Below are 72,089 nucleotides of genomic sequence, written 5' to 3'. Positions count from 1 at the left end.
GACCAGTGGTGGTCTTGGAGGTGTGTTTGGGGTGGTTATCATGTTGGAATACTGCCCTGCGGTCCAGTCTCTGAAGGGAGGGGATCATGCTCTGCTTCAGTATATCACAGTACATGTTGGCATTCATGGTTCCCTCAATGATCTGTAGCTCCCCAGTGCCGTTTCTTCAGTGTTGTCACATGAAAAGATAGAAGAAAAGATTTACACAAATGTGAGGGGTGTACTCACTTTTGTGAGATATTGTACATGTATAACCATATATTTATACTTTCTATGATGTTACTTTTTCTAATTCTGAACTAATAAAGGTTCCTTCTTATTTTAAGTCACAAGTCTGTGTAAACACACAAATCCCGGTTCTTTCAGGGTAGAGGAGACAGATCGTATGTTCATATCCTTGATCGCCCCCTAGTGTTAACCCCTTCCCTGCCAGTAAAATTTACACAGAAATCAGTGCCTTTTTATAGCTCTGATCGCTGTATAATTGTCAATGGTTTCAAAAATGTGTTAAAAGTGTCCGATGTGTCCGCCATAATGTCGCAGTCCCGATAAAAATTGCAGATCACCGCCATTACTAGTAAAAAAAAAAATAATAATAATAAAAATGCCATAAATCTATCCCCTTATTTTGTAGACGCTATAACTTTTGCACAAACCAATTAATATACGCTTATTGCAATTTTTTTATCAAAAATATGTAGCAGAATACGTATCGACCTAAACTGAGGAAAAAATTAGTTTTTTTTTAATAAAAAATGTGGGGTATTTATTATAGCAAAAAGTAAAATATATTGGGGGTTATTTACGAAAGGCAAATCCACTTAGCACTACAAGTGCATATTACAAGTGCAAAGTGCACTTGGAAGTTCAGTCGCTGCGGACCTGAGGGGGATATGCAAGGAATATAAAAAACAGCATTTTAGCTTGCACGTGATTGGATGGTAAAATCAGCAGAGCTTCCCCTCATTTCAGATCTACCCCTCAGATTTACAGCGACTGCACTTCCAAGTGCACTTGCAGTGCAAAGTTGATTTGCCTTTTGTAAATAACCCCCATTGTGTTTTTTTCAAAATTGGCGCTCTTCTTTTGTTTATAGCGCAAAAGATAAAAGCCGCAGAGGCGATCAAATACCACCAAAAGAAAGCTCTATTTGTGGGAAAAAAAGGACATCAATTTTGTTTGGGTACAACGTCGCACGGCCGCGCAATTGTCAGTTAAAGCGACGCAGTGCCGAATCGCAAAGAATGGCCTGGTCATTGAGCAGCCAAATCTTCCGGGGCCTGAATCGGTTAAGCCCCGACCTACGGTGTGAAACGCGTCAGCTGATTGCCTCTACCTCTGCATAGCATGGACTGACTGTTTTGGATTTTATATAATAAAGGTGTTGTATCGGTGTGCGGCCGTCCAGGATTTTTCCTCCTCCACACTGTATCTCCATCTTCCACCTGACTGTCCCTGCTGGCATGCCCCATGACTATTTATGAGGTGTGCCCTGCCCCTTGCCAGCCCACTATTGGGAATTGGCCGGGGCCTCATGCAGTGGGGAAAAATAGCGATCGTCTCCCCTGCAGATTGTGTAAGTTTTGCCCACTTACAAAGAAATGAAGGGTCTATAATTTTTATCATAGGTGTATTTTATATGATAGAGACGGAATATCAACCAAAAATCCAGAAAAAAACACGATACAAATCCCCTTCCATAGCTCCACCCAGCCAGGTACGCTCCCTGCAGTCACTTTCCTGATCCCAGAGTCATCAGTTGTCACTCGGGGGGGCTCTGGCTTGCCCATTAGGCTTTAGGTATCCAGGCTCACAAATTTTCTTTAGTCTTTCCAGGGAGAGAATTGCGGCAGTTGCTCCTACCGGACTCTGTACACCTCTCCCGGGATCTCTGCTCTGATCAGACTACATCTTTTTGTAGGTGTGGGGTATTTGGCTCCTATGCCCCATCTGCCCTAAGACTCCACCCAACCTGGCTTATACAAGGACCTCTGACTCACCCATAATATCAATACAGAGCCACCTAGTGGCAGACTAGCTAACTGCACCTGCATACATGCGCCCTTCCCATCGCCCCTAACAGTCCCGGTCTCAACCTTCAGGGGTGCTCAGATGGGAATTGTGCAAGAGGCCACCCTCATTATATTGAGCCCCCACATACAGGTACTTGACACTCAGCCTGTGCATCTGTCTTTACATACATCTTTGCATAAAAGGGAACTTTGGGGTTCAGTTTTACAGTCTCATAGGATTTATATGTACCAACACAGGACTTTTTTTTTTAGTGGGGACGTGGGGGAATGCAGTTCCACAACCTCCACCACTGAATGCCTGTAATGATAAGGGGTGCTTGGGTGTGCAGGAGGGTCTATTGTTGCTGGCTGCTGGGGATCTATTAACACTGGGGTGATCTATTGTTAGGGGGCTATTGTTACTGGTGAAGAATCTATTGCTGCTGGAAGGGTCTACTATTGCTGGGGGGGGGGGGGGGGGGGGGGGCAGTTGCTGCTTGGAGGGGACCTACTGTTGAGGGAGGGATCTATTGTTTCTAGCTGCTGGAGGGTCTATTGATGCTGGTTGCTGGGCAGATTTATTGTTGCTGGCAGGGGGTCTATTGTTGCTGAGGTGGATCTAATGTTGCTAGGTGGATTTTTTTGATGGGGAGGCAGTTGTTGTGTGGACGGGACCTACTGTTGAGGGAGGGATCTATTGTTTCTAGCTGCTGGAGGGTCTGTTGATGCTGGTTGCTGGGAAGAATTATTGTTGCTGGCAGGGGTCTATTGTTGCTGGGGTGGAGCTAATGTTGCTGGGAGGATTTTTTTGATGGGGGGGCAGTTGTGTGGACAGGACCTACTTTTGAGGGAGGGGCCTATTGTTTCTAGCTGCTGTTATTGATGCTGGGTGCTGGGAGATTTTTTGTTGCTGGCTGGTAGAGATGGGCCGAACACCCCCCCCCAGTTCGGTTCGCAGCAGAACTCACAAACAGGGGAAATGTTCTAACTTAGGCAGCGAACCCCATTGAAGGGTCTCTTAGGGTTCTGGTATGGATTTGGAGGGGAACCCTGCGCCAAGATGTAAAAAAAAAAAAAGGCATGGGGTCCCCTCCAAAATCCATATCAGACCCTTATCCGGGCATGCAGCTCGGCAGGTCAGGAAAGGGGAGGGACGAGTGAGCGCCCCCCTTGTCCTGAACCATACCAGGCCACATGCCCTCAACATAGGAGGGTGGGTGCTTTGGGGAGGAGGGGGCTCTGCCACAGTCCAGGGTTGTCGGGAAGAGGCCCTTGTCCCCATCAACATAAGAGACAGGGTGCTTTGGGGCGGGGAGGCAGAGCACCCACCACCCCCCCATGTTGAGGGTATGTGGCCTGGTATGGTTCAGGGGGGACACAGATAAGGGTCTGCCAGGTGGCATGGTTCAGGGGGGACCTTCCAGGTGGCATGCCCAGATAAGGGTCTGGTATGGATTTTTGGGGGGGAAGCCCACGCTGTTTTCTTTTTTAATTCTGGCGTGGGGTTCCCCTCCAAATCCATACCAGATCTGAAGGGCCTTTATTTTTTTTTTTTTATTGTTTTATTGTTCCGCTGTTCGGTTGTTAAGGATGGCACGGCCGGCTTCCCGGCCCCACACCTTAACAACCAGCTTACACTGCACCAAAGCTTTGCCCAATCAGGGCGCAGAATGGATTGTGCGGCGAACACCCTGCAAATTCGGCTGTTCGGCGAAAAGCCGTACAGATAAATGTTCGGCCCAAACTCATGCTTGGACCGAACCATTCCCCCATCCCTACTGGCTGGGGTCAATTGTTGCTGGGGTAGGTCTACTGTTACGGAGGGTCTGTTTTTACAGGGGGGTCTATTGTTACAGGGGGCATTATTGTTGCTGGGGTAGGTCTACTGTTACAGGGGGGGTCTATTGTTACAGGGGGGGGGTCTATTGTTGCTGGGTGCAGATGATCTATTTTACAGAATTTCTTACTATCAGTAACAAATTCTATAAAACTTACTTAGCACCACAAAATGAAACTTGGTCCTGTATTCTCTAAATGGGGTGGTACAGGGATACAGGGAGGTGAATAGGAGGTGAAACCAAGGGACGGTACTCAGAGGTGGGTAGGGGGCGGAGAGAAGGGGTGACTCAGAAGAGGGGTGTACCTGCACCTATTCTCTGAGAAAAAAAGCCTTTACCAATATATACAGTATATATGGCATTGATGACATTTTGATTAATTTTGGGAAGTTCTTGGTCACCCAATTCGTTGACTCTGTTGCCTGCAGTCTGTTCAGCTGTGCAGCTCAGATTTTTAAATGCTTTATCATTTCATCAATACAAAACAATAGTATTAACTCCTTGCGGGGGGTAAGGGTTTGACTTTCCTTACCGTGTTCCAGGCCGATCGTATCCCCGCCACTCTTCTCCATGGGCTTTTAATCTTGTAGACACCACAATGCCGGGAGAAGCCGTACCCTGATCTGTTTTTGCATAAGACAATCTGTCATCAGTAATATAAGCACTTCTCTTTCCTAGTGTTTGTCCTGGATTTACAACAACGCATAAAATTTTTACAAACAACATATATTATCATAAGGACTGGAGGGAGATGAAGAATTATTCAGGAGCTCTCAAAAAGCCAGACAGTTTATAGCAGAGAAAGTCTTTTTTAGACCTAAGGCTATTCATATAGGTCATCAGAATAGGTGCTATTAAAGCACAAGACCTGTTAATAAAACAAATCAATCAGAAAATTACAATTTGTGACAATGGATTTCAGCAAAGGGCTTTTTTTGCATAGATACATTGGTATAGCTTGGGCCAATGTAAGAATGCCTGCACCATACCTGGTCCATTGCTGTGGAAACTGGAAATCATTATAGTAGTAACTGCTATTGATCGCCGCTAGCTCCCAGGTCCATTGGTAGCTCAGCATGTTCACCCTTAACAGTACATGATGCCCAACCTCTCCTCGACCAATCAGAGAACACTTTGCAACTATTAATTGTGACAGTACCGTTTGGCACCCTGACTAGGTGCTTCCACCAAACAGCCCTCCAAACCGTTCCAGCACACTGAGAGCTAACATCAGCCTTTACCCCAACTATTGTACACAGAAAAGGTGTTGGGATAGAACCAGAGGAATGACTGTTTATTGAACAGAAATACAGGTTTTTATACACTTCAAAAGTAGGTCAGTCACCACATGAACAATAAAACCAAACATTACCCAAAACATGACACAATAGCATAGTTGCCAACAGTCCCGATTTTGGGACCCTCGTCCCAATCGGAGGCCGTCCCGATTCGGGATTTTGCCTTTTGTCCATGGAAAAACGGGAATGTTTGGCTCTGCAGCAGTTCTGGCTCCTGGCTCCAACAAAATGGCTGCCGGAGCAACCGTGAGAGCTTTCCCCTTGTGGTCAGCTACATCTCCTCTCGTTCCTCGTGTTCGGTGTAGAGGGGAGGGGCCGATCCGTGCAGCCAATGAATATGCTTCACTTTTCACCATAGGCGTGCGCACAGGGTGTGCCGGGTGTGCCCAGGCACACCCTAATCCCCCCATGTGCATTAGTGTTATCCTTCTGTGTAGCAACAGGAACATGGGAAAGATCTCCCTCTTACCGACTCTGCCATAAGAGAAGTGTTTATCCTTTTCTCTTCCACTGTGCCAGCAGGAAGATCAATGTGCCAGAGTCATATATATGTAGATACATACACACGCATGTGTGTTTCAGCTTAAGGGTGCACACCCTAATGCATTAGGCTGCGCACACCTATGCTTTTCACAATTCTCCATCTGGGGTTAGCTGCGCGGATTGTCCCCTCCCCTCTCCACTGAACACGAGGAATGAGAGGCGATGTAGCTAGACTGCAGCCAACACTCCGTCTGCAGCCAACACTCCGCTGGGGGCACTGATTTAAGAGGCACTCAACTCGGGACACCTGATGTAAGAGGCACTTCGCTGGGGACACTGACCGCTGGGGACACCTGATGTAAGAGGCACTCTGCTGGGGACACCTAATGTAAGAGGTACTGTACTGGGGACACCAGATGTAAAGGAGGGCTCTGCTGCCGGGGACACCAGATGTAAATGAGGGCTCCACTGCCAGGGACACAGATGTAAAGGAGGGCTCTGCTGCCGGGGACACCAGATGTAAATGAGGGCTCCACTGCCGGGGACACATATGTAAAGGAGGGCTCTGCTGCTGGGGACACCAGATATAGAGGGGGGCTCCGCAGCTGGTGACACTAGATATAAAGGAAGGCTCCACTGCCGGGGACACCAGATGTAAAGGAGGGCTCCACTGCTGAGGACACCAAATTTAAAGGATGGCTCCACTGCCGGGGACACCAGATGTAAAGGAGGGCTCCGCTACCGGGGACACCAGATGTAAAGGAGGGCTCTGCTGCTAGGGACACTAGATGTAAAGGAGGGTTCCGCTGCTGGGAAAATCAGATGTAAAGGAGGGCTCCGCTACCGGGGACACCAGATGTAAAGGAGGGCTCTGCTGCTAGGGACACTAGATGTAAAGGAGGGTTCCGCTGCTGGGAAAATCAGATGTAAAGGAGGGCGTTCCGCTGCTGGGGACACCAGATGTAAAGGAGGGCTCTGCTGCTGGGGACACTAGATGTAAGGAGGGGCTCCACTGCCAGGGACACAGATCTGTAAGGAGGGCCTCTGCTTCTGGGGGCACCTGATGTAAGGGCGGACTCTGTTGGGGGCACCTGATGTAAATGAGGGCTCCACTGCCGGGGATGCAGATGTAAAGGAGGGCTCCACTGCCGGGGACACCAGATGTAAAGGAGTGCTCCACTGCCGGGGATACCAATTTAAAGGATGGCTCCACTGCCGGGGACACCAGATGTAAAGGAGGGCTCCTCTGCCGGGGACACGAGATGTAAAGGAGGGCTCCGCTGCTGGGGACACCAGATGTAAAGGAGGGTTCCGCTGCTGGGGACACTAGATATAAGGAGAGGCTCTGCTGCCAGGGACAAAGATCTGTAAGGAGGACCTCTGCTTCTGGGGGCACCTGATGTAAGAGCGGACTCTGTTAGGGGCACCTGATGTAAAGGACGGACTCTGCTGGGGGCACCTGGTGTAAGGACAGACTCTGCTGGGGGCACCTGATGGCATCTGGTGACAGGTGACGTGGTAGGTGACACGCTCAGGGGTCCCACTGATTCTGGATTATGGTGAGTTGAATGATTTCATTCTATATTACAATGTAATAATAGTAATAATGCGCTTCAATCATCCTGACACCACAACAACCATGGTGCTGGCATTTTTTGGTGCGCTGCATTTTTCTTTTTTTGCTATGTGACGCCTACAAACACATGCCCCGCCCCCTAATTATAATAAGACTCCGCCTACAGCCAAAAAAGTGTCCCTATAATTTTTTTTACAATGTTGGCAACTATGCAGTAGCTATATACTGTAATGAAGTAGAGTTGACACAAGACTAATCCCATCATGTAGGATCTTTGAAGAGTTACTGTAGCTCAATTAGCAGACAGACAGGAACAATAGGTGACTCAAATAACTGATTTAACAGTGCGAATGCACACCTAGCAGGCCCACAATGGAAGAAAGACACTTAACACATAACACCTTAAAGATTGATATTCCATGCTGCTAAAATGTGCTTGTTGTATATAATTCATGTGTCACTGTGTATGACCATTTTATGCTTATGTCTTATATAGTATATACTTATATATATTTTTAGAACTCTTTCTTTATCCAAGTCAAAACAAAAACAAGACTGGCCTATTCGTACATGAGATAAATTTGCCAACATTCCACATGCGGCCAGAATACCCACATCACACACCACGTTTTATAATTACAGTAAATTCCAACTAATGTAAAACAAGGCCATCATAAAATAAGTAGGCCCAAAAAAACACATCAAGAAGTAAGCAAACAAAACTTAAAACACAACAAAAAAAAAAAAATAATTACATTACTAAAAATGTAAATATATTGAGACAGAGGCAATGTCCCCATTAAAGTCCCTTACTTGCTTCCCAACTATGTTTTATATACCTAACTATACAGAAAAGCCATATATTTTGCTTTTAATGTCTACATCTAATAAATATTGTTTTTACTTTACAGTCTTTGTTGCGAATGTGGTCCCCTGAGGTCCATCCAAATTCCATACTTTACCCATCATGCTTATCACAAGGGTCTTCTTACTTCATTACAAGTTGTTAAACTCTTTCGGAGAAATGTGATATTAAAACAGAAAGTTACGGTATTTTTTTTTTTTTTTTGCCATTAAGGAGAAAGTTGATGCCATAATCAGAGTGGAAAACCCTTGGAGGCACATAATATTTACAATCTATGCAGTATATAGTTACAATGTGGCAGTGCTTTGATGGACTTCCTAGATGTTGTCTCCTGAGACATAATAGAGGTCAATGTCGGATTCTTCATCCATTTTGGCACTTAGCAAAGGATTCTGGTCCTCGGCCTAAAGACCCGGCTCCTGCTTAGCTCTGCAAATTCATTCAGGAAGGCCATTTTCACGTTTAAAAGAACGATCCCCCTGCTTTGAAACGGATCCTCCAGCCATAATGGATTTATATTTTCCGCTCTGTCTCCGTCTCTTTGGCTTATTTGGGGAAGGGCGTAATTGAATCTCACCCTAATACAAAGTTACATGAAGGACGTAGTCCAGCTCACACGGCTGTTTCTAGCCTCCACTGGCGGGGGTATTTCTAACCTTCACTCAGTGTAAGCCTGGGAAGAGCGTTTCATTTCCACCGACCCTGACATATGGCCCCTGCAGCGCTATGGACGCCGGTCTTGCTTTTATCACTCCACCATGTACTGCGCCATTAAAGTTCATTTTTAATGTTCATATAACGTTTTTTTTTTCCTTTCTCTTCTGCTGAAGGAATTCCACAAGGCTTAGAGACTAGATGCCCATTTTTCTTTGCTTGTAACATAAGCCCGATGACTCGATCATTGGCCGGCTGCCCTCGCGATATTGATTAGCCACACAACCTTACCGGGCGTTCTGCAAAGACCAAAGTGGCAATCCGTTTACGTTCGAGGAAAGAAGTCTGACAGCGCGATAACAACTTTAACACCCTCTGGGTCTTTTTATTACCAACTTGGTGGAAGCTTCATTTCACGGGCTTGGTAAATAATTGTCTCAGCTTAATGGTCGTGTAGTTAAAGAGGTCTCTAACAAGTTTTATTTGCTGAAGAAATATGCCCTTCAGTTCTTATTTACACACACTCTCTGCTCTAATGCCAAATGGATATTTTTCTGGGTGAATTTATTTTGGAAGGAAAAAAAAAAAGGGCAAAGAGACGGCACGGCAAAGTTAAGTGCTTAATTCGTCTGAATAACAAGTGAGGTTATAGGTCTGCCGAGTGATCTGCCAAAAAACCTTGATGTATGTGGAGGAGCCGACACTTACTCTTCTTCCAGATTGGGCAGTTTTTTTTTACAGTAATTCAGTCTTGTACAAACGCTCCTCATTACATATCAAAACCAACTGGAGTCTGCAGAAATAAAGGCATGCCTTATATCAGGTGAGGGGCCCGAGCCAACAGAGGATGATGTCTAGGCTCTACCTCTGTTTTTAAAGTAGAAAGAAACTCATATCAGTTTATTTGCCCTCTCTGTCCCATTGGGAAATTTTCCTTCCACTTCCTGTCTCATAGCCAAATGAGGAAGTGTGAGGGAATACCTGGTTGTCACCAGGGTCAGTTGAGTTAGTGTCCCTGTTTTACCCCACTTTCATGTATTTTTTATATCGTATATTGAACTAGATGAAGTTATCATTTTGCTGTGGTATGCTGACATCTACTGACAGTTTCTGGCCACTACAACTTGTTTACTATGTGATGTTGGTATCTTCTTCTGCATCTGAGCTCCACAAACTGAAAACGGTGTTTAATTAATTTTTAATATTCACAGAAAACCTCTGTGTTCCTATGACTATTTTAGTGTCTTTTTTATAGCATATATATATATATATATATATATATATATATATATATATATATATATATATATATATATATATATATATATATATATATATAGTTAGACGTTAAGATTCATCTATTCATATGCTAATGAACTTGTTGGACTGGTTCATGAGCTCAGGACAAGAAATAAGATGTTGGCAGGTAGGGGAGGGAGCAAAGGACTGGGGCACAGCCATATGTTGCATAAAAGAAGCACTGGTAGTTTCTGCAGTACTCCAAGAAGCAAGGAGCAGTCTGGATAGATCCTGACTAAAAGGAAGAAGACGCCATCACAAGGAAGAATCACATTACGTTAAGTTCTTAATTAGTCTGAATAACAAGTGAGGTTATAGGTCTGCCGAGTGATCTGCCAAAAAACCTTGATGTATATGGAGGAGCCGAGACGGCACAAGTAAATCCCACAGTTATGCCCCGTACACACAGTCAGATTTTCCGACGGAAAATGTGTGATAGGACCTTGTTGTCGGAAATTCCGACTGTGTGTGGGCTCCATCACACATTTTCCATCGGATTTTCCGAAACACAAAGTTTGAGAGCAGGCTATAAAATTTTCCGACAACAAAATCCGTTGTCGGAATTTCCGATCGTGTGTACACAAATCCGACGCACAAAGTGCCACGCATGCTCAGAATAAATAAAGAGATGAAAGCTATTGGCTACTGCCCCTATAGTCCCGACGTACGTGTTTTACGTCACCGCGTTCAGAATGATCGGATTTTCCGACAACTTTGTGTGACCGTGTGTATGCAAGACAAGTTTGAGCCAACATCCGTCAGAAAAAATCCTAGGATTTTGTTGTCGGAATGTCCGATCAATGTCCGACCGTGTGTACGGGGCATTACTCTTCTTCCAGATTGGGCAGTTTTTGTTTTTTTACAGCAATTCAGTCTTCTGCAAACGCTCCTCATTACATATCAATACCAACTGGAGTCTGCAGAAAGAAAAGAATGCCGCAGGTGAGGGGCCCGAGCCAACAGAGGGTTATGTCTAGGCTCTACCTCCGTTTTTAAAGTAGAAAAAAACTATTGTTTTTCATTTTGGATAAAGTAAGGGAGGTTTATAACGCCTATCAGTTTATTTTCCCTCTCTGTCCCATTGGGGAAATTTTCTTTTCACTTCCTGTCTCATAGCGAAATGAGGAAGTGTGAGGGAATACCTGGTTGTCACCGGGGTCAGTAGAGTTAGTGTCCCTGTTCTGACCCACTTTCATGTATTTTTTACTGTATGCCCTGTATTGAACTAAATGAGGTTATCATTTTTCTGTGGTTTGCTGACATCTACTGGCAGTTTGTGGCCACTACAACTTATTTACTATGTGATTTTGATATCTTCTTCTGACAACCCCCCCCCCCCCCCTCCATTTAGTGCTAGTTGCTTTAGTCCTAGCTAGACACTCTGTCTGGAAAATCATGCCAGCCAGGCATAGAAGCCTAACTGAATGTGCATCATTAAGCACCTCTACCAGCATGCTTGTGCGCAAACCTGCGTGCGCGTCCACTGCCACCAAGCGGGTTATTTAAACCTAAACTCTGCACAAGCTCCTTGCTGAATGGCCCCTCCTCCCTCCTTCCATGTTCGCTCAATGGCATCATGAATGACGGCCATGAGGTGCATCCCCCAAGAATGATGCTTGTCCTGCCTGGCTACACATGTGCAGTGGCCGGTCGGGAAGCGGCGAACCCTTCCCACAATGCTTGTTTTCCTGAAACAGTCGTTCAGTGATCTTGTCCTCCTCCCAAAGTTAGTGCAATGATAAGTGATTTCTGTTTTCCCTGGAAATTCCCTTCAACCACTTCAACCGACCGCCGCACACACATATATGTCGGCAGAATGGCTCGTACTGGCAAATGGGCGTACCTGTACGTCCCTTTGAATTTGCCGCCTTGCGGGCATGCGCATGCCCGCTGCGGGAGCGTGCCCGCGGGCCCCGCAAACTCGATGTTCGCCGGCGGTCCGCGATCGTGAGACGGAGCGGCAGAACGAGGAGATGTAAACAAGGTACTTCCCTTTTGTGCCTTGTGACATGAGAGAGATCACCGCTCCTTGTCATCGGGAGAGGTGATCGCTGTCATGTCAGTGGAAGCCCATCCCCCCCCCCCCCACAGTAAGAACTCCTCCCTAGGACACACTTAACCCCTTGATCGCCCCTCAGTGCTTAACCCCTTCCCTGCCAGTGACATTTATACAGTAATCAGTGCATTTTTATAGCACTGATCGCTGTATAAATGACAGTGGTCCCAAAATAGTGTCAAAAGTGTCCGATGTGTCCGCCGCAATGTCACAGTCCCGATGAAAATCGCAGATCGCCGCCATTACTAGTAAAAAAAAATAATAATAATAAAAATGCCATAAATCTATCCCCTATTTTGTAGACGCTATAAATTTTGTGCAAATCAATCAATATATGCTCATTGCGCTTTTTTTTAACCAAAAATATGTAGAAGAATACACGTCGGCCTAAACTGAGAAAGAAATTAGTTTTCTTTTATATTTTTTTAGGTATATTTATTATAGCAAAAAATTTAAAATATTGCTTTTTTTCAAAATTATCGCTTATTTTTTTTTTTATAGCGCAAAAAATAAAAACCGCAGAGGCGATTAAATACCACCAAAAGAAAGCTCTGTTTGTGGGAAAAAAAAGGACGTCAATTTTGTTTGGGTACAATGTCGCACGACCGCGCAATTGTCAGCTAAAGCGACGCAGTGCCGAATCGCAAAAAATGCTCTGGTCAGGAAGGGGGGTAAATCCTTCTGGGGCTGAAGTGGTTAAAGCGGAACTAAACTGTATCTGAGCACCACAAACTGAAAACGCTATTTAATTCATTTTTAATATTCACAGCAAATATCTGTGTTGCTATGGCTATTTCTTTCTCGAACATCACGGGACACAGAGCCACAGTAATTACTGATGGGTTATATAGGTATCACTGGTGATTGGACACTGGCACACCCTATCAGGAAGTTCAACCCCCTATATAATCCCTCCCCCTTGCAGGGATACCTCAGTTTTTACGCCAGTGTCTTAGGTGATGGACGTGTAAAGATGTCCTGTGCTGAGCTCCAAAGGGAATATCCTAAGATCCTATACTGGGGCAAGCCAGGCGAACCGGATCCATTCAAAGTGTCTTTTCATGGCCGAATTGAATGGTACCCGGGCCTCGTGTCCGAAGAAACGAGGTTTTACCCGTAATGCTTCTCTTTTTAGAGAGCTGGACCCCGCAGATCAGAAAATGGCTTTAAACTTCCTAATTTCTGGCGAGGTGCTTTACGGTCCCAGAACTGTTGGATCCCCCTACTGATGGGGGCCCCAGTCTCTGACGGTTTTTTCAAACGGAGCCCACCGTGAGAGGTGAAGATTGGGTCTGTGTAAACGGCACCCTGCGGCTGGATAAGGTAAGAGGAGATTCCACAGAATTTTTGAGTTCTAGTGGCTTTTCTCCTTTAAGGTAAATGCATGCTATGCCTATTGTGACCACCGGGGGCTGCCAAGAGCACAAACCTACACATGCTGAATGTCTGTCTCAGGTGTTGTAATCGCTGTGTATGTCCCAGCGTATCAAGCAGGCTGCAAGCAGGTAAGGTGGATGGGGGATTTCTCATGTTTGAATGTTCCCCCCCAGGCTAGAGAGGGGCCACAGGGGTCTAGAAAGTGGTTATACCACCCGGGCTCTGTGGCCTAATGGCCACCATCTCTGAAGATAGCCGTTCAGGCAAATCTTGTTACCAGTCTCCCTCCTTCCCCTCCCCCCATCCCCAGCCTTTTCTCCAGAGCATGACAGGAGAGTCGGCAGTGCGGGAAGCGCTCGTTTTTTTCAAAACTCGAGGGGGGGGGGCGGTAGAGGAGGGGGCGGGATGTCAGCACAGAGTGTTTAGACTCCCACTCAGGCCAGCTGCAGGCTATTAAAGGCACTCTGTACAGGTGCACTCAGCCTTCTGAGAGACACAGAGCTGACGGTCGCATGTAAGGTGGGACACAGGCATTCTCCTAGGCAGCATTTACTGAAGTAACACCAGACTGAGCATTGGGTAGCAAGGCTTTTAGCCAGACTACATCGCTCAGCGGACAGTGTTCATTTGTATACCTCACACCTTGTTGCTTTGCACTATGGGTAGAAGAGGTTCAAGCACCCCAGGAACCAGAGACACTAGGGGATCTCGTTCAGGTTCTGAGGGCCCCCTGTCGGCAGCATCCTTCCGCCCTAAAGATGGGCCAGGGACGGCTAGCCAGGGAGAGCCATCGGGGTCAGGGGCTACACCTGCTTCTGGCACTTCAGCCCCTGTATATATTACACAAGAGGTTTTTTCCTCAACCATTAATGGTCTAGAGGAAAGATTAATGGCCGTGATTACGTCTTCACTCAGTGGAAGAAAACGCACTAGGCTTTCCTCTGTTCCCCAAGACCCTCAGACAGAGGAGCTCTGGGATAAAGGAGATGAATCCCTTTCAGAGGATCGGGATGGGATGGATGATTCCTCTTCGGAGGATTCAGGTGGAGAGGGACCCTCTGCGACTTCCCAAGAGGAGAAAGTCTTAGTGCAGATCCTCACGGGATTGGTCCGCTCCACATTTAAGTTGCCCATACCTGAAACTGCTAAAGAATCCTCTTCTGCTTTGGGGTCACTGAAACCTTTCCAAGCAGCACATGCTTTTCCTGTTCATACTTTACTTGAAAAGCTTATTTATTCTGAGTGGGATCACCCAGACAAACGTTTTTTTCCGCCGAGAAAGTTTTCAACACTTTATCCGATGGAAGAAAAGTTTATTAAAATGTGGGGAATTCCGGCTATTGATGCCGCCATTTCCTCAATAAATAATAGCCTGACTTGTCCTGTAGACAATGCTCAGATGCTCAGGGATCCTGTAGATAAAAGGATGGAATCCCTATTGAAGGATGTTTTCTCCTTAGCAGGATCAGTGGCCCAACCTGCAATAGCAGTGATTGGAGTCTGTCAATACTTAAGAGACCATGTTAAGCAGGTCATCAAAGTATTACCTGAACAGCAGGCCCAGGGGTTTGCTAACCTTCCAGCGGCCTTATGCTTTGTGGTTGACGCCATTAGAGATTCTATCGTGCAAACCTCCCGTCTTTCACTGGGGTTGGTGCATATACGTAGAATCCTATGGTTGAAAAATTGGTCAGCCGAAGCACCATGTAAGAAGCTACTGGCTGGGTTTCCAATTCGTGGTGCAAGGTTGTTTGGAGAGGACTTGGATAACTATATCAAGAGAATCTCTTGTGGGAAAAGCACTCTCTTACCTGTCAAGAAGAAGAGTAAGCGTCCCTCTTTCAAACGGACTGTTTCCCCAGCGCCGGGGGCTTCAGCCTCCAGGCAGTCTCGACGGCCGCCTCCATCGGGGTCCAGAGACAAGAGTCAACCCCAGGGACAAAAGAAGTCCTGGGGAAAGAAGCCTACTAGGCAAAACACTAAGACCTCTGCATGAGGGGGCGCCCCCGCTCACTCGAGTGGGGGGAAGACTGCGACAATTCTCAGAGCTCTGGCAGGAGAACTTCCAGGACAGATGGGTAGTCTCCACGGTAACCTTAGGGTACAAGCTGGAGTTTCAGGAATTCCCTTCTCCTCGGTTCCTCAGATCAAATGTTCCCAGAGACCCAGAGAAGAAGCAGTCGCTCCTTCTAGCGTTAGAGCGACTTTTGTCGCAGGAGGTCATTATGATAGTTCCCGCAAAGGACCAGGGATTGGGCTTCTATTCCAACCTTTTTACGGTCCAAAAGCCAAATGGGGATGTCAGGCCCATTTTGGACTTAAGGGATCTGAACCGATTCCTAAGGATTCATTCCTTCCGCATGGAATCAATTCGAACAGTAGTTCCCACCCTGCAGGGAGGAGAATTTCTGGCATCAATAGACATCAGAGATGCATATCTGCATGTGCCCATTTTTCCTGCTCATCAGAAGTTTCTGCGCTTCGAGGTAGGAGGGCGCCATTTCCAGTTTATGGCTCTGCCCTTTGGGATAGCCACTGCACCTCGAGTGTTCACAAAGATCTTGGCTCCTCCTCTGGCCAGATTAAGGGCTCAGGGTATAGCTGTCATAGCATACCTAGACGACCTGCTCTTGATAGACCGGTCGGTAGCCTCTTTGAATGGAAACTTGAGGACCACGGTCAGGTATCTAGAACACCTGGGTTGGATCCTCAACTTAGAAAAGTCTTTCCTAAAACCAGTAAGAAGACTGGAATATTTAGGTCTGATTATACATACAAGCCAGGAGAAAATATTTCTACCCCAGGCAAAGATCACTGCTTTGAGAGAGCTGATTCTGACAGTAAGGACCAAGAAGGGTCCCTCAGTCCGCCTTTGTATGAGGCTACTAGGGAAGATGGTGTCTTCATTCGAAGCAGTTCCCTATGCTCAGTTTCACTCAAGAATGCTGCAACACAGTATTCTGTCGACCTGGAACAAGAAGGTTCAGGCATTAGACTTTCCGATGCACCTGTCGCATGCGGTGCGTCAGAGCCTCAATTGGTGGCTCATACCCGAAAACCTGCAGAAGGGGAAATCCTTTCTACCGGTTACCTGGACGGTGGTAACAACAGATGCCAGTCTGTCAGGTTGGGGAGCAGTTCTGGAACAGGCTGCGGTCCAAGGAGTATGGTCCAAGACAGAGAGGACCTTACCCATCAACATTCTGGAGATCCGGGCGATACATCTAGCTCTAAAAGCCTGGACTATCAGGCTACAGGGTTGTCCGGTCAGGATCCAGTCCGACAATGCCACAGCAGTGGCTTATGTCAATCATCAGGGAGGCACCCGGAGCCGAGCTGCTCAAAAAGAGGTGAACCAGATCTTAGTCTGGGCAGAGATGCATGTGCCATGCATATCGGCAGTTTTCATCCCGGGAATAGAGAATTGGCAGGCGGACTATCTAAGTCGCCAACAGTTACTTCCAGGGGAATGGTCTCTGCATCCCGACGTCTTTTGGGCCATATGCCAAAGATGGGGGGTTCCAGATGTAGATCTCTTTGCATCCCGATTCAACAAAAAGATAGACAGATTTGTGGCAAGGACAAAAGATCCTCTTGCATGCGGGACGGATGCGTTGGTGATTCCGTGGCATCGGTTCTCACTGATTTACACATTCCCGCCTATTCTGCTACTACCACGACTCCTTCGCAGGATCAGGCAGGAAAGGAAGTCTGTACTTCTGGTGGCCCCCGCTTGGCCCAGAAGGACTTGGTATGCAGAAATAGTAAGGATGACGGTAGGTTCCCCGTGGACACTACCGGAACGCCCAGACCTGTTATCTCAAGGTCCGGTGTTCCATCCTGCCTTACAAACGCTAAATTTGATGGTTTGGCTATTGAGACCCACGTTCTGAAGAGTCGTGGGATCTCAGGTCCTGTCATATCTACCTTGATTAATGCAAGGAAGCCAGCTTCCAGGATGATTTATCATAGAGTCTGGAAAGCTTATATAACCTGGTGTGAATCCAGAGGTTGGCATCCCAGGAAATATGTCATAGGTAGAATCCTTGATTTTCTACAGATGGGATTAGAGATGAAGCTGGCCTTGAGTACCATCAAGGGCCAGGTCTCTGCTTTATCAGTATTATTTCAGCGGCCACTTGCTTCGCATTCTTTGGTCCGAAACTTTATGCAGGGGGTGATGCGTCTTAATCCTCCGGTTAAAGCGCCCCTAAACCCCTGGGACTTGAATTTGGTCCTGGCTGTGTTACAGAAACGGCCTTTTGAACCAATAAGTCAGATTCCTTTGGTCTTGTTGACAAGGAAATTAATTTTTCTGGTGGCCATCTCTTCTGCTAGAAGAGTATCAGAATTAGCAGCTCTTTCCTGTAAGGAGCCTTATTTGATTATACACAAGGATAGAGTGGTACTACGCCCTCATCCTAGTTTTTTACCGAAGGTGGTTTCTGATTTTCATTTAAACCAAGACATTGTTCTACCTTCCTTTTTTCCAGATCCCTGTTCTCCGGAAGAGAGATCTCTACATTCGTTGGATGTAGTAAGAGCAGTTAAGGCCTATCTAGGGGCAACTACTCAGATCCGCAAGACGGATGTTTTGTTTGTGCTGCCAGAGGGTCCCAATAGAGGACAGGCAGCGTCAAAAGCTACCATTTCTAAATGGATTCGACAGTTGATCATTCAAGCTTACGGTTTGAAACAGAAGATTCCTCCGTTTCAGATCAGGGCACATTCCACAAGGGCTATTGGTGCTTCTTGGGCAGTGCATCACCGGGCCTCTATGGCTCAAATCTGTAAGGCCGCAACCTGGTCTTCAGTTCATACATTCACCAGATTCTATCAGGTGGATGTGAGAAGGCATGAGGATATCGCCTTTGGGCGTAGTGTGCTGCAGGCAGCGGTACAGGGTCCTCAGGTCTGATTGCACCCTACTTGGTCGTGGTTCCCCCCCCTCAGGTAGCATTGCTCTGGGACATCCCATCAGTAATTACTGTGGCTCTGTGTCCCGTGATGTTCGAGAAAGAAAATAGGATTTTTTAAAACAGCTTACCTGTAAAATCCTTTTCTTTCGAAGGACATCACGGGACACAGAGGTCCCACCCCTCTTCTAATACACTATATTGCTTGGCTACAAAACTGAGGTATCCCTGCAAGGGGGAGGGATTATATAGGGGGTTGAACTTCCTGATAGGGTGTGCCAGTGTCCAATCACCAGTGATACCTATATAACCCATCAGTAATTACTGTGGCTCTGTGTCCCGTGATGTCCTTCGAAAGAAAAGGATTTTACAGGTAAGCTGTTTTAAAAAATCCTATTTTTAGTGGCTTTCTTGGCATTACTATAGATAGAAGTTAAAGAGGAACTGCAGTCTGCGCACATAATTTGTAATAAAACATTTTTGCACAAAAAAAAAAAGGGAGAAAATACAGTAATAATAAATGTCCCCCCCCCACATATAGTTACATACCGTCCCAAGCTCCTGACGGCTAAAGGGTGTCGTTTCCTTCAACCCTCTGAATCCCCAACAATGAGAGTCTCTCCCTCCTCTGAGCTGATAAAGAGGTTCCAGAGGGACCATATCTCTCTATATTTCTCTTGTTTCTGCCTTCCTGTCCTCCAGGTTCTCTAATCGGTTCAGCTCTTCCACCTTCCTAAGCCACGTACCCACCGAAGGCGGTTGTGTCCATCTGAGCGGGATACAGGATCTTGCTGCATTCGAGAGATGACACACAATAGACTTCTTATATGTCCTAACTGGTGTTTTTTGGTCATGCAACAGAAAATAAGGTCGGGTCCTCCGGGACCACATAGTCACAAAACTTTTGAGTGATCCTTCGTACCTCCCTCCAATAACTCTTAATTTTCATTGCATGACCAAAAAATGTGTAATAGCGTCCCACTTTCCTTCCGGCAACGCCAGCATCCAGTGGCGGTTGGTGCTCAAAATTTTTGGGGGGCGCAAACAAACTGAAAAATTCTGAGAAAAAACCCATCAATCGCAGCCAGTGTGCCATCAAACACAGCCAGTGTGCCATCAAACGCTGCCACTGTGCCCATCAAACGCTGCCACTGTGCCCATCAATTGCCGCCACTGTGCCATCAAACGCTGCCACTGTGCCCATCAAATGCAGCCACTGTGCCCATGAATTGCCGCCACTGTGCCATCAAACACAGCCAGTGTGCCCCATAAAATGCAGCCACTGTGCCCATGAATTGCCGCCACTGTGCCCATGAATTGCCGCCACTGTGCCATCAAACACAGCCAGTGTGCCATCAAACGCTGCCACTGTGCCCATCAATTGCCGCCACTGTGCCATCAAACGCTGCCACTGTGCCCATCAATTGCCGCCACTGTGCCATCAAACGCTGCCACTGTGCCCATCAATTGCCACCACTGTGCCCATCAATTGCCGCCACTGTGCCATCAAATGCAGCCACTGTGCCCATCAATTGCCACCACTGTGCCATCAAACGCAGCCACTGTGCCATCAAATGCAGCCACTGTGCCATCAAACGCAGCCACTGTGCCCCATAAAATGCAGCCACTGTGCCCATCAATAGCCACCACTGTGCCCATCAAAATGCAGCAACTGTGCCCCATAAAATGCAGCCACTGTGCCATCAAACGCTGCCACTGTGCCATCAAATGCAGCCACTGTGCCCATCAATTGCCGCCTCTGTGCCCCATCAAATGCAGCCACTGTGCCCATCAATTGCCGCCTCTGTGCCCCATCAAACGCTGCCACTGTGCCCATCAATTGCCACCACTGTGCCCATCAATTGCCGCCACTGTGCCATCAAATGCAGCCACTGTGCCCATCAATTGCCACCACTGTTCCATCAAATGCAGCCACTGTACCCATCAATTACCGCCACTGTGCCATCAAACGCAGCCACTGTGCCATCAAATGCAGCCACTGTGCCATCAAACGCAGCCACTGTGCCCCATAAAATGCAGCCACTGTGCCCATCAATAGCCACCACTGTGCCCATCAAAATGCAGCAACTGTGCCCCATAAAATGCAGCCACTGTGCCATCAAATGCAGCCACTGTGCCATCAAACGCTGCCACTGTGCCATCAAATGCAGCCACTGTGCCCATCAATTGCCGCCTCTGTGCCCCATCAAACGCAGCCACTGTGCCATATCAAATGCTGCCAGTGTGCCCCCCCCTGCCGGCCCGCCGTCTGCACTTACCTGTCTCGGTGGGACAGCTCCTCGATGTCTTCTCCCATCCTCTCTTCCCGTCCTCTGCTATGATTGGATGCCTGGCGTCCAATCATAGCGCCTGTCGTTTTAGCCAATCAGGTGACGGGTAACAGATCCGAGCACCTGATTGGCGGAAAGGCGGTTTAGTGTAAGGAAAGCGAATATTCATTCTCTTTTCTAACACAGCTGAGTGACCTTTTATGACGCCTATTAGAGCCTATGGCCCTAATCAGGTGCTTCAAAACCAACCCTGTAATTCAGGCGTCCGGTGCCGAAAGGGGGCCAGGCGCCTGAATAGGGGGACGGGAGCCCCGTTCAGAGCGGCGGGAGGTGGGGTCATCCCCTCCCGCTCCTCCGGGATTACAGCCGAGCCGGCTTTTAGCCACATCGGTTGTTATCCCTGGAAAGCCGATCGCCCGCTCTACAAAATGCAGCTGCGGGCGTCATCCCGGTATAACCCCCGAAAGCCGAGGCCGCACATCTACGTGCGCTCGGCGGGAAGGGGTTAAATATATCCGGTATCGCCAATCTGCCATATTGTTTGGGGAGGGTCAACAGAAGTCTATTTTTTTATATGCCCAAATAAATTTGGTAAATAATGTATGTATCTGTCTAAAGTACTGTGCAGATATATTGATAGGTAAAGCCTGGAGCAGGTACAGGAACTTTGGTAAGATGTTCATTTTCATAACGCTGCCCCTCCCCAAACCAAGAATGGAACCCCCTTTGCCATTTCTCCGAAAGTGTCCGAACTTCACATAAAAGTGGTGGAAAGAACTCCAATGTTCGTGTAAGGCCTACTGGGATGATAGTCCCCAGGTATTCCAACGAATGAATGAATGAATGAATGAATGAATGATTCCAGTGCTTGATCTGTCTATTTACATTTATAGCTCCATTTTAATGTTTTTATCAAAGTATTAGGAACGGCTCTATTCCCATTGCCTCTGACTTGGTCAAGTTAATCTTTAACCACTTCAGCCCCGGAAGGATTTTCCCCCTTCCTGACCAGAGCACTTTTTGCGATTCGGCGCTGCGTCGCTTTAGCTGACAATTGCGCGGTCATGCTACGTGGCACCCAAACAAAATTGACGTCCTTTTTTCCCCCACAAATAGAGATTTCTTTTGGTGGTATTTCATCATCTCTGCGTTTTTTATTTTTTGCACTATAAACAAAAAAATGCGACAATTTTGAAAAAAAAAACACAATATTTTTTACTTTTTGCTATAATAAATATCCCCCAAAAATATATAAAAAAAAACAAATTTTTTTTTCCTCAGTTTAGGCCGATATGTATTCTTCTACATGTTTTTGGTAAAAAAAAAAAATCGCAATAAGTGTATATTGATTGGTTTGCGCAAAAGGTATAGCGTCTACAAAATAAGAGATAGTTTTATGGCATTTTCATTATTATTTTTTTTTTTTATTAGTAATGGCGGCGATCTGTGATTTTTATTGTGACTGCGACATTATGGCGGACAGATCAGACACTTTTGACACTATTTTGGGACCATTGTCATTTATACAGCGATCAGCGTGATTTAAAAATGCACTGATTATTGTGTAAAGGACACTGGCAGGGAAGGGGTTAACCACTAGGGGGCGTTGAAGGGGTTGTGTGTGTCCTAGGGAGTGATTCTAACTGTGGGGGGGGGGTGGGCTACACCTCACATGACAGCGATCACTGCTCCCGATGACGGGGAGCAGTAGATCTCTGTCTTGTCACTAGGCAGAACGGGGAAATGCCTTGTTTACATAGACATCTGCCTCTTCTTCCGCTCCTTGACACGATCGCGGACCCCCTCGGCGGCCATAGAGTCCGCCGGACCCGCGGTCACAGAGCACGTGCCCACAATGCCGCATCTTAAAGGGGATGTACCTGTACGCCCTTTTGCCCACCCGTGCCATTCCGCCGACCTGTATCGGCATGCGGCGTTCGGGAAGGGGTTAAAATATGATAAGCAGCCATATTTCTCTATTTCCCGAAAAAGATTAGGGGGGATATCATTGGGTTTACTAGTGAAAAAAGCATGTCATCTGTGAATGCCGATATCTTATGTTGGACACTCCCTACTTTCACTCCCTGTATACCTGGGATTGCCCAAATCTTACATAAACAAGGTTCTAAGGAAAGAGCAAAAAGTATAGGTGACGAGGGGCGAGGGGGGGGGGGGGCAATGGGGGGGGGGGGGTGAGTAACATTTAGGTGGGAAAGATGAAAAAATGGCGGAAGGTCCGCTTTAACTCTCTTCATCTGCAGATCGAAGTTCATCCATTTGATCTGTAGATGAAAAACACAATGTTTCAATGTAACTTTCTGTATTCCCATCTGAGCAATGTTGTTGATAAACATTGTCAGACGGCTTTTTTTTTTCTTTTTTTTTTTTCCGACCTTCTCTGTTTACTCTTGTGATGAATCACAACTGAATTGCATTGTACTGGGCCAGGGGAAATCCCAACTGCAGAGCAGAAGGACTGGACGTACTAGACACGCCCTGTGTACAATGATGACATGTGTTTGGGGCGTGTCTAGTACACCCAGAGTCTGCAACTAGATCAGTCCATGTTCATGCTTTATATTGTTGAGAAATCACTTTGTTAAAAAACACCTCCCTAGCATAGCTGTGGCCATCTTGAGTAAGGGCAGATGATTCATGTAGCATTTACTTCCTGGAATCCATCTGCCTTTGGCTCAGGCATGCAAGGAAGAGGTCCATAGAAAGTACAGACCGGCAACTCGACAGCTTCTCCATAGAAAATATTTATTTAAGCATTACAGCAATAACATCATCCAAAAATACTTACGCGTTTCGGCCTTAGGCCTTCAGCAAAAGCAAGGGCAAGAGGGTGTTCTTAGTTGAGAAAGCCCCTCCTCCCATGATGATTCCTGCGCTGTATGACATAATTTTTAGACATGTGCACTGCCAAAAAATGTGTTCATTTTCGTTTTGGTTTCATTCGTTTTTTTTTGGTTTTTTTTCATTTTTCAGGTCATTCGTTATGATCGCAATTAGTAAATTCTTACATTCATAAATTAGAAAATTTGGAGATTTGGAAATTTGAAATTCGAAAAACCGAAAACCCAAAAATTAGAAAATCTTAAATAGTAACTAACTATTGGGTATTGTAATTTCCTTTCAAATTTGGCTGTTAGTGAACGTAACGAATGCGAATTTAATTTGAAGTTACGAATTATCTGAAATAACGAATGCCGCATCTAAACAAATGGAACGGAACAAATTAATAATAAATAATAATAATAAAAAGTTTTTATTATTATAATTGTTATCTATTATTATTAATTCATTACGTTCCATTCGTTTTGGATACGGCATTCATTATTTCGGATAAATTTGTATTTGTTACGTTCACTAACAGCCAGATTTGAAAGGGAATTACAATGCATATAATTTAATAGTTAGTAATAGTTAAATTATTATTAGTTCATTAATTATTTCAGATTTCCGAATTTACATATTACTGGATTTACTAATTTACGAAGGTATGAATTTACGAATGTGCGAATGTACGAATTGACGAAAGTACGAATTTACAAATATTCGAATTTACGAATATTCGGAAAAATTTGTTCAATGGGTTTTCGTTAATTCGGATATTTCCAAATTAACGAATTTGACGAAATTCTTTAAAAAAACGAATTTGGAACTAAACTAATTGCACATGTTTAATAATTTTGGCCTAGGCCAGAAACCAGGAAGAGTGTAATGTGGACAATCCGCGCTACCCCGCCGGTGAATACTAATGAAAAAATAATATATAGAAATATATATAAAAAAATGCAGTGGGTGTTGGTAATATGTGACGGTGCTGCAATCTACAAAAAACCTGGAATATTCAGCTTAGAAATTAGTGTAATCTAAGAAATAGATGCGCAACCCAAATAAAAGAAAAAAAAACAAATACGTGCAAAAAAAGGACACAAATTAGCGAAATAAATGACCCGTTAAAACAAATCAACCAAATGAGAACAAATAGCAGAAAAATAAATATATACAAAAACTAACATAAATTCAACCTGTACTGAAATAAAAAAACATATATTAGCAAAGACACGGAAAAAGGTCCATAAAGTGTTCTGTAGAGTCCAATAGAAGTCGATTTTAGGTGGAAACCCCCCAATAAATCCTTTTCTGAAAGTGGTCCCACACGATAGCCAAAGGATAATAAGGAATGCCGGATGGCCGCTTACGAGAACCGTAGGACCTCTGTTACGGAGGTCTAATGCCACGTACACACGATCGGACTTTACGGCATACTTGGTCCGGCGTACCGGATTTCGGCGGACAATTCAATCGTGTGTGGGCTCCAGCGGACTTAGTTTTCTCAAAAGTTTGACGGACTTAGATTTGAAACATGTTTCAAATCTATCTGATGGACTCGAGTCCGGTCGAAAGGTCCGCTCGTCTGTATGCTAGTCCGACGTGTAAAAACCAACACTAGGGCAGCTATTGGCTACTGGCTATGAACTTCCTTATTTTAGTCTGGTCGTACGTCATCACGTACCAATCCGTCTGACTTTGGTTGATCGTGTGTAGGCAAGTCCGTTCATTCTGAAAGTCCGTCGAAAAGTCCGCCGGGCAAAGTCTGCCGTAAAGTCCGGCCGTGTGTACGCGGCATAATGGGCACAGACAGGAGGAAACACTCAGGCGAGGGCGGCAGATTCAAACGTCCGTCCAAATCCTCTCCTCCACCGGTAAGACCAGGCTCCGCTATGCTCCGTGGGACCCGTGTTAGCGAGTAGGAATGGGGGGCTAGCTCAAGGTTTGGTGTAGGCCAGTGCCAAGGGTTAGTGTTTGAGGAAGAATTAGCGGGGCTGAGCAGAGAACTTTCCTTCTGTGTTCACCCTTACCTGGAGGAGAGGATTCGGAAGGACGTTTGAATCTACCGCCCTCGCCTGAGTGTTTCCTCCTGTCTGTGCCCATTAGACCTCCGTAACAGAGGTCCTACGGTTCTGGTAAGCGGCCATCCGGCATTCCTTATTATCCTTTAGGCTATGGTGTGGGACCACTTTCAGAAAAGGATTTATTGGGGGTTTTCCACCTAAAATCGACTTCTATTGGACTCTATAGAACACTTTATTGACCTTTTTTCCGTGTCTTTGCTTGTACATGTTTTTTATTGCAGCACAGGTTGAGTTTACGTTAATTTCTTTTGATATTTATTTTTCTGGTATTTGTTCTCATTTGGTTGATTTGTTTTAACGGGACATTTATTGCGCTAATTTGTGTCCTTTTTTTTTTTTTTTTGCACATATTTGGTTTTCTTTCTTTTGTTTGGGTTGCGCATCTATTTCTTACATTACAGAAACCAGGAAGACACTGAAGAAAATGTATAATCTCCTTTCTATTCTCTGCCATCTAATCGCCCCTTTCTATGTACTAAGGATGGCAGCGTAGGGATTGCACGGAGTTCATGGTGATTGAGAGGGTTTAGTTCCCCTTAATAACGAAGAAGATGACGCGACGGTGAGTTTTTAAGTATCAAGTTCCTTCGTTTGATAAGTTCCTGGGATCGCGGCGTCTCGGTAATTATTATGCAAATCAGGCAGAAGATCTGTAAGGTGTTTATTGACTGGTTGGCTCGACACAAACAACGACATAAATACACAATAAAAACATTCCTCTTACAATCATTTACAGAATCTTTTTCAATAATTGGATGTTTCATTAGAAAATATTTTCCCCCATTAAGGAATCTCATTAAAGCTTAATCTGCGCAGTACTTTAAAGAATCGATGATTAAAATAACTTACTGTTTGTATTTGCCGAAGAAATCCCCGGCATGTTATCCGCGGCTCGCCCGCTTCTCGAAAAAAAAAAAAAAAAAGAAGTGGAACGAGTGCGATGAGATGTTTGCATTGTCAAATGGATTTGTCATTTATTGTATGCTTTCCCAATCAGTCCATTTAAGGCGATTTAGAAAAGGGGGGGGGGGGGGAGCCGCAGGGCACTTTATATGTAAATGGCGATATGACGTCGTCAGCCGCGCGCTCGGAGGGTCTCCGTAACCAGTATGGGGCTAATTTAAATACCAGAACCAATAGAACTCCGCCGAACATTACCAGGAGCAGGCAGATCGAAAAATGACACAAAATATGTGTTCGCTTCAGCCCCGGAAGATTTTACCCCCCTTCCTTGACCAGAGCACTTTTTGCGATTCGCCACTGCGTCGGTTTAACCGACAATTGCGCGTTCGTGCGACGTTGTACCCAGACAAAATTGACGTCATTTTTGTTCCACAAATAGAGCTTTCTTTTGGTGGTATTTAATCGCCTCTGCGGTTTTTATTTTTTTGCGCTATAAACAAAAAAAGAGCGACGATTTTGAAATAAGGCGCAATATTTTTTACTTTTTGTTATAATAAATATCCCCCCAAAAATATATAAAAAAATGATTTTTTTCCTCAGTTTAGGCCGATACGTATTCTTCTACATATTTTTGGTAAAACAAATTGCAATAAGCGTATATTGATTGGTTTGCGCAAAGGTTATAGCGTCTACAAAATAGGGGATAGATTTATAGCATTTTTATTATTATTTTTTTTTTTTTACTAGTAATGGCAGCGATCTGCGATTTTTATGGGGACTGCAATATTATGGCGGACACATCCGACACTTTTGACCCATTTTTGGGACCATTGGCATTTTTTACAGCGATCAGTGCTATAAAAATGCACTGAAAACTGTAAAAACGTCACTGGCAGTGAAGGGGGTTAGCACTAGGGGGCGATCAAGGGGTTAACTGTGTTCCCTAGTGTGTGTTCTAACTGAAAGGGGGAGGGGACTGTGTAGGGGAGGAGATAGATCGCTGTTCATACTCTGTATGAACAGACGATCTGTCACTTCTCCCCTCAGAGAACCGGAAACTATGTTTACACACACACAGATCCCGGTTCTCCGTGTGCCCCGAGCAATCGCGGGAGCCCGGCGGTGATCGCGACCGCCGGGCACTCTCATCGGCTCTGTGGGCAAGCCGGGGGGGTGCGCGCCCCTAGTGGTCACAGGGCGAAGCTGGGCAAGTCGTTTTGCCCAGCTGTGCCATTCTGACGCAGTATAACTGCAGCGGCTGGTCGGCAAGTGGTTAAAAGCGCTCAGCCGATGAATTAATAATCATAATTAGCATCTCAATTTAAAAAGGTCAAGAAGAAAATGAAAAGAGCGGCAAAGGATGTTTTATTTCAAGAAAAATTTAAATGACTGCAATCATGTTTATTAACTAAAAATGAATTATAGAGATCCATATACTTTCTACTTTACCTACAGTATCTGACAAAAGTAAGTACACCCCTCAGTGACATTGTTGTAAATCTTTTCTTCTATCTTTTCATGTGACAACACTGAAGAAATGACACTTGTCTACAATGTAAAGTAGTGAGTGTACAGCTTGTATAACAGTGTAAATTTACTGTCCCCTCAAAATAACTCAACACACAGCCATTAATGTCTAAACCGCTGGCAACAAAAGTCAGTACACCCCTAAGTGAAAATCTCCAAATTGGGCCCAAAGTGTCAATATTTTGTGTGGCCACCATTATTTTCCAGCACTGCCTTAACCCTCTTGGGCATGGAGGTCACCAGAGCTTCACAGGTTGTCACTGGAGTCCTCTTCCACTCCTCCATGATGACATCACAGAGCTGGTGGATGTTAGAGACCTTGCGCTCCTCCATCTTCCGTTTGAGGATGTCCCACAGATGATCAATAGGGCTTAGGTCTGGAGACATGCTTGGCCAGTCCATCACCTTTACCCTCAGCTTCTTTAGCAAGGCAGTGGTGGTCTTGGAGGTGTGTTTGGGGTGGTTATCATGTTGGAATACTGCCCTGCGGTCCAGTCTCTGAAGGGAGGGGATCATGCTCTGCTTCAGTATGTTACAGTACATGTTGGCATTCATGGTTCCCTCAATGATCTGTAGTTCCCCAGTGCCGGCAGCACTCATGCAGCCCCAGACTATGACACTCCCACCACCATGCTTGACTGTAGACAAGACACACTTGTCTTTGTCCTCCTCACCTGGTTGCCCCCACACACGCTTGTCACCATCTGAACCAAATACGTTTATCTTGGTCTCATCAGACCACAGGACATGGTTCTAGTAATCCATGTCCTTAGTCTGCTTGTCTTCAGCAAACTGTTTGTGGACTTTCTTGTACATCATCTTTAGAAGAGGCTTCCTTCTGGGATGACAGCCATGCAGACCAATTTGATGCAGTGTGCGGCGTATGGTCTGAGCACTGACAGGCTGACCCCCCACCCACCCCTACAACCTCTGCAGCAATCCTGGCAGCACTCATACGTCTATTTCCCAAAGACAACCTCTGGATATGACACTGATCACGTGACCTCAACTTCTTTGGTGGACCATGGCGAGGCCTGTTCTGAGTGGAACCTGTCCTGTTATACCGCTGTATGGTCTTGGCCACCGTGCTGCAGCTCAGTTTCAGGGTCTTGGCAATCTTCTTATAGCCTAGGCCATCTTTATGTAGAGCAACAATTCCTTTTTTTCAGATCCTCAGAGAGTTCTTTGCCATTAGGTGCCATGTTGAACTTCCAGTGACCAGTATGAGAGAGTGAGAGCAATAACATCAAATTTAACACACCTGCTCCCCATTCACACCTGAGACCTTGTAACACTAACGAGTTACATGACAACGAGGAGGGAAAATGGCTAATTGGTCCCAATTTGGACATTTTCACTTAGGGGTGTACTGACTTTTGTTGCCAGCGGTTTAGACATTAATGGCTGTGTGTTGAGTTATTTGAGGGGACAGCAAATTTACACTGTTATACAAGCTGTACACTCACTACTTTACATTGTAGCAAAGTGTCATTTCTTCAGTGTTGTCACATGAAAAGATAGAAGAAAAGATTTACAAAAATGTGAGGGGTGTACTTACTTTTGTGAGATACTGTATATATACACTACTGTACAAAAGTCCTAGGCAGGTGTGAAAACATGCTGTAAATGAAGATTACTTCTTTCAGGATGAAAGAGAAACTTTTTTTCTTTACTTTTTTCTCTTTTCTTTTCTTTTTCAGAGTGAAAGAGAACTTCTTTCATAAATCAAAGTGTTAATAGTTTATTTTTTATAAGTTAACAAAATGGAACCCTCGGGTGTGTGCTAGAAGTTAGTATAGGTAAACTATAAGTTGGCTCAGAGCTAAATCTGAGCCAAGGAATCTGGGTCAGGGTTCAGTGAAGTTTAGGGCTGGGTGACTCATCCTGGCAGGTCTCTGGAGCCTCCCCCTGGTCTAGAAGGTTGGAGAATTTTCTAGAATTACAGGTTGGAGGTCAGGAGGACCTGCCATGCATATTTATGTGGCCTCAGCCAATCCCCAGTGGTGGGCTGGTAGGGGGTTGGGACCACCTCATGAACAGTCATGGGCCATGCCAGCAGGAAAGTTGGGTGGAAAATAGAGATATAATGGTGAGGAGGCTGTTGGCAGCCATAAGGAGTGCCTCCTAGTCTGGGGGGGGGTCCTGCCTTGGGCCGGGGCTTGGGTGCTGGAAGGATCCTTCTACAACACACACACAGGAGGAGTCTTTCCTGGAGGCATGGGAGCAAGAGAGGTCAGAATGAGTGGAGCAACACTGTGGGGACAAACAAAAGGGGGTGACCAGTCTCCCCGAAGACAGTGGTGTGCTTAAGTCTTCATCCTTCCCTAGAGATCTCCTGGGAGTCAGCCGGATGGGCTGGTGAAGAGTCAGTCGGGAGGGCTGGAGTTAGCCTGGAGGACTAGTGAAAGGGGACAGCTGCAGCCAGGTGGTTGGAAGTGCCTGAAGAGGTTGTACTGGGATTGGTGGCCACAGAGAAGATACAAGCTGTTTCACTGCAACTGTGCTACGTAAAAAGGGGCTGTGAGTTCCTGTAAGGGGCTATTGCTAATTTGACTGGGAACCTGTGAGATCATTCAAATGATTCATCTGGAGCAAGCAAGTATCCACGTTATTAACTCTCAAAAAATAAAACAAAAAAAACAAAACAAAAGACTGTTCTCCGACTCTGAGTGCTTCTGGCTGTCCAGGAGTGGGGGAATCTGTAGTCTCTATGGGGTTTACTGCAAAAGTAAATGAAGAGAAGAGAAATCAATATTTGGGGTGACCCCCCTTTGCCTTCTTGTAGGTAGACTTGCACACAGTTGTTGAAGGAACTCGGCAGGTTGGTTGTTCTATGTACACCTTGGAGAACTAAGCACAGATGTTATGTGGATGTTGGCTGCCTCCAATCCTTCTGTTTCTTCATGTCATCCTAGACAGGATGACATGATGATGAGATCAGGGCTATGTGGGGGCCAAACCAACCCTTCCAGGACTCCTTGTTATTTTTTACGCTGAAGATGTTCCTAATGGCATTGGCTGTATGTTTGGTGGGGGTTGTCCTGCTGCAGAATAAATTTGGAGCCAATCACACCCAGTGTGAGGGCACACAGGCACCACCACCCCTGTCCATGCATCCGGTCCCCTGATCAACATATCAGTGGTGCCAAACCATAGATTCCAATGCGGAGGGTGGGTGTTTTTTTGAAGCACCCGATTAGAACCAGAGGTCTTCAGAATAGGGTGGGCTCAAAGCACAGAGCATTGCGCTCCGAGCCCACCCAGTTTTGTGACAATACCAAATTCATTTTCGCTCTTTCACACATTTTCACACTAAAGCTCCTCCCCACCAATCAGGAGGCAGGTCTATGAGACCTGTTTCCCAATTGGCCAAAGCGTCAGGATGCCTAGCTCTTTGGCGGAAGAGGAGACACACGGCGGAGGAAGTTGAAGGAGCGGACACTGGAGCCGCCACAGCCGCTGCCCGCACTACAAGAGAAGACACCACAGCCGCACCACACGGCATCACAAGCGGGTAAGTGCCGGACCGACTGCGCAGAGGGGGCTGTTTCAGTGCCGTACCATGCTGCCGGCGGGGGGGTGTTGTTTGTTTGCCGCCCCCCAAAAGAAGAACCCACCAGCTGTCACTGATCACACGCCTCCCTGATGTATGGCATGATGGAGAAGTATCTGCCTGTATTTCTCAGCATTGAGGACACCATTGAACCTGACCAAATCTCCAACTCCATTTGCAGAAATGCAGCCCCAAACTTACAAGGAACCTCCACCATGCTTCACAGATGGCTGCAGACACTCATTATTGTACTGCTCTCCAGCTCTTCCCCCAACAAACTGCCTCCTGATACAGCTAAATATTTCACATTGTGAGTCATCAGTCCAGAGCACCTGCTGACATTTTTCTGCACCCCAGTTCCTATGTTTTCCTGCATAGTTGAGACCCTGGGCCTTGTTTGCATGTCAAAGGCTTTTTGGCGGCAATTTTTCCATGAAGACCACTTCTGGCTAGACTTCTCTGGACAGTATATAGGGGTGCCTGGGTCTCGCTGGTTTCTGCCAGATTTATGCGGACAGTAGATGGGGTACCTGGGTCCCTCTGGTTTCCTCCAGACTTCTCTGGACTGTAGATGGGGGTACCTGGGTCCCACTGATTTCCACCAGTTCTGTGCTGATGGCAGTGCTGGACATCTTCCGATGTGGAAGGGAAGTAAGCATGATGTGTCTTTCATCTGGTGCTTCCTTGGCTGACCACTACGTCTTCGCTTCTGAACGGTACCCGACCACTGTGTCTACAGTCCTCAATGTTACCTGACCACTGTGTCTACGGTCCTCAGTGTTACCCCACAACTACATCTACAGTTCTCAGCATTACCCGACCACTACGTCCACAGTCCTCAACATTACCTGACCACTGTGTCTACAGTCCTCAACATTACCTGACCACTATGTCTATGGTCCTCAGCGTTACCCCACCACTGCATCTACAGTCCTCAACATTACCCGAGCACTACGTCTACGGTCTTTAACATTACCCCACAACTACGTCTATGATCCTCAAGGTTACCTAACCACTGTGTCTACGGTCCTCAGCATTACCCGACCACTACGTCCACAGTTCTCAACGTTACCTAACCACTGCGTCTACAGTCCTGAGCATTACCCAAGCACTGCGTCTATGTCCTTAGCGTTACTGGACCACTGCGTCTATGGGCCTCAACATTACCCGACCACTGGGTCTACACTCTTCAACGTTCCTCAGCATTACCCGACCACTACGTCCACAGTTCTCAACGTTACCTAACCACTGCGTCTACAGTCCTCAGCATTACCCAAGCACTGCGTCTATGTCCTTAGCGTTACTGGACCACTGCGTCTATGGGCCTCAACATTACCCGACCACTGGGTCTACACTCTTCAACGTTACCCAAGCACTGCATTTACTTTCCTCAATGTTACCCAACCACTGCTTCAACAATCCTCAACATTACCCAACCACTGCGTCTACATTCCTCAACATTATCCGACCACTGCATCCACGGGCCTCAACGTTACCCAACCACTGCGTCTACATTCCTCAATGTTACGTGACCACTGCTTCTACATTTCTCAACGTTACCCAACCACTTAGTCTACACTCCTCAACGTTACCCGACCACTACGTCTACATTCCTCAACGTTACCCGACCACTGCATCTACATTCCTCAACGTTACCCGACCACTACGTCTACATTCCTCAACGTTACCCGACCACTGCATCTACATTCCTCAACGTTACCCGACCACTGCCTCTATGGTCCTCAATGTTACCCAACCACTGCGTCTACATTCCTCAACGTTACCTGACCACTGCCTCTATGGTCCTCAACGTTACCCAACCACTGTGTCTACATTCCTCAATGTTACATGACCACTGCTTCTACATTTCTCAACGTTACCCAACCACTTAGTCTACACTCCTCAACGTTACCCAACCACTGCGTCTACATTCCGCAACGTTACCCGACCACTACTTCTACATTCTTCAACGTTACCTGACCACTGCCTCTACGCTCCTCAACGTTACCCGATCACTGCCTCTATGCTCCTCAACGTTACCCGACCACTGCATCTATGCCCCTCAACATTACCCGACCATGCTGTCTACATCTCTCAATGTTACCCGACCACTGCGTCTACGCTCCTCAATGTTGCCTGTTTCTTTGAGCTTCTTAAAAAGAGCTTGAATAGCACATCTTGAACCCTAAGTCTGCTTTGGAATCTTTGCCTTGATGATGCAGTATATCTACCTTGTGTCTTGTTACTGTGCTCAGTCTTGTCATGGTGTATGACCTCTGACATAAACCTTAGCAGAGTCTGGCTGTTCCTTACCCAGTTTTAAGCCTCCTGCACAGCTGTTTCTGTTTCAGTTAATGACTGCGTTTCAACCTATATATGAAATTGATGATCGTTAGCCCCTGTTTGGTATAATTGGTTAATCATACACCTGACTCCAATCCTACAAAACCCCTGATTTTGTGCGAGTGTACAAAGTGTGCGAGTGTACAAAGTGTGCGAGTGTAGGAACTGATGTTGGTTTGAAGCCACACCATATATGGATGTGATTTAGATCTTTCTTCTGTTCGCTCATTTTTGCATTTTGTAAAATGATTAAAATAAACAATTAAAATATAAATTTTGAAAGCATTCGTGCTGTACAGCATTTCTTCACACCGTCCTAAAACTTTAGCACAGTTCTCTATATTAAAACATGATACATAAAAACCCCAATTTTTGGCTATAAGCCTCCCTATAACTGCACTGGATAATTCCAATAAGTGTTCAACCTTTTATGTCAGTTTTCACAGTTCCTGCTGACCCAATTTCATTTGTTTGACACACATTGTTGCATTGCTTCCAAATATAAATGTTAATCGCAGTGTTAATTACACAATTCCTGTGATATTGCAGGTTTTTTTTATTTTGACCTCTTGACCCTCCAAGCAATAAATAATTGCATGTGTTTTGCAATAATGACCATTATTTTCATCCATGTGATGGTTATTATCAGCTCTGCTGAAAATAATGATTGTTATGGTTATGGATCATGATTGGCATATTGACCCCCCCTGTCTGTGTGGGCGAGAAGAAGCCACACGTGAGCTGCAGGTCATCAACAGCCCCTATGTGATGGTACTGAAGAACAAGGAGGAAGGAGAGAGTATCATATGCTTCCCAATACTCACAAGTTCCAGGTATTTTCTGCATTCCCAGAGGCTGAACAGAAGGCCGAGGAAGGTGAATATGTGCCACTGTATGGCGGCCACCAATATGTTGCTTTACCTTGTATGTATTGTATAATGACTTGTCCCATAAACAGCACTAATTATCTTGTATTGCACATTTGTTGTCATGTTACAACCAAAAACGTAAATGTATTTTATTGGGATTTTATGTGATTGACCAACACAAAGTGTCACATAATTGTGAAGTGGAAGGAAAATTATAAATGATACAAATAAATATGTGAAAAGTGGGGGGGGGGGGGGCATTTGTATTCAGCCTCCTTTACTCTGATACCCCTAACTAAAATCTAGTGGGACCAATTGCCTTCAGAAGTCACCTAATTAGTAAATAGAGTCCACCTGTGTGTCATTTAATCTCAGTATAAATACAGCTGTTCTGAGAAGCCCTCAGAGGTTTGTTAGAGACCCTTAGTGAACAAACAGCATCATGAAGGCCAAGGAACACACCAGACAGGTCAGGGATAAAGTTGTGGAGAAGTATAAAGCAGGGTTAGGTTATAAAAAAATCTCCCAAGCTTTGATCATCTCACGGAGCTCTGTTCAATCCATCATCAGAAAATGGAAAGAGTATGGCCCAACTGCAAACCTACCAAGACATGGCCGTCCACCTAAACTGACCGGCCGGGCAAGGAGAACATTCATCAGAGAAGAGCCAAGAGGCCCATGGTAACTCTGGAGGAGCTGCAGAGATCCATAGCTCAGGTGGGAGAATCTGTCCACAGGACAACTATTAGTCGTGTTCTCCACAAATCTGCCCTTTATGGAAGAGTGACAAGAAGAAAGACATTGGTGAAAGAAAGTCATAAGAAGTCCTGTTTGTAGTTTGTGAGAAGCCATGTGGAGGACACAGCAAACATGTGGAAGAAGGTGATCTGGTCACATGAGACCAAAATTCTACTTTATGGCCTAAAAGTAAAACGCTATGTGTGGGGGGAAAACTAACACTGCACATCACCCTGAACACACCATCCCCACCGTGAAACATGGTGGTGGCAGCATCATGTGATGGGGATGCTTTTCTTCAGCAGGGACAGGGAAGCTGGTCAGAGTTGATGGGAAGATGGATGGAGACAAATACAGGACAATCTTAGAAGAAAACCTGTTAGAGTCTACAAAAGACTTGAGACTGGGGCGGAGGTTCACCTTCCAGCAGGACAACGACCCGAAACATCCAGCCAGAGCTACAATGGAATGGTTGAGATCAAAGCATATTCATGTGTTAGAATGGCCCAGTCACAGTCCAGACCTAAATCACATTGAGAATCTGTGGCAAGACTTGAAAATTGCTGTTCACAGACGTTCTCCATCCAATCTGACAGAGCTTGAGATATTTTACAAAGAAGAATGGGCAGAAATGTCCTCTCTAGATGTGCAAAGCTGGTAGAGACATCCCCAAAAAGACTTGTAGAGAAAGGGGGTTCTACAAAGTATTGACTCCGGGGGGCGCCATACAAATGCCCCCCCCACACTTTTCACATATTTATTTATAGCGTTTATAATTTTCCTTCCACTTCACAATTATGTGCCACTTTGTGTTGGTCTATCACAGAAAATCCTAATAAAATACATTTACGGTTTTGGTTGTAACATGATGAAATGTGGGAAATCTCAAGGGGTATGAATACTTTTTCAAGGCACTGTATACAAAAAGGATACCAAAGAAAATAAATAAGCGATGGCGTTAAATTTATTTAACGGGGCACATAAGACAGTCAGGTGGGTGGTAGGGAACAGCAGGTGAAGTGGATGCAGCTCTTCGCAGATTAAGTCTTGAGATCCAGTCATGGCCAAAAATATTGGCACCCCTGCATTTCTATCAGATAACTTTGAACAGAAAATTGTTGCAATTACAAATGTTTAGGCATTCTCATGTTTATTTCTTTTGTTTGTATCGGTATGACACAAAAAAAGTGGAGAAACAAAAAGCCAAATCTGACACTTTCCATTTAAAAAATGGACTGGACAAAATTATGGGCACCTTCTCAACATTGTAAGAAATAATTTGCATTCCAAGTTTGTGATGCTCCTGTAATTTGTAATTAAACTCACCTGTATCAATTAACAGGTGCTGACAATATAGAAATCGCACCGGCAACCAGTTAAAATAGTGAAAAATTGGCTCAACCTTTCTGTTGTGTGTCTCTGAGTGCCACACGGAGCATGAAGAAGAGAAAGAGCAGCCAAGAATTGTCTGAGGATTTGAGAACAAATATTGTGGAAAAGCATGGACAACCTCAAGGTCACAAGTCCATCTCCAGAGATCTTCATGTTCCCGTGTCCACTGTGCCCAACATTATCAAGAAGTTTGCAGCCCGTGGCATTGTAACTAATCTCCCTGAAAGTGGACGAGAGAGAAAAATTCATCAAAGAGTTTGTCAAAACTTACCTGAGGAAGCCAAAACCCTTTTGGGAGAATGTTCTGTGGACAGATGAAACAAAATGACAGCTTTTTGGTAAAGTCCATCATTCTACTGTTTTCAGAAAAAGAAATGAGGTCTTTAACCACTTGCTTACCGGGGCACTTAACCCCCTTCCTGCCCAGTCCAATGTTCAGCTTTCAGCGCTGTCACTCACTTTACCCAAATGAAATTTGTATCATTCTTTTTTCACACAAATAGAGCTTTCCTTTGGTGGCATTTAATCACAGCTGAGAGTTTTTATTTTTTGCTAAACAAACAAAAAAAATACGGAAAATTTTGAAAAAAAAAATCATGTTTCATAGTTTGTTATAAAATTTTGCAAACGGGTAATTTTTCTCCTCCATTGATATGCGCTGGTGAGGCTGCACTGATGGGCACTGATAGGCACAGATAAGGCGGCACTGATGGGGACAGATAAGGCGGTACTGATGGGCACAGATAAGGCGGCACTGATGGGGACAGATTAGGCGGTACTGATGGGGACAGATAAGGCGGTACTGATGGGCACAGATAAGGCGGCACTGATAGGGACAGATAAGGTGATACTGATGGGGACAGATAAGGCGATACTGATGGGCACAGATAAGGCGGCACTGATGGGGACAGATAAGGCGGTACTGATGGGCACAGATAAGGCAGCACTGATGGGGACAGATAAGGCGATACTGATGGGCACAGATAAGGCGGCACTGATGGGGACAGATAAGGCGGTACTGATGGGCACAGATAAGGCGGCACTGATGGGCACAGATAAGGCGGCACTGATGGGGACAGATAAGGTGATACTGATGGGGACAGATAAGGCGATACTGATGGGCACAGATAAGGCGGCACTGATGGGGACAGATAAGGCGGTACTGATGGGCACAGATAAGGCGGCACTGATGGGCACAGATAAGGCGGCACTGATGGGGACAGATAAGGTGATACTGATGGGGACAGATAAGGCGATACTGATGGGCACAGATAAGGCGGCACTGATGGGGACAGATAAGGCGGTACTGATGGGCACAGATAAGGCAGCACTGATGGGGACAGATAAGGCAATACTGATGGTCACAGATAAGGCGATACTGATGGGCACAGATAAGGCGGCACTGATGGGGACAGATAAGGCGATACTGATGGGCACAGATAAGGCGGCACTGATGGGGACAGATAAGGCGATACTGATGGGCACTGATAAGATGGCACTGATGGGCCATGATGGGTGGCACTGATGGGTCGCACTGATAGGAACTGAAGCGCACTGATAGGTACCACTGATAGATGGCACTGATAGGTACCACTGATAGATGGCACTGATAGGCACTGATGGGCAATGGTAGGTGACATTGTTGGGCACTGCTAGGTGACACCGAAGGGCAGCACTGTTGATGAGGCACTGATTGGTGACATTGATAGGTGGCACTGTGGGCACTGATGGGTGGCACTGTTGTGCACTGGTTGGTGGCACTGGCAGGTGGGCACAGATGAGCTGGTGGCTGCTATCCTTGATCGGGGCCGATGTCCCTCTGACAGCCGCCGGTGATCGGCTTTTTTTCCCTCCTCATGCTATCAGCGTGGGGAGAAAAGAAAAAAAAAAAGATTACCGGTGTTCTGCAGAGAAAGTTCCCCTCGGCGGATAAGGACCCCCTGTACTGCGCAGGCGCAGCGCTTGCGCAGTACGAGCCGGCGGAAATAGCCGAAGACGAATAGTTGTAAATCAGCTGTACACGGCGCCTGTAAGAGGGCCCCTTCGCGGGCTCGCTTCGCTTGCCACGCTTCGGGCTCGACCTCACTGCGCTAGGCACTTTTTTATTCTACCTCTAGGTCCACTTGGATGGTGGGGCTTGAACCTGGACCCAGGGCGCAGGCGCCGTGTTCAGCTGACTGAAGGTTTTCAGCTTTGGCTATTTTCGCCAGCTCCTTAGTAGTTCGTATTGCGCAAGCGCTGCGCCTGCGCAGTACAGGGGGGGTCCTTATCTGCTGGGGGAACTTTCTCGGCAAGACACCGGCTCTGTTTACATCACATGATCAGCTGTCATTGGCTGACAGCTGATCACGTGGTAAGGGGTCAGGATTGACCCCTTACTCCGATCTGTGATCCAGTGAGTCTCATAAACTTTTTGATCACAGAGCACGCCGCGATCACCCTTCAGGGGGTGCGCAGGCCGCTCGAACATGGGAGGACGTCTATTGACGCCCTTCCGGAAAAGTAGGTCCGCGCTGTAGCCGTCATTCAGCTATAGCGCGGATCTGAAGCGGTTAAATAAAAGAATACAGTTCCTACAGTCACACACGGTGGAGGGTCACTGATGTTTTGGGGTTGCTTTGCTGCTTCAGGCACTGGATGTCTTGACTGTGTACATAGCATTATGAAATCTAAAGATTACCAAAGAAATCTGGGGTGCAATGTAGGGCCAGAAAGTTGGGTCTCTATCAGAGGTCATGGGTCTTACAGCAAGACAATGACCCAAGCACACATCAAAATGCACCCAGAAATGGTTTATGACAAAGCGCGGGAGAGTCCTGAACTGGCCAGCGATGAGTCCAGATCTAAATCCCATAGAGCTCCTGTGGAGATATCGCAAAACAGCAGTTGGGAAAAGGAACCCTTCCAATCTGAGAGACCTGGAGCAGTCGGCGAATGAAGAGTGGTCCAAAATTTCAGGTAGAGATGCGTAAGAAACTCATTGATGGTTACAGGAAGCAGTTGAATTCAGTTATGGGGGTGTGCTACCACATATTAAATGGAGGGTGCCAATAATTTTGTCCAATCCATTTTTTTGAGTTTTGCGTGGAATGTGTCAGATTAGGCTTTTCGTGATACCAATTCAAACAAAAGAAGTGGTGCATTATCTGACCGAAATGCAAGCGGTGCCAATATTTTTTGCCCACATCTGTATAAAAAACAAACACAAGAGAGCTATATCTGCTACTGGACCCCGGCTTGCTCACCTCCTGGTGGGGCGATCCTGAGGACCGGGACCTGGTACTAACATGCAGCAAAACCCACCCCCACCATCAAGAGTTCTGGTGAATAACGGTTACTGCTTAGATTCCGCACCTCGGGTGAGCCCGTGTCATCCGCCAGGGTGACCTGCTTGTGTACTTATCCTGTTGGTTAGTGGGAGCCTCCTTACTGCTATGGCTACTGGTCTCCGAGCCTGACTCCTTACGGTGACAATAGCTACTGGTCTCCAGGCCTTCCCCCGATCTGGATGCCAGCTTTTTAATGCTCATCATGCACTGCAAATGTAGCAAAATCAAAAGAAATGCCCCACTCCGTAAGGGTCACACCATGTTTGATAAAGGTAGTTGGTTTCCTGCCAAATCCCTGCCCTAAGCCACACTGACGCATTTTACCCCGATTGGGCTTATTCATAGAGAAAGAATAAGAGGCACTAATTAGCCCAATGGGGGTGAAATGCATCAGAGGGGCGTGGCTTAGGGCAAAGACTGTGTTGGAAGCCAACTACATCAAATAAACTTTTTGGTGTGACCTTTATGGACTTGTCAGGGCTGGGCTCAGCCCTTCCTTCTCAGAGCTGGCTGCTCAGCTGTCAGTTAATTGCCAGCTCCTATCTCTCTCCACAGTTACTCAGCTGTTGATGATATCCTGCTCGTCAGTCCTGCCTACTTAAGCCGTCCAGTCCAGAGGAGCTCTGCTTTCGCCTTGGTCAACATCACAGAGACTATCTCCTGCATTCCTGTTAAAAGACTTGCTTGGCTGGCATCCCTTCTGGCTCCAGATCCTGCTTGCTGTTTTACTACATTCATCTCTGGCTCCCTGACGTTTGGCTTGTCTGACTATCCGTTTCCGATTCCTGAACTCTGGCTATGTTTTGACTATGTTTGTTCTTTTTTCTTTTATTATTAAACAAGTGTGATTTAACTGTACTTCTGTCTCGGGCTGATTTCATGGTTTCTGATAGGACTGTGGATGAACAAATATGTACAAAGAAAGGCGCTTCTAAGAGCAGTAGGCCAGCGATTATAATAGAACACAACGGTTAAAAACGCTTACAGATTGTAGAAGTAAAACAGGCTCATCAATCCATTAGGTGCTCCTGAGATGGTATTCCCTGTCTCGGTGCCAAAAGTGACATCAGAAAGGGGGCGGTGATGTATTTCGGAGCATGCTCAGAAGCCCCTTCTTCAAAACCACCGCCCCTTTTCTGACGTCACTTCCAGCCCTTCCGTTCCACGGTGGTTCCAGAAGTGTGGTGGCCATCTTGCTCCCACGGACCCTTTGTTTCTGCAGATGCTGGTTGGCACAGAGACAGGGAAGACCATTTTAGGAGCACCTAATGGACTGATGAGCCTGTTTTACTTCTACATTCTGTAAGTGTTTTTAACCATTGTGTTCGATTAGAATCGCTGGCCTACTGCACTTAGAAGTACCTTTCCTTGCACATATTACAGTGCCTTGAAAAAATATTCATACCCCTTAAAATTTTCCACATTTTGTTACAACCAAAAACCTAAATGTATTTTATTGGGATTTTATGTGATAGACCAACACAAAGTGGCTCATAATTGTGAAGTGGAAGGAAAATGATAAACGATACAAATAAATAGGTGAAAAGTGTGTGTGGGGGGGGCATTTGTATGGTGCCCCCCGGAGTCAATACTTTGTAGAACCCCCTTTCTCTGCAATCACAGCTGCAAGTCTTTTTGGGGATGTCTCTACCAGCTTTGCACATCCTAGAGAGGACATTTTTGCCCATTTTTTTTTTTGTAAAATATCTCAAGCTCTGTCAGATTGGATGGAGAGCGTCTGTGAACAGCAATTTTCAAGTCTTGCCACAGATTCTCAATGTGATTTAGGTCTGGACTGTGACTAGGCCATTCTAACACATGAATGTGCTTTGATCTAAACCATTCCATTGTAGCTCTGGCTGGATGTTTCGGGTCGTTGTCCTGCTGGAAGGTGAACCTCCGCCCCGGTCTCAAGTCTTTTGTAGACTCTAACAGGTTTTCTTCTAAGATTGTCCTGTATTTGTCTCCATCCATCTTCCATCTGTCCCCATCAGTGCCGCCTCATCTGTGCCCATCAGTATCGCCTTATCTGTCCCCATCAGTGCCGCCTTATCTGTGCCCATCAGTATTGCCTTATCTGTCCCCATCAGTGCTGCCTTATCTGTGCCCATCAGTACCGCCTTATCTGTCCCCATCAGTATCGCCTTATCTGTCCCCATCAGTGCCGCCTTATCTGTGCCCATCAGTGCCGTTTACATGCACTTTAAAGGAGAAGTATGGGGAAAGCTTATTTGGCTGTACTTCTCCTATAGATCACAGGAGTGTAGTTCGTTCTGCTCTCCTGTAACCCGTTTTCAGCAGACAGCGGCGCTGAAGCCCACTGTCGGCTGATGTCACAGAGCCAGTCCATGCTTGGGCAAGATTGCGAAAATGAAGTCGGGATCCCCCCGCATGCCTTGACCAGCACCCGGCTCAGTGAGCTGCTGAGAGCCTGAGCCAGTTGCTCCCGCCCCCCTCCACAGCCCAGCACTCCAGTGGGGGGGGGAGGCAGAGCCAGTGACTGACAGCCCAGCAGCTCTCTCCTCAGGATGCTGTGAGAACCGAGCGATCTGCGGTGTTCATCCGCTGGGTTTTCAGTGTTAGAGGTGCCGGGGGACAGATGCAGCATCCAGCTAGGCAAGTTTGATTTTTAAAAAAAAACAAAAAAACTTTCCTTCTCTTTTAAACTCTTCTGATTTCTGTTCCAAACTTGAAAATAAACAAATATCTGGCTGGAGTTGGTCTTTAACTGGGTCTTCTTCAGAAAACTCTCATCTAGAGAAGCCGGTAAGTATCAGGTATGAGGTTTTCCAAGGAGCACCGAGCCCATTCATTGAGTGAAAATGGAATTCTTTCATGTGACAAAAAAAAAAAAATGATAACTCCTTTGAGATTTCGATGAAAAATACTTGGACAACAATGTCTTCAGGAATGGATGAATCAATATGGAATCATCCTCTGCAGAGGCAGCACCGCGGGTGGTCCCGTCTCTTCATGTCCGACCACCGTTTAAGGGAAAGCGTTGTATTTTTTTTGCTAAATTATTTTATTTATGTATAAAATTCAGGGCTACAAATAATTTTTTTTTTAAAACTCGTCATATGAAACGTTGCAATAAACCATCCCGACACCATTATTATTATGTTGGAATGTGTACATGCAGTGTCATTGAGTATCGGAGAGTGGTGTACGTCACGGTGAAGCTACGACTCCTCTGTATTTTATGGTCCTGTGCCAGTGAGCATGTTTATGAGAAATCTTGGCTTCTGGAAGGCTGTCGGACCCCGTTGACTGGAGAGGCGATAAATTCTTCACTGGGTTCCTGCTGGATGACAGGCAGGCTGTAAACCTCAGAACATAATGCATCCCAGATGTAAGGGAGAGCTTTTCTGTGATACATTATGCCGGCGCTGGCACTTTGCAGTATAAACTGCATTACTGATCATAGCCGGGATTGAAATGGAAAAGTCAGGGCTTGATTCAACATCCCCCCCCCCCGGTCATTTTGATGTCATGTTCGTGGCTTTGTAACCCGGTCAAGAAGTAAAGTAAACTTTTGTTCCTGGGGCCTTCTTGTTGGTTGCTCAGAGGATTTGGATGCATGCAGAAGACTTCTGCTGGCCAGAGCCAGATGTGATCGGGGGAGAAGGGTCCTCAGGATGCTTGTAATCAACTGGGATCATCCAAGGTGGAGGCTGGTAGGGCACTCGAGCAGCACTTTTAGGAGAGAAGCAGGCTCTGGATGAACAAATATGTACAAAGAAAGGCGCTTCTAAGAGCAGTAGGCCAGCGATTATAATAGAACACAACGGTTAAAAACGCTTACAGATTGTAGAAGTAAAACAGGCTCATCAATCCATTAGGTGCTCCTGAGATGGTATTCCCTGTCTCAGTGCCAAAAGTGACATCAGAAAGGGGGCGGTGATGTGTTTCGGAGCATGCTCAGAAGCCCCTTCTTCAAAACCACCGCCCCTTTTCTGACGTCACTTCCAGCCCTTCCGTTCCACGGTGGTTCCAGAAGTGCGGTGGCCATCTTGCTCCCACGGACCCTTTGTTTCTGCAGATGCTGGTTGGCACAGAGACAGGGACAGGGAAGACCATTTTAGGAGCACCTAATGGACTGATGAGCCTGTTTTACTTCTACATTCTGTAAGTGTTTTTAACCATTGTGTTCGATTAGAATCGCTGGCCTACTGCACTTAGAAGTACCTTTCCTTGCACATATTACAGTGCCTTGAAAAAATATTCATACCCCTTAAAATTTTCCACATTTTGTTAAACCAAAAACATAAATGTATTTTATTGGGATTTTATGTGATAGACCAACACAAAGTGACATAATTGTGAAGTGGAAGGAAAATGATAAATGATACAAATAAATATGTGAAAAGTGTGGGGGCGGGGCATTTGTATGGCACCCCCCGGAGTCAATACTTTGTAGAACCCCCTTTCTCTACAAGTCTTTTTGGGGATGTCTCTACCAGCTTTGCACATCTAGAGAGGGACATTTCTGCCCATTCTTCTTTGTAAAATATCTCAATCTCTGTCAGATTGGATGGAGAGCGTCTGTGAACAGCAATTTTCAAGTCTTGCCACAGATTCTCAATGTGATTTAGGTCTGGACTGTGACTGGGCCATTCTAACACATGAATATGCTTTGATCTAAACCATTCCATTGTAGCTCTGGCTGGATGTTTCGGGTCGTTGTCCTGCTGGAAGGTGAACCTCCGCCCCGGTCTCAAGTCTTTTGCAGACTCTAATAGGTTTTCTTCTAAGATTGTCCTGTATTTGTCTCCATCCATCTTCCCATCAACTCTGACCAGCTTCCCTGTCCCTGCTAAAGAAAAGCATCCCCACCACGTGATGCTCCACCACCATGTTTCACGGTGGGGATGGTGTGTTCATGGTGATGTGCAGTGTTAGTTTTCCCCCACACTCAAGCCCCATACACACTAGCAGATTTTCTGCTGATTTTTGTCTTCAGATTTACCAAAACCATGTAGTGTAAGGGCCTGCCTGATTGCATACAAATTGAAACTCCTAAGGTTTGACCTCATATTATATGGTTTTGGTAAATCTGAAGGAAAAAATCAGCAGAAAATCTGATAGTGTGTATGGGGCTATAGCATTTTGCTATTAGGCTAAAAAGTTGAATTTTGGTCTCATCTGACCAGATCACCTTCTTCCACATGTTTGCTGTGTCCTCCACATGGCTTCTCACAAACTACAAACAGGACTTCTTATGACTTTCTTTCACCAATGTCTTTCTTCTTGTCACTCTTCCATAAAGGGCAGATTTGTGGAGAACACTACTAATAGTTGTCCTGTGGACAGATTCTCCCACCTGAGCTGTGGATCTCTGCAGCTCCTCCAGAGTTACCATGGACCTCTTGGCTCTTCTCTGATGAATGTTCTCCTTGCCCGGCCGGTCAGTTTAGGTGGACGGCCATGTCTTGGTAGGTTTGCAGTTGTGCCATACTCTTTCCATTTTCCGATGATGGATTGAACAGAGCTCTGTGAGATGTTCAAAGCTTGGGAGATTTTTTTATAACCTAACCCTGCTTTATACTTCTCCACAACTTTATCCCTGACCTGTCTGGTGTGTTCCTTGGCCTTCATGATGCTCTTTGTTCACTAAGGTTCTCTAACAAACCTCTGAGGGCTTCACAGAACAGCTGTATCTATACTGAGATTAAATGACACACAGGTGGACTCTATTTACTAATTAGGTGACTCTTGAAGGCAATTGGTTCCACTAGATTTTAGTTAGGGGTATCAGAGTAAAGGGGGCTGAATACAAATGCCCCCCCCCCCCCACACTTTTCACATATTTATTTGTATCATTTATCATTTTCCTTCCACTTCACAATTATGAGCCACTTTGTGTTGGTCTATCACATAAAATCCCAATAAAATACATTTAGGTTTTTGGTTGTAACATGACAAAATGTGGTAAAATTTCAAGGGGTATGAATACTTTTTCAAGGCACTGTAGTTCTGTGGATCGGTGTGTTGGAGAGGACTTGGCATTTATTTTTTTCAACAGTGACAAGGCCCATTCCCCGCTGATCATCAGCAAGTGAGACTGTTGTGTAATGGTATCAGCCAAAAGATCAGACCAGTGGTGATATGCAATTTCTACTTTACTAAACAATGGAAATCAACATAACATTGCATAGGGGATATGATATGAACAGGGGAGTGCAGTATAGAACATTAACAGTAGGGAAAACAGGAACGGAAGAAATGAGAACAATTCTACAAATGGCCACTAAAAGGCAGTGGAGTTCCTGAGTTCAGTTCAGCTTCTGAAAGAGCGAGAAGACAATGTTTCTCACATGTCCTCCTTATGAAGGAAGGTTCTGGAAAGCTCATGGCTGGGTGTATCTGCGGCTGGCACAGGCTTCATACTGGATCTGCTGCTGTAGTCTTCGTTTAGGAGGTTCTGGTGGCTGAATCTGGGGCCACCCCACAGCATGGACAACCTCTCCACACGGACTGTAGCAAAGTCCTCTCCGGCGACTGGGGCTTAGATAGTTCCTGCATGCTCTTGTGCTCGCTGCTGGTGGCTTGCACACCAGACTTAATGGGGGAGAACCCAGCACCTGGTGACAGTTCACTTGCCCAGGTACTGCTGTCCCATCTGGCAGGGTCTCACTGAGCACAGGAAACATTGAGGAGCTGGAATTTATATCCCCTGGGTGTGTCCAAGAGCTCAGGGGATGCTGTGAGCCCAGAGGATTGTGGGTGTTTGGATTAAAGCAACCCGCACCTGACTGTGGATAAAGGGGCACTCCTCCACAAGATCCTCCTGAACTGAAGCTCACAAGTGACTATTGCTACATGTATCACCCCTCTGATACCCCAAAGGCAGGATATCTCCTCCAGAAGCCAGATGCAGGCTAGCATTTCACCCCAGAGCTGAGACCTTGTCTAAAATGGAGGTTCGAGAAAGGATATTGGGCGCCAGTCACTTTTGTGCATTTATGGCTGAACGGTTAAGAAGGTGAGGCTTAGGGGTCCCAGATACCGTAGCAGACTCTCCAGACCCAGATCAATGTCCAGCTTCACAGCGTCAGAACCTTTAAGCCGACCCAGCAACACTGAAAGCACGTTCCCAAATATCAGTGCGTCCTCCAAGTGAGTCACCGCCTTTCTGAGAGACCGGCTTTCCGCCAGCAAGAGGCCTCACCTGGGTCTTTTCCTTGGCACAGCTTCCTCCAGACCAGGCAGGACAGCTTCAGCACACGTTAGGCCCCCAAAACAGGCTTTTAGGCCTAAAAACAGAGCTTCATCCAGCAGCACCTCCCTAGTCCTCTGCCCAGGCAGAGAGAGCACATGGCCTGTCCCAAATATTTATAGCCTCCCCCCAGCATGCACCAGTGGCCTAAACCTCCTACTGGATTGGCTGAAGGAAATAAAAATAATCATAATTTAGTTTTGTTTGTGAAATCTCATACTATGACCAGTGTTACCGGTGACATCTACTGGCGACATTGAGAAATCACAAGCCAAATCAAAGCGAAGGTCCACTCGTGAGTGTACCTGTGCTGACTTTTATTAACCACTTGCCTACCAGGCATGAACACCCCCTTCCTGCCCAGGACATTTTTCAGCTTTCAGCGCTGTCGCACTTTGAATGACAATTGCGCGGTCATACTACACAGTACCCAAACACATTTTTTATCATTTTCTTCACACAAATAGAAATTTCTTTTGCTGGTATGTAATCACTGCTGGGTTTATTTTTATATATATATAAAAAAAAAAAAAAGACCAAAAATTTTGAAAAAAAAAATCGTTTTTTTACTTTTTTCTGTCAGTAAATTTTGTAACTAAGTAATTTTTCGCCTTCACTGATGTGCGCTGATGAGGTGGCACTGATGAGGCGGCACTAATATGCCACACTTATGGGCACTGATAGGTGGCACTGATATGTGGCATTGATGAGCACTGATAGGCGACACTGATGGGCACTGATAGGCGGCACTGGTGGGCACTGATAGGTGGCACTGGTGGGAGCTGATAGGCGGCAGTGGCGAGCACTGAGAGGCAGCATGGATAGGCAGTACAGATGGGCACTGATAGGCATTGATGGGCGACACTGATGGGCATTGATGGACAGCAGTGATGGGCAATGATGGGCAGCACTGATAGGCGGCACTAATTGGCAGCACTGACTGGCATGGCTAATGGGCACTGATTTGTGGCACTTGTGGGCAGTGTGGGCACTGATTGCTGCCACTGGTGGGCTCTGATCACTGGCATTGGTAGGCACTGTATGCTGGCATTGGTGGGCATGGTATTTTATTTATTTGTGGCACTTTATTTATATCTTGTAATCAGAGCCCTCATGATCAGTGCCTTGATTACTTCCCTAGCTGTCCCCATGCGAGGAGATGCCGCCGATCGGCTCTCCTCTCCTCGCACTCTGTCAGTGTGAGGCAAGGAGAGCCGATTACCTGCATATCCATGTGTCCATGATTGGACACAGCCGTTCACATGGTTAAAGAGCCGCGGACGTGGCTCTTTACACAGATCGGTGTCGCACCGTGTCCTAGCAACACGGTGCGGCCATGATCGCCGCGGTGCGCGCCCCCGCGGGCGCGCAAGAGCGGCCGTTCTGTGCCGCCATCATGTGACGGCGGCCCAAAACAAGAGCTGCACCGCCGGGCAAGCGGCAACTGGTTAAACACACACTCACCTGTCCCGCGGTCCAGCGATGCGGCCGCCCGAAGCCTTGGTTCTCTCCCTCGCTCTCCCCGGTGCCGGCATCACTAGTGTGGTCAGCCGGCTGTGACATCTTGCGGTTTCATAGCCGGGTGCGCACTGCACATGTGCGAGTCGTGCTGTGCGTCTTGAATGGCCGGGCAATCTTCTGGGCCCTGTGACGTGTCCCAGAAGATTGCAGGGAAGGGGGGGGGGAGGAGGAGTTACCTAGGCGGCGCGAGCGGAAGTGGGAGCCGGGTTAGTTGTCAAAACTAGGTATTCACTCCCCCCACCCAAAAAAATGACAAGCCAAATGTGGCATGTCAGAGGGTTAGGAGTCCTTAAAGAGGACGTTCCACTTTTAACTTAAGGGAAAAAACCAAGTGAAAAACTATACAATCAGTCTGAGCCAACTACAACCCAGACAAAAACTACATTGACATAATAGACTTGTTAAGGACAAGAGGCTACATACCAATTATTTTTTTTATTGATATTCCAAATTGACATGCTGCCTGTTTTGGGATTGGGAGCTTCACCTGTCTCCTGGTATTTAAAAAGAATTCTAGAAAAATGTTATTTTTGGATTTGAGTAGAGCTGGAAAAAGACCCCAAATTATTTTTGTTATTGCTATTTATGTTGCTTTGTGTGAGATTACTCTTCACTTCCTGCACTGGTGACGACATTGTGAGTGGAAATCAACACAAACACTTTTCTCTTTGTAAAGAGGAACGTTTAGAACCCCTGTCAACTTTTTAGCTTCTGTCCGCCCCTATTGGAAATGTTCCCTCATTATCAGTGCCAGCGTCATGTACCTGTATGAGGAGCTTGAGATGATGAGGGTGGCCTCTTCCACAGTTCTCTTCTGACCACCCCTGAAGGTTAAGACAGGGACTGCCAGGGCAATGGAAGGGCGCAGATGCCTGGAAGCTGGAACGATGGACTCGAACTTGGGAGTGCTGGTGTCAGGTAAGCAAAAGAACAGTGATGAGGACACACCAACTTCACCCAGAACACTAGACAGCAGAGCCGGGTCACAAGCTGAGTTCATGATAATGGCACCCCAAATTCACCCAAACAAGTAGACAGCAGAGCCGGGCCACAAGCCAGGTTAAGTAACAGTCTGGCAGAAAGGCACCAAATCATGAGCAGGCTCAACGTCGGAGATGAGTAGAGGTTGGCAACATAGACAACGAGGTAAAGAAACGTTAGGCTAAATCCTCGTCAAGTGTCCAGGACAAGGTCGGTAGCTCAGGTAGGCAGAAGATATAAACAGACAAGGGAGGTCCAGAGGTAGGTCAGATGAAAGCCGGGTCAGTAACAGGGTCCAGTAGGTTCAAGAACAAGGATAACAGAGATACAAGCTGAAAGACCCTCCAGCAATCATCCCATGCAGGTCCCTGCTTTAAATAGTCCACTAGGCGCCAGTATTTGTGTGCTGGATGTGCCCAAGAGCCCACAAGCACACTGTTGTGAAGCGTGTTCCTCTCTTATGGCTGGCATGGGGTTCCTGACACCCTAAGTTAGGCAGATTCAGGATCAAGGATAACAGAGATACAAGCCACTTTTAGGCTTCCATGCATGTGCATATTAATAGGCAAAATCTTGTTCAAGAGTCCAGGCCAAAGTTGGTAATACAGGTAGGCAAAAGACATAAACAGGCAGGGGTAATCCAGAGGTGGGTCAGATAAAAGCCGAGAGGATAACAGGGGTACAAGCTAAAAAAACATCCAGCCAGTGGTGGTTGGTGGGTTCATCTTTTGGGGGTGGGGCAAACAAAGAGCATCCCCCCGGGCGGTGTGGCACGGCACTGAAACACCCCCCCACTCCCGAGCGGGCCAGCACTTACCCGTGGCAGCTTTGGTGTCTGCTCCTCCAGCAGCTTCCTCCGCTACGTGTCTCCTCTTTTGCCAAAGTGCTAGGTATCCAATAGGATCGCCTGACGCTTTGGAAAATCAAGAAACAGGTCTCACAGACCTGCCTCCTGATTGGTGGGGAGGAACTTTAGTGTGAAAATAGCGAAAATGAATTTGCTTTGGTAACACAACTGGGTGGCCTCGGAGCGCAATGCTCTGCGCTCCGAGGCCACCCTTTTATGAAGCCTATAAGAGCCTCTGTCTCTAATCAGGTGCTTCAAAAAAACACCCCCCCACCGCACGCATTGAAATCCATGGTCTGGCGCCACTGATATGTAGATCAGGGGGCCGGGCGCATGGACAGGGGAGGCGGTAAACTCTAAGAAAACAGGGGATTGGCGCTGTTCACTAGTGAATAAATAAACTATAAACAGACTCTTACCACAAATCTGGGTGAATCAAAGGTAAAACACAGTATAATTTAGTATGTATAAATAAATATACCTGCTAAAGATACCAAAAAATGTGCAAACAGCTCAAAGTGAAGAAATATATAAAATAATAAATAAGGCTCCAAACAGTAATATCAGTGAATGATCATTCAAGTGTGCAAAAAATGCAAAATCCAAGGATAATAATCATTGAAAGGTGTAAGTGAATAATGCCCTGAAAAAAACACAGTGTTACCCTCTCCAGAGTAGTGTTTGTGCTAATGAAGTGAGGCTGGATAGTGATCAAATAAAAATATTAGAAACACAAAAAAAGCAATTTACATATGGTGTGCATGAAAATGTTGTGTTCAAGAATTAATAGATGAAAAAAATATGTATTTGAAAAAAAAAAAAAAATGTTTTTTAAAAACTGACATAATAGTCTATGGTTTCAAGAGAAAAGTCCGTGCATGCAAAAATTCCAGAAAATGCAGAAAAAATGCTATATATATTAAAGTGCTATATATATTAAAAATGTCCAGTGTACGTAAAAAGTTCTTGTGCAGCAGACTAGTTTATCTTCAAATGGTTCCAGGTATGTCAGTCCCATTAAATATATACCGTCCTGTGTGGAGCCCCCTCTAGTGCCCCCACTCACCGGAACGCCTAACCTCTGCAGGGGTAATAGGCATGTAGACGTGAGTCCGATGATCCAGGCGGTCGGTGCCCCCCTCACCACCTGCTCTCCACTTGTGTCACCAGATCGCTCTCAGAAGGCATCCACCAGGACAGAATACCATGTACAGGGAGAAGAGAAGAGCCTCATAGTGTGATTCCAAATATAACTTTATTTAGCTCAAGCTTACATTAAAACTAAAAAATGGTGAACTAAAATCAGACAACTCTCTGCCGGCTGGCTCCACGCCAGAAGCCGCAGACAGTGCAGTGTTAGCGGCATGCGTTCCACGGTCGACTCCAGAAACCGGAAATGAATGACATAAACAGAAGGAAAAAAGGACGTATGCGTACCAAGAGGCCACGCCTTACGCGTTTCATCATCAAGACGTCATCTGAGGCGGTGCCTGTGCGCCCTCTGTGTATGGGCCACCACTGCATCCAGCAATCATCCCATGCAGGGCCCTGATTTCAACAGTCCACTTTTTGCCAGTATCTGTCTTGGATGTACCCATTAGTCCACAAGTACGCTGTTGTGTGCATGTTCCTCTATCCACTCTGTCCTATTATGCGAGAAAGTGCAGCTGTGGCAGTAAACCAAGTAAGTCCAGTTGCAGAGAACAGAATTTGTATCAATGCAAAATCCAGTTATTCACAACAAGGTGGGAAGGCACTCGACCGGGAACACTCAGGCCACGTACAGCCACATGTAGCGGAGCGGGTCTCGGTGTCTGTTTTGAGGGGTGGAACGCGGCCTTAAAGCGGATCTTCAGTGCATCTGATCACCACAAACCAAAAACACTATTTAAGTCATTTTTAATATTCAAAGCAAACTCCCCCATCCACCCATGTCTCCATCCATCCATCCATGTCTCCATCCATCTATCCATGTCTACTTCCATCTGCCCATGTCTCCATCCATCCATGTCTCCATCCATCTATCCATGTCTCCAACCATCCACCCATGTCTCCATCCATCTATCCATGTCTCCATCCATCTATCCATGTCTCCATACATCCATCCATGTCTCCATCCATCCACCCATGTCTCCATCCATCTATCCATGTCTCCATCCATCTATCCATGTCTCCATCCATCCATGTCTCCATCCATCTATCCATGTCTCCATCCATCCATGTCTCCATCCATCCATGTCTCCATCCATCCACCCATGTCTCCATCCATCCATCCATCCATGTCTCCATCCATCTATCCATGTTTCCATCCATCTACCCATGTCTCCAACCATCCACCCATGTCTCCATCCATCTATCCAAATCTCCATCCATCCATCCATCCATCCATGTCTCCATCCATCTATCCATGTTTCCATCCATCTACCCATGTCTCCAACCATCTACCCATGTCTCCATCCATCTACCCATGTCTCCATCCATCTATCCATGTCTCCATCCATCCATCCATCCATCCATGTCTCCATCCATCTAGCCATGTTTCCATCCATCTACCCATGTCTCCAACCATCTACCCATGTCTCCATCCATCTACCCATGTCTCCATCCATCCATCCATCCATGTCTCCATCCATCTACCCATGTCTCCATCCATCCACCCATCCATCAATGTCTCCATCCATGTCTCCATGACAGGGTAAAAAGTGAGAAGTGATCCCAAAGCGAGTGTAAATGAGGACTCAATTGATGAAGAGTCTGAAGCATTATGGGTGGAACTGCATATAGATGGGCGTAGTTCAAAGTTACTCATTGGAGTTTGTTATAGACCACCCAATGTTAACGAGGAGGTGGAGACTCAGCTCCTTGCACAAATGGAAAGGGCTGCAAGGGCTGGGACAGTGATAATAATGGGGGATTTTAACTACCCGGAAATTGACTGGAGTAATGGCACTGCTGGGACAGTTAAAGGGCAAAAATGTATAAACCTATTACAGGACAAATTTTATGGCCCAGTTTATTGAGGCCCCAACTAGGAATGAAGCTCTGTTGGACCTGGTAATCTCAAACCATGCAGAGCTTATTACTAATGTTCATATAAAGGAACATCTGGGTAGCAGTGACCATAACATGATTGCATTTAATGTTAGCTGTCAGCAAAAAACACATATGTGAAAGATAAAAACACTTAACTTTAGAAGAGCAAATTTTCCAAGGATGAGGGCTGCTCTCCAGGACTTAGACACCGCCATCCTAAGTAAGGGAAACAGGCACTGGAGTCTTGCGGCTTCACTGCCAGTTTCCTACTGCGCACGCGCGAGCGGCGTGGCGCTCCATTCTGTGAATGGCCCGTGGTGTTCTGGGAACACACACAGTTCCCAGAAGACAACGGGGCTGCTCACCGAGGAGCAGAGCACACAGCGGAAGAGGAAGAGGCAGATTAGGAAGACTGCCTAGCAACAAGGGTTTAGGTAAGTTTATTTATTTTTTTTTCAAATGTTTTTTTTTTATTTTTTTTAGGATTTTTGGTGATTTTTTTTTTTTTTTTTTCAGGGTGGCCCTTCACTTTAAAGGGCTAAAAATAAAACCTATGTGGCTCACGGCCAAAGTTAAAGAAGCTATAAACAATAAGAAAAGAGCTTTTAAAAAATATAAAAATGAAGGAACACTAGTGTAATTTAAATGTTACAAAGAATATAACAGAATATGTAAAAAGAAAATCAAGGACACAAAAATTAAAAATGAATAACAGATTGCAAAAGATAATAGGACAAACCCCCAAAAATTCTTAAAATATTTTAATAGTAAAAAGGTCAGGTCTGAGCATGTAGGCCCTTTACAAATCTAGAGTGGGTGACTGGGGACAAAGAGAAGGCAAATTAATTAAATAAGTTCTTCAGCTCCATGTATACAAAGGAGCATGGGGGAGCTCATGTCCATAATAGGGGTGGTAGTCACACAGCCCCAAATGATCCACAATGGCTCAAAATTGATATGGTCCAGAAATATTTAGACAGAATAAAGGTGGATAAAGCACCTGGACCTGATGGCATCCACCCACGGATCCTAAAAGAATTAAGCTCTGTCATTTCAAAGCCATTGTATCTAATTTTTAGGGACTCATTAATGACGGGAATAGTACCACTGGATTGGCGTAGGGCCAACTTGCTGCCTATATTTAAAAAGGGAACAAAGTCTTTAGCAAATAACTATAGACCTGTTAGTGTAACTTCTATAGTCAGGAAGATACTGGAGCGTTTAATAAAAGACCACATAGACGAGTTCTTGCTGGAAAAAATATTTTAAGCAACAGACAGCATGGATTCATGAAAGACAGAAGTTGTCAGACAAACCTGATTTCTTTGTATGAGGAGGTAAGTAAAACTTTGGACAGAGGGGTGGCTGTGGACGTGGTATACTTGGACAGAGGGGTGGCTGTGGACGTGGTATACTTGGACAGAGGGGTGGCTGTGGATGTGGTATATTTGGACAGAGGGCTGTGGACGTGGTATATTAGGATAGAGGGGTGGCTGTGGATGTGGTATACTTGGACAGAGGGACGGCTGTGGACGTGGTATACTTGGACAAAGGGTTGGCTGAGGACATGGTAAACTTGGACAGAGGGTTGGCTGTGGACGTGGTATACTTGGACAGAGGGACGGCTGTGGATGTGGTATACTTGGACAAATGGTTGGCTGTGGACGTGGTATACAAGGACAGAGGGTTGGCTGTGGATGTGGTACACTTGGACAGAGGGATGGCTGTGGAAGTGGTATACTTGGACAGAGGGACAGCTGTGGATGTGGTATACTTGGACAAATGGTTGGCTGTGGACGTGGTATACTTGGACAGAGGGTTGGCTGTGGACGTGGTACACTTGGACAGAGGGATGGCTGTGGAAGTGGTATACTTGGATAGAGGGGTGGCTGTGGATGTGGTATACTTGGACAGAGGGACGGCTGTGGATGTGGTATACTTGGACAGAGGGGTGGCTGTGGACGTGGTATGCTTGGACAGAGAGGTGGCTTTGGACGTGGTATATTAGGATAGAGGGGTGGCGGGGGGCGTGGCTACCACGCAGCTGAATGGACGTGTAATCCTACAGCTCCGCTCCAGCTAAAGGAACCAAAGCTTTTGGGGACGACACCGCTACCCTGTTCACAACCACTACAAGCCTAAAAACTCTGCCGACACAGTGAGATGACTCGCAAGCTGAAAGACACAGCACAGCTGAAGAGATTACTGGATTTCTTCCGGCTGAAAGACCGCGATCCTCTCCAAGATGGCGTCGGCGCAGTGAGCAATCCTCCTTCCCCCACAGGCAGCTTGCGGTCTGCGATGTCAAGCCCGGGCTCACAAGCAGGCCCAACGCACAGCTCTCCGGGAGCCTCTACACCTATGTCCCGCTGCCTCGTCTGGCAGAGGACATCCAGCAAGGAAGCATGAACCCGGACTTTATGGAGGACACAAGGGAACTGGTAGACCCATTCACAGCATTCCCCACAATGGGTAAGCCTGTATCTGACACCACACTAAAAGACATGCTTGTCTCCCTTCGCAGCTCCATGCACACAGATATGATGCAGTGTGTACACAACTTCAAATCTGAACTAGGAGCCCTGGGAGGGAGAGTCAGCCATATAGAGGATAAAATGGGGGACTTTGCAGCATCCCACAACACCCTAATTGATGCCCATAATGACCAGTCTGAGGGGATCACATGGCTTAGGTCAAAGGTCGCCGACCTTGAAGACAGGTCAAGAAGGAACAACCATAAGATTAGGGAGGTTCCTGAAACTGTTCTTCCTCCACAACTCCAGCAATATGCACAGGATCTAATCAAAACCTTCCTACCCACCATTCCAGAGAATGAAATCTACATCGATCGCATCCACAGACTCCCAAAGCCATCTCATCTCCCAGATAACATACCCAGAGATGTGCTGATGTGAGTACATTTTTATCAAATTAAGGAACAACTTATGTCTGCGTTTCGCAAAAACCAACAACCCCCAGAAAGATTTGCACATATCCAATTATTTGCAGATCTCTCACAATTCACCATGCAAAAGCGAAAAGCCTTACTGCCGGTGACCAAGGCCCTTTGTAATCATAATATCCTATACCGGTGGGGATACCCTGTTAAACTGACAGTTATCCACGACGGCAACACCACGGTAGTCACAGATGTGGAAGGAGGGCTCAAGCTACTCCGATCATTGGATATACTACTTGACCACTCCTCAGTGGGCCCCTCACCCCCTGCGAAACTCAACACTCAGTACGACTGGCAAACGGTGTCCAAAAAGAAAAGCACCAAACAAAATAACACAAAAGCACCCAAATACAAAGATTAAACCTACTTCACCTTATCAAGGTTCCTGATAAAGTCTGGAGTATGCTTTAAGATTTCTCCCCCTCTGAGATATGGGCAACTGTTCTGCCCTCAAATGCAAGTTTGACTTCGACATTTTATTGCAATACTTGATTTTTTCCCCTACTTCAACTTCTCTTTCCCTCTACTGGTCTGACCTCCGAGTGAACATCTTCACTACTACGGATTTGTGCAACCCAAGTCATCTCAATAACCGCCGATACCTTGATTCAAGAAGGACTGTTCTACTGGGACTAAGGTACTGTAAACACCTACCCTTATACTACCTAAAAATACCTTAAAATAGTCTCATTTAACGTAAATGGCCTCAACCACCCGGCCAAAAGAGCCTCGGTTTGGAATGAGGCAATAAAACTCCAGGCAGATGTCTTATGTCTCCAAGAGACACACTTTGTAGCCGGCAACACCAGCTACTTTCAACACAAAAAATTTGCCCATATGTTTTTTGCCTCAGCTCCTTCAAAACAAAAAGGAGTCCTTATCGCTATCAGAGACTCCGTAGCCTTCAACCTAACAGAAACATACGTGGACCCAGCCGGAAGATATCTTATACTCTTGGGAGAACTTAATAACAAACCATATACAATTGCTAATCTATATGCGCCAAATTCCCACCAACTCTGCTTTCTCAGGAGACTTTACCGCAAAATCTCTACTATCCTAAAAGGATCCCTGGTTATTTGTGGAGACCATAATATATCACCCGACTACTCTTTGGATACCACATCCAAGGCCAAACGACCACCTCTTTCACTTCAACCCCTGCTACACTCAGAAAACATCTATGACGTATGGCGATGTCAACATGCCAACGAAAAGGACTACACCTTTCATTCTGCTAGACACAATTCCTATTCTAGAATAGATCTGATAATGGTAGATAAGATATTATTACAAGCTGTGTCCTCCTCCACCATACATGACATAACATGGTCTGACCATGCTCCTGTGTCCATCACTGTGGTGGAGGGGCACACTCCAAGTCCAGAGTATATCCGGAGAGCTAACTCGCGTATCTTCCAAACGCCACAACATGTTAGGAATATCAATAAGAACTTATCTGAATTTTTTTATGTAAATACCAACTCTATATCTGACCCGGCGATGCTGTGGTGCGCCCATAAGGCTTTTGTTAGGGGGTTGATGCTTCAGATATGTGCAAGGGAGAAGAGGCAGAGGACACAAAAGCTGAACCTACTAATTAACGATATCAAAAACTTGGAGACCCAGAATAAACAGAACTCTAATTCTCATATTGCCTAAAAACGTTCTCAACTTCGTTCTGATCTCAGACTCCTTTTAATTGAAAGATATGACAAACACATACAATCTCTAAAATTGTCCCGTTACTCTTCAGGCAATCGAGCAGGCAAATTCTTAGCCCAGAGGCTCAAAACAGCCAGGACCAAATCTAAAACCCCCTTCCTGATACACCCCATAAGTAAACACAAAATATACAACCCTAAAGAAATAGCAAATTCATTTTCTGAATATTACTCAACACTATATAACTTAGATAAAGACCCCGACACACCACAACCAACAGAGGAGAGCATTCAGGCTTTCTTGGCACAAATTAATCTTCCTTCTCTCTCCCAAACACAACTTGTGGCCCTTAACGCCCCTATAACGGAGTCTGAGATCCAGAAAGGGATACGCACCCTCCCTTTGGGTAAGTCTCCAGGCCCAGATGGCCTACCTAATGGCTATTACAAGACATTCCAATCCACACTGATTCCAACCCTACAGGCGGTTTACTCTGCTGCGGTGTCCTCTGCCTCATTTCCCCCAGAAATGCTTAAGGCTTATGTGGTAACTATTCCAAAACCCGGTAAAGAGCCCACGTCCCCGGCCAACTTTAGACCAATATCACTACTCAACACTGATGTTAAACTTTATGCGAAAATATTAGCCCATAGATTACTTCCCATCCTCCCCTCCCTTATAAAACCTGATCAATCTGGTTTCACGGCGGGAAGGCAACCGGCTGATGCCACAAGAAGGGTCATTAATATTATGCAATACGCTCGATCCTGTTGGATGCCTTCTCTGCTCCTCTCTTTGGATGCGGAGAAGGCATTCGACAGGATACACTGGGGTTATATGAATCATACACTACAAAAATTTGGCTTTACTGGCCCCATCCTATCTGCTATACTGGCCTTGTACTCTTCCCCCTGTGCACAAATTTTCACCTCTAATCTACTATCGGATACCTTTACCATATCTAATGGTACTAGGCAGGGCTGCCCCCTTTTTCCCCTCAATCTTCAACCTACTTATTGAACCCCTTGCAGAAAGAGTTAGAATGCACCCTAAAATCTCAGGCTTCTCCATTCAAGAACAATCACATAACATAAACTTATTTGCAGACGATATTATTCTATTCCTTTCCTCACCTAACATATCACTGAGACACGCACACGACACCCTAAATGAGTTCAGTAGAATCTCATATTACAAAGTTAATTTTACAAAATCAATCATACTAGACTTAGGAATAACTCCCTCCTTAAAGTCCCAACTACACGCATCCTTTCCCTATACATGGAGTAAAACGAGTATTACCTACCTAGGCCTAATACTGACCAAAAACCCACATAACCTAGCAGAAGCCAACTACTCATCCTTAATTACTAAACTCACCAAATAAACAAATAGACTGGCCAATATAGAATTAACTTGGACAGGTCGCCTTGCCTCATTTAAAATGTTGATTCTACCCCAAATACTTTATATTTCGAACATTAGCAGTCCCAATACACAACACACACATCAGAGCCTTAAACACATTACTTTCTAGATATATCTGGCAATCTAAGAGACCAAGATGCGCTAAAACCCTTTTGATCAAGCATAGAGTGGCAGATGGTATGGGACTGGTGGACATTAGGGACTATTACCGAGCAGCTGTTCTCACACAACTTAAAGAGTGGTTCGACCCGGCACCTGATGCTTTGTGGTGCGGCATCGAACGAACTCTGACCCCTTCCAATAATCTGAAGTTTTTTCTACTTTTAGACGTTTGGAAACCCCACGCTCTTCACAATCTTCCACTCACTATCCAAGCATCACTATTAGCATGGAGAGACCTATGCAAGGTCCCAACTCCGATATCCAAACAAAAGGACATTCCTATACCTATAACAATCCTTTCTCATGCCATCTCAATATTGGAGACTGGCACGACAAAGGCATTAAAACAATCACTGACGGACTACTCCAATAACTCCCTTATTCCCTTCACTTCACTTCGGAACCAATACAACCTTTGTTCTGCCGACCAATATAAATATAATCAAATAGCCCACCTTCTGCGCTCTATCAAATCATATCACATATATCTCCCTGAAGAAGTGTGGAGATATCTCACCACGAAACCCACCCCACCCAAAGGTATCTCTTTGTTCTATAATCTTTTCCAACATAAACTAGACTTCATTAAATCCCAGCCTTACCAGAAATGGGAATCAGATCTAGACGTGCACATTACAAACTCGCAGTGGCAATACGCATTTCGATCACTGTATAAAGCTTCTAGATGCGTTAACCACTGGGAACTCTCCCAGAAAATTGCACTCCAATGGTACCTTACACCTTATAGGATTTCAAAGTTTGGGAGCCATAGCTCCCCACTATGCTGGAGGAACTGTGGCGCCATAGGAAACCTACTACATATGTTCTGGCCTGTAAGCACTTAACTAGTTTTTGGAACTCTGTCTTCCGGTCTATCTCAAGCATCACCGGGATTCTGACCCGTCCCAAACCAAGCTTAGCAATCTTAAATGTGGGTATTGAAACCTCCCCTCCTGAATTTAGGATTGTGATCACCCACATTTTTCTAACAGCTAGAACATTAATAGCCAAACATTGGAAGGCAGACAGAGCTCCAAATGTATCGGAAGTTCTCATAAACACTCAGACCCATTATGTGTATGAATCCCTGATAGCCATTAAGAATGGTCAGAAAGAAAAGTTTGATAAAAATTGGAAAATCTGGACAATATGGTTTAAAGGTAACTGATGTTAGAAACTACTAAATAAATCATTTTACTCTAACTACATACACTATGTTCGCATGGGGGTTGGACCGTAGACAAATTTCCCCTCCCTTCCATTTCCTCCCTCCCTATCTCCACCTTTTTATTCTTTTACGTTATTTCTTTATATACCTTATACTTTTCTAGTTATACATCTTATCCAACTATGGATACCGTGTTACTCAGTTATATCTACACCAAAGAAGTTAATACACCCATGCGGGACCACTGTTCTATAGTACTTTTAAGGTTAAATTGTCTAAACAAGACCCCTGTACTATTTTCTTTAATGTATTATTGTAAAGCTCAATGGTGTAACGCTGTATCTCATGTATAACATGTAAAACTCAATAAAAATCATTAAAAAAAAAAAAAAAAAAGAATAGAGGGGTGGCTGTGGATGTGGTATACTTGGACAGAAGCGAAGCTGTGGACGTGGTATATTTGGACAGAGGGGTAGCTGTGGACGTGGTATACTTGGACAGAGGGGTGGCTGTGGACGTGGTATACTTGGACAGAGGGGTAGCTGTGGACGTGGTATACTTGGACAGAGGGGTAGCTGTGGACGTGGTATACTTGGACAGAGGGGTAGCTGTGGACGTGGTATACTTGGACAGAGGGGTAGCTGTGGACGTGGTATACTTGGACAGAGGGGTAGCTGTGGACGTGGTATACTTGGACAGAAGGGAAGCTGTGGACGTGGTATACTTGGACAGAGGGGTAGCTGTGGACGTGGTATACTTGGACAGAAGGGAAGCTGTGGACGTGGTATACTTGGACAGAGGGGTAGCTGTGGACGTGGTATACTTGGATTTTGCAAAAGCGTTCGACACAGTTCCTCACACACGGCTCATGTGTAAGGTAAAGTCTACAGGGTTGGAAATATCAGTTTGTAAATGAATAGAAAACTGGCTAAAAGACAGAATTCAGAGAGTCGTGGTTAATGATTCTTACTCTGAATGGTCTAAGGTTATCAGTGGTGTACCCCAAGGTTCAGTGTTATTAGTGGTGATAACTATGGGGGGATCCATAGTGGAGAAGGATCTGGGGGAATTCATAGTGGAGAAGGATCTGGGGGAGTCAATGGAGAAGGATCTGGGGGTTTTGGTAGATCATAAGCTCAATAATAACATGCAATTCCAAGCTGCGGTTTCCAAAGCGAGCAAAGTCATTTCTTGTATAAGAGAGGTATGGACTCCAGAGAGAGAGACATCATCTGTACAAATCATTAGTAAGATCTCATCTGGAATATGCAGTTCAGTTTTGGGCTCCAGTTCTCAAAAAGGATATCGGGGAACTGGAGAAAGTGCAGAGAAGGGCAACCAAACTGATGAGAGGCATGGAGGAGCTCAGCTATGAGGAGAGATTAGAGGAACTGAATTTATTCTCTCTTGAGAAGAGATTAAGGGGGATATGATCTCCATGTATAAATACATAAGGGGGGATATGATCTCCATGTATAAATACATAAGGGGGATATGATCTCCATGTATAAATACATAAGGGGGGATATGATCTCCATGTATAAATACATAAGGGGGGATATGATCTCCATGTATAAATACATAAGGGGGGATATGATCACCATGTATAAATACATAAGGGGGGATATGATCTCCATGTATAAATACATAAGGGGGATATGATCACCATGTATAAATACATAAGGGGGGATATGATCTCCATGTATAAATACCTAAGGGGGGATATGATCTCCATGTATAAATACATAAGGGGGGATATGGTTTCCATGTATAAATACATAAGGGGGGATATGATCTCCATGTATAAATACATAAGGGGGGATATGATCTCCATGTATAAATACCTAAGGGGGGATATGATCTCCATGTATAAATACATAAGGGGGGATATGGTTTCCATGTATAAATACATAAGGGGGGATATGATCACCATGTATAAATACATAAGGGGGGATATGATCTCCATGTATAAATATATAAGGGGGATATGATCTCCATGTATAAATACATAAGGGGGATATGATCACCATGTATAAATACATAAGGGGGGATATGATCTCCATGTACAAATATATAAGGGCTTCATATAGTGAACTTGGTGTTGAGTTATTCACTTTACGGTCATCACAGAGGACAAGGGGACACTCTTTACGTCTAGAGGAAAAGAGATTTCATCTCAAAATAAGGAAAGTAAGAGCTGTGAACATGTGGAATAGACTCCCTCCAGAGGTGGTTCTGGTCGGCTCAGTAGATTGCTTTTAAAAAAGTCCTGGATTCTTTCATAAATGTACATAATATAACTGGGAACTGACATTAATAGGTAAAGTTGATCCAGGGAAAATCTGATTGTCTCTTGGGGGGTCAGGAAGGAATTTTTTCCCCTGCTGTAGCAAATTGGAGCATGCTTTTTTGGGGTTTTTTGCCTTCCTCTGGATCAACTGTGCGTATAGGATTGTGTATATGGGATTGTATGATATTAGTTTTTATTTATTTATTTATTTTTAAAGGTAAACTGGATGGACTTGTGTCTTTTTTCAACCTGACTAACTATGTAACATAGACTTCGCAGATCCATCCATCCATCCATGTCTCCATCCATGTCTCCATCCATGCATCCATGTCTCCATCCATCCATCCATGTCTTCATCCATCCATGTCTTCATCCATCCATCCATCCATCCCTCCATGTCTCTATCCATGTCTCCATCCATCCATCCATGTCTCCATCCATGCATCCATGTCTCCATCCATCCATCCATGTCTTCATCCATCCATGTCTTCATCCATCCATCCATCCATCCCTCCATGTCTCTATCCATGTCTCCATCCATCCATGTCTCTATCCATGTCTCCATCCATCCATCTATGTCTCCATCTATCCATCCATGTCTCCATCCATCCATCCATCCATGTCTCTATCCATGTCTCCATCCATCCATCTATGTCTCCATCTATCCATCCATCCATGTCTCCATCCATCCATCCATCCATGTCTCTATCCATCCATCCATGTCTCCATCCATCCATCCATCCATCCATCCATCCATCCATCCATCCATCCATATCTCCATCCATCCATCCATCCATCCATCCATCCATGTCTCCATCCATCCATCCATCCATCCATGTCTCCATCCATCCATCCATGTCTCCATCCATCCATCCATCCATCCATCCATCCATCCATCCATCCATCCATGTCTCCATCCATCCATGTCTCCGTGCTTTATTTTGCTGAGAATTCACTTTGAAAAACACCCCCCTAGCAATTCTGGGCATAGCTATCTTGAGTAAGGGCAGATGATTCATGTAGCGTTTACCTCCTGGAATCCACCTGCCCTTAGCTCATGTAAGCATGCATGCAGGAGAGTGTGGCTTAGCTGAGAAAAACCCTCCTCTTCCCCTCTCCTCCTGAAGACTCCTGGGAAGTGTGACATAATTTGCCCAGGCATAAAAAACGCGCATGCAGAAAAGCATCTGGAACGCATCTGGGCTGCGTTTCTATGGTGTGAACTGGCCCTTAATAAACAAAAAAATGTCTGGAACTTCGCTTTAATGTTTGAATAGGCTCTGCCCGACCCAAGATGACAGCATCCAATGGGATAGCTTCCCCAGTGACACAGGAAACCATAGAGAAACCATGTTCCTGTAACTTCCTCTCCCCCCTGCAAGGCTCTTGAGCGCCACCTGCAGGGGAGAATTTAGACTGCACCCGCCGACAAGTGTAATTTTTAAGGAAGATTTTGCACTTTAATTCCCGTAATTCTCTCAGGTATTGCTGCTGTTGAGCCGGTGACAGGTCCACTTTAATAGCAGGTCCGGGTGAGGCCCGGATAAAACATAAAATACACGGCGCAATGTAAACACTGGAAACGTGCGGCGGTTGTAGATTGGCGAGGTCAGGCGGTGACACGCACACGCGCTCGCTTTGTGTAAACACATTTCTGGACAGATAGCGATCGATCAAATTACAGACATTTCCAGGCAGACTAAACACACGTTTTCATCTTGCTCTTAAACAGCGGGGAGCGAGCTCCCGCCACCTATTTTGTACCCTTCCATCGAATGACAAACTTTAGCCGTATAATTTATGCGCAATCTCTTTTTTTTTTATTTTTATTTATTTTTTTATGAGATATCAAAGTAGCAAAAAAAAAAAAAATTACATACTGACATTGTACGGTTACAAAAATACAACCCGGCAACAGCATGAATAACAGATATTATCCGCCAATCAGCATGCAATTAACGTAGGCTGTAATTACATCAAATTGCAGATTTTCTGCTCATAGCACGGATCTGTTCGAATTGTGAGAATTGCAATGCTCGGGGCGCTCACCATCTCGCACATAAACCTTTTTCCCGGTAAATCGGGTGTATCATGTACACAATCCGGCTTCTCTATGCACTGATACACTTCATACTGGAAACCTTTCATACAAAGCTCTGCTCCCAGGACTTCGTTAGTCCTGATTAATGTTTGTTTACGTCTTTTCATGGCTATAATAAAGTACTTGTCTTAATTACCGGTATATGTATCTCATGTACAGCTCAGAATAAATGATTGTGATTTCTATGTGCAGCATGTGGACAGGTGCAGTTAGCCGTCCCACCTGTAGGTGGCCTAGTTTCATTTGCTGTGCAGGAAAAGGGGGATTGGTCCCTCAACCGCTTCAGCTCCAGTGCCTTCTCTGATAAATTATGTTTGTAACAATCAGTCATTTTTTGCTACAAATAATACTTAGACCCCCCCCCTACAAACATTGTATATACAGTGGGGACGGGAAGTATTCAGACCCCCTTAAATTTTTCACTCTTTGTTATATTGCAGCCATTTGCTAAAATCATTTAAGTTCATATTTTTCCTCATTAATGTACACACAGCGCCCCATATTGTACACACAGCACCCCATATTGTACACACAGCACCCCATATTGTACACACAGCCCCCCATATTATACACACAACACCCCATATTGTACACACAGCACCCCATATTGTACACACAGCACCCCATATTGTACACACAGCCCCCCATATTATACACACAACACCCCATATTGTACACACAGCACCCCATATTATACACACAGCACCCCATATTGTACACACAGCCCCCCATATTGTACACACAGCACCCCATATTGTACACACAGCCCCCCATATTGTACACACAGCACCCCATATTGTACACACAGCACCTCATATTGTACACACAGCTCCCCATATTGTACACACAGCACTCCATATTGTACACACAGCACCCCATATTGTACACACAGCCCCCCATATTGTACACACAGCCCCCCATATTGTACACACAGCCCCCCATATTGTACACACAGCACCCCATATTGTACACACAGCACCCCATATTGTACACACAGCCCCCCATATTGTACACACAGCACCCCATATTGTACACACAGCCCCCCATATTGTACACACAGCCCCCCATATTGTACACACAGCACCCCATATTGTACACACAGCACCCCATATTGTACACACAGCCCCCCATATTGTACACACAGCACCCCATATTGTACACACAGCCCCCCATATTGTACACACATCACCCCATATTGTACACACAGCACCCCATATTGTACACACAGCCCCCCATATTGTACACACATCACCCCATATTGTACACACAGCACCCCATATTGTACACACAGCACCTCATATTGTACACACAGCACCTCATATTGTACACACAGCACCCCATATTGTACACACAGCACCCCATATTGTACACACAGCCCCCCATATTGTACACACATCACCCCATATTGTACACACAGCACCTCATATTGTACACACAGCCCCCCATATTGTACACACATCACCCCATATTGTACACACAGCACCCCATATTGTACACACAGCACCTCATATTGTACACACAGCACCTCATATTGTACACACAGCACCCCATATTGTACACACAGCACCCCATATTGTACACACAGCACTCCATATTGTACACACAGCACCCGATATTGTACACACAGCACCCCATATTGTATACACAGCCCCCCATATTGTACACACAGCACCCCATATTGTACACACAGCACCTCATATTGTACACACAGCCCCCCATATTGTACACACAGCACCCCATATTGTACACACAGCACCCCATATTATACACACAGCACCCCATATTGTACACACAGCACCCCGTATTGTACACACAGCACCCCATATTGTACACACAACACCCCATATTGTACACACAGCACCTCATATTGTACACACATCACCCCATATTGTACACACAGCACCCCATATTATACACACAGCACCCCATATTGTACACACAGCCCCCCATATTGTACACACAGCCCCCCATATTGTACACACAGCACCCCATATTGTACACACAGCCCGTCATATTGTACACACAGCACCTCATATTGTACACACAGCACCCCATATTGTACACACAGCACCCCATATTGTACACACAGCCCCCCATATTGTACACACAGCACCTCATATTGTACACACAGCACCCCATATTGTACACACAGCACCCCATATTGTACACACAGCCCCCCATATTGTACACACAACACCTCATATTGTACACACAGCACCCCATATTGTACACACAGCCCCCCATATTGTACACACAACACCCCATATTGTACACACAGCACCCCATATTATACACACAGCACCCCATATTATACACACAGCACCCCATATTGTACACACAGCACCCCGTATTGTACACACAGCACCCCATATTGTACACACAACACCCCATATTGTACACACAGCACCTCATATTGTACACACATCACCCCATATTGTACACACAGCACCCCATATTGTACACACAGCCCCCCATATTGTACACACAGCACCCCATATTGTACACACAGCCCCCCATATTGTACACACAGCCCCCCATATTGTACACACAACCCCCCATATTATACACACAGCCCCCCATATTGTACACACAGCACCTCATATTGTACACACAGCACCCCATATTGTACACACAGCCCCCCATATTGTACACACAGCACCCCATATTGTACACACAGCCCCTCATATTGTACACACAGCACCCCATATTGTACACACAGCACCCCATATTGTACACACAGCCCCCCATATTGTACACACAGCACCTCATATTGTACACACAGCCCCCCATATTATACACACAGCACCCCATATTGTACACACAGCCCCCCATATTGTACACACAGCCCCCCATATTGTACACACAGCACCCCATATTGTACACACAGCCCCTCATATTGTACACACAGCACCTCATATTGTACACACAGCACCCCATATTGTACACACAGCACCCCATATTGTACACACAGCCCCCCATATTGTACACACAGCACCTCATATTGTACACACAGCACCCCATATTGTACACACAGCACCCCATATTGTACACACAGCACCCCATATTGTACACACAGCAACTCATATTGTACACACAACACCCCATATTGTACACACAGCACCTCATATTGTACACACAGCACCCCATATTGTACACACAGCACCTCATATTGTACACACAACACCCCATATTGTACACACAGCACCTCATATTGTACACACAGCACCTCATATTGTACACACAGCCCCCCATATTGTACACACAGCACCTCATATTGTACACACAGCACCTCATATTGTACACACAGCACCCCATATTGTACACACAGCACCTCATATTGTACACACAGCACCCCATATTGTACACACAGCACCCCATATTGTACACACAACACCCCATATTGTACACACAACACCCCATATTGTACACACAGCACCCCATATTGTACACACAGCCCCCCATATTATACACACAACACCCCATATTGTACACACAGCACCTCATATTGTACACACAGCCCCCCATATTGTACACACAGCACCCTATATTATACACACAACACCCCATATTGTACACACAGCACCCCATATTGTACACACAGCCCCCCATATTGTACACACAGCACCCCATATTATACACACAGCACCCCATATTGTACACACAGCACCTCATATTGTACACACAGCCCCCCATATTGTACACACAGCACCCCATATTGTACAACAGCACCCCATATTATACACACAGCACCCCATATTGTACACACAGCACCTCATATTGTACACACAGCACCCCATATTGTACACACAACACCCCATATTGTACACACAGCACCTCATATTGTACACACATCACCCCATATTGTACACACAGCACCCCATATTGTACACACAGCCCCCCCATATTGTACACACAGCACCCCATATTATACACACATCACCCCATATTGTACACACAGCACCCCATATTGTACACACAGCCCCCCATATTGTACACACAGCCCCCCATATTGTACACACAGCACCCCATATTATACACACATCACCCCATATTGTACACACAGCCCCCCATATTGTACACACAGCTCCCCATATTATACACACATCACCCCATATTGTACACACAGCCCCCCATATTGTACACACAGCTCCCCATATTGTACACACAGCACCTCATATTGTACACACAGCACCCCATATTGTACACACAGCACCCCATATTGTACACACATCACCCCATATTGTACACACAGCCCCCCATATTGTACACACAGCCCCCCATATTGTACACACAGCACCCCATATTATACACACATCACCCCATATTGTACACACAGCCCCCCATATTGTACACACAGCACTCCATATTGTACACACAGCACCCCATATTGTACACACAACACCCCATATTGTACACACAGCACCCCATATTGTACACACAGCACCCCATATTGTACACACAACACCCCATATTGTACACACAGCACCTCATATTGTACACACAGCACCCCATATTGACAGAAAAACACAGAATTGTTGACATTTTTGCAGATTTATTAAAAAAGAAAAACTGAAATATCACATGGTCCTAAGTATTCAGACCCTTTGCTGTGACACTCATATATATAACTCAGGTGCTGTCCATTTCTTCTGATCATCCTTGAGATGGTTCTACACCTTCATTTGAGTCCAGCTGTGTTTGATTATACTGATTGGACTTGATTAGGAAAGCCACACACCTGTCTATATAAGACCTTACAGCTCACAGTGCATGTCAGAGCAAATGAGAATCATGAGGTCAAAGGAACTGCCTGAAGAGCTCAGAGACAGAATTGTGGCAAGGCACAGATCTGGCCAAGGTTACAAAAACATTTCTGCTGCACTTAAGGTTCCTAAGAGCACAGTGACCTCCATAATCCTTAAATGGAAGACGTTTGGGACGACCAGAACCCTACCTAGAGCTGACCGTCCGGCCAAACTGAGCTATCGGGGGAGAAGAGCCTTGGTGAGAGAGGTAAAGAAGAACCCAAAGATCACTGTGGCTGAGCTCCAGAGATGCAGTCAGGAGATGGGAGAAAGTTGTAGAAAGTCAACCATCACTGCAGCCCTCCACCAGTCGGGGCTTTATGGCAGAGTGGCCCGACGGAAGCCTCTCCTCAGTGCAAGACACATGAAAGACCACATGGAGTTTGCTAAAAAACACCTGAAGGACTCCAAGATGGTGAGAAATAAGATTCTCTGGTCTGATGAGAACAAGATAGAACTTTTTGGCCTTAATTCTAAGCGGTATGTGTGGAGAAAACCAGGCACTGCTCATCACCTGTCCAATACAGTCCCAACAGTGAAGCATGGTGGTGGCAGCATCATGCTGTGGGGGTGTTTTTCAGCTGAAGGGACAGGACGACTGGTTGTAATCGAGGGAAAGATGAATGTGGCCAAGTACAGGGATATCCTGGATGAAAACCTTCTCCAGAGTGCTCAGGACCTCAGACTGGGCCGAAGGTTTACCTTCCAACAAGACAATGACCCTAAGCACACAGCTAAAATAATGAAGGAGTGGCTTCACAACAACTCCATGACTGTTCTTGAATGGCCCAGCCAGAGCCCTGACTTAAACCCATTTGAGCATCTCTGGAGAGACCTAAAAATGGCCGTCCACCAACGTTTACCATCCCCCCTGACAGAACTGGAGAGGATCTGCAAGGAGGAATGGCAGAGGATCCCCAAATCCAGGTGTGAAAAACTTGTTGCATCTTTCCCAAAAAGACTCATCAAAAGGGGCTTCTACTAAATACTGAGCAAAGGGTCTGAATACTTAGGAGCATGTGATATTTCAGGTTTTCTTTTTTAATAAATCTGCAAAAATTTCAACAATTCTGTGTTTTTCTGTCAATATGGGGAGCTGTGTGTACAATATGGGGTGTTGTGTGTACAATATGGGGGGCTGTGTGTACAATATGGGGTGCTGTGTGTACAATATGGGGGGCTGTGTGTACAATATGGGGTGCTGTGTGTACAATATGGGGTGTTGTGTGTACAATATGGGGGGCTGTGTGTACAATATGGGGTGCTGTGTGTACAATATGGGGGGCTGTGTGTACAATATGGGGTGCTGTGTGTACAATATGGGGGGCTGTGTATACAATATGGGGTGCTGTGTGTACAATATGGGGGGCTGTGTGTACAATATGGGGTGCTGTGTGTACAATATGGGGGGCTGTGTGTACAATATGGGGTGCTGTGTGTACAATATGGGGGGCTGTGTGTACAATATGGGGTGCTGTGTGTACAATATGGGGGGCTGTGTGTACAATATGGAGTGCTGTGTGTACAATATGGAGTGCTGTGTGTACAATATGGAGTGCTGTGTATACAATATGGGGTGCTGTGTGTACAATATGGGGGGCTGTGTGTACAATATGGGGTGCTGTGTGTACAATATGGGGGGCTGTGTGTACAATATGGGGGGCTG

Source organism: Aquarana catesbeiana, linkage group LG03, assembly GCF_042186555.1.
Source record: "Aquarana catesbeiana isolate 2022-GZ linkage group LG03, ASM4218655v1, whole genome shotgun sequence".
Taxonomy (NCBI): Eukaryota; Metazoa; Chordata; class Amphibia; order Anura; family Ranidae; genus Aquarana; species Aquarana catesbeiana.
The sequence above is the reverse complement of the archived record's forward strand: the minus strand, read 5'-3'. Positions refer to the sequence as shown.